This window comes from Mustelus asterias, chromosome 8, assembly GCF_964213995.1.
Source record: "Mustelus asterias chromosome 8, sMusAst1.hap1.1, whole genome shotgun sequence".
In the NCBI taxonomy this organism is placed as follows: Eukaryota; Metazoa; Chordata; class Chondrichthyes; order Carcharhiniformes; family Triakidae; genus Mustelus; species Mustelus asterias.
In genome coordinates this window covers 45,070,160-45,142,248 of record NC_135808.1, presented here as the reverse complement: position 1 = coordinate 45,142,248, position 72,089 = coordinate 45,070,160, and the positions used below count along the sequence as shown (strand labels likewise).

Sequence of the window (72,089 nt, the reverse complement as noted above, 5' to 3'; positions counted from 1 at the left end):
AAGAATCCAGCAAGATTCATGAATACAAAGGGCTTCCATTCAATAAATGTACAGTTGATGTGTGACCATCAATTCAACATTATGCCCATCTACGCCAGACACCTCAGCAGCGTGCATGACAGCTTCATGTTGAGGAGCTCGGATATCCCGGAGGTCTTGTTACGCCGCTGTTTAAAAAAGGAAGGAGACAAAAGGCGGATAACTATAGGCCGGTCAGCTTAACGTCTGTAGTAGGGAAAATGCTGGAATCCATTATTAAAGAGGAGATAGCAGGGCATCTGGATAGAAATGGTTCGATCAATCAGACGCAGCATGGATTCATGAGGGGAAAGTCGTGCTTGACGAACATGTTGGATTTTTATGAAGATGTGACTAGGGCGGTTGATGGAGGAGAACCGGTGGATGCGGTGTTTTTGGATTTCCAAAAGGCGTTTGATAAGGTGCCCCATAAAAGGCTACTGAAGAAGATTAGGGCACACGGAGTTGGGGGTAGTGTGTTAAAGTGGATTGGGGACTGGCTATCCGACAGGAAGCAAAGAGTCGGAATAAATGGGTGTTTTTCCGGTTGGAGGAAGGTAACTAGTGGCGTGCCGCAGGGATCGGTACTCGGGCCGCAACTATTTACCATTTATATAGATGATCTGGAGGAGGGGTCGGAGTGTAGGGTAACGAAGTTTGCAGACGACACAAAGATAAGTGGAAAAGTGAATCGTGTGGAGGACGGAGAAGATCTGCAGAGAGATTTGGACAGGCTGAGTGAGTGGGCGAGGATATGGCAAATGGAGTATAACGTTGAGAAATGCGAGGTTATACACTTTGGAGGAAATAATAACAAATGGGATTACTATCTCAATGGAAACAAATTAAAACATGCTACCGTGCAAAGGGACCTGGGGGTCCTTGTGCATGAGACGCAAAAGCCCAGTCTGCAGGTACAACAGGTGATCAAGAAGGCAAATGGGATGTTGGCCTATATTGCGAAGGGGATAGAATATAAAAGCAGGGATGTCTTGATGCACCTGTACAGGGCATTGGTGAGGCCGCAGCTGGAATACTGTGTGCAGTATTGGTCCCCTTATATGAGGAAGGATATATTGGCATTGGAGGGAGTGCAGAGAAGGTTCACCAGGTTGATACCGGAGATGAGGGGTTTGGATTATGAGGAGAGGCTGAGGAGATTGGGTTTGTACTCGTTGGAGTTTAGAAGGATGAGGGGGGATCTTATGGAGACTTATAAGATAATGCGGGGGCTGGATAGGGTGGAGGCGGAGAGATTCTTTCCACTTAGTAAGGAAGTTAAAACTAGAGGACACAGCCTCAAAATAAAGGGGGGTCGGTTTAAGACAGAGTTGAGGAGGAACTTCTTCTCCCAGAGGGTGGTGAATCTCTGGAATTCTCTGCCCACTGAGGTGGTGGAGGCTACCTCGCTGAATATGTTTAAAGCGCGGATGGATGGATTCCTGATCGGTAAGGGAATTAAGGGTTATGGGGATCAGGCGGGTAAGTGGTACTGATCCACGTCAGATCAGCCATGATCTTATTGAATGGCGGGGCAGGCTCGAGGGGCTAGATGGCCTACTCCTGCTCCTATTTCTTATGTTCTTATGTTCTTTGAGGAGAAGCTCAGGGTGCAAGGATGGCTTGTGGGGTACCCACTTCGGACTTGGCCAATGATGCCTGTGAGGCGGCTTGAGATGGAGACCCACCATAATGATGCCCACATTGCCACCCGTAAAATAGTGCAGTGGTGCATAGGGCTCCTCAAAATGGCAGTTCAGGTGCCTGGACCGCTCTGGAGGAGCCCTGCAATATAGCCCCCTGCTATCATCACTCATTGTGGTCGTGGGCTGCACCCTACACAACTTGGCACAGCAGTGAGGAGATGTTTTGGAGCAGGGCATAGAGGCCGCCCAGCAGGAGGACGACAATGAAGAGCAACACCCTCCAGGCGCTGTAGGCAGCAAGGGTCAGGGATGTGAGGGCAGCGAACGAGGCCCTGATGAACACGGTTTGACCACAAAGAGCCTGTGTTGCCACACGTTGATTCCATATCCCACCCCTTCCTGACACCAGGGCATCTCAGGGGCAGTACTGGAGTCTTACAATCTCCTACAACATTTTAACATCGGACTGGTGGGTCTGGGTACGCTGTATTATCAAGTTTCTATGGCAGGCAGGAATGTGACGACAACTCACTATGTTATTGTGATGCCCCGGTGCAAATTAGTCTGACTCCTACCTGTGCTCCTTATGCACAGCTTTACTGACTTCAGAATGCACCTGGGCCCACATTTGGGTAGTGCGTAAAGGATCACTAAACCCCCATGCAGGGCCACAAGAAGTGTGGGGTGGGAATCTCTCATGGGTTCTGGGGATGCCATGGCAGATGGTGCAGGTTGCTGCCAATGCATGCCACCTGCTGTCGCCAGTGATTTCTTTGAGCGCCTTCATTTTCTCAGCAACACAGCGTTTAGCTACTCTCCCCTCCTCAAGCCGACATCAACATGCAGGTAAGGACATTTATGTTGGAGACAAATTAGTCACAGGTGGGTGGAAAAATGATATTTATTTGTGCCAAAAGTGTCTTAAAGATAATAACATGCAAACATGTGAACATGAGACATGAAAAAGTGAATAACTGTTCTATCTGTCGAATGCTGCCCTTCACCTGTGCAATCTTAGTGCCATTACAACTTCTTAATTTTACATGGCCTACCCCTACATCGTGGTGTCCCCCCATGATGTACATCGGAGGTAGAGGTAGCCAGCTCTTCACCGTGCCCCGTGATGCCCGTGGTGATTGTCCTCTGGAGGGCCTGGAACCCGAGGGCCCTGGATGTTTCCATTATACCCCCTTCGTCCCGCTGCCCTTGAGATGCCCCGGTGTCAGGAAGGGGGGAGTTAGAAGATGTAGCCACAGCTGCTGTCTCCTGTGTGGAAGGCCCCGGCATGGGCTGCAGCCCTTCCTACTCTCGGGGTTCCTGTGGACTCCTGGGTCACTCCATAGGATGCCGGTCCTTCCTCAGCCCAGATGGAATGCATCCCAGGGTACTGAAAGAAATGGCTGAGGTAATAGCAGATGCGTTAGTAGTAATTTATCAAAATTCGCTGGACTCTGGGGTAGTGCCGGCGGACTGGAAAACAGCTACTGTTACGCCGCTGTTTAAAAAAGGAAGTAGACAAAAGGCGGGTAACTACAGGCCGGTTAGCTTAACGTCCGTAGTTGGGAAGATGCTAGAGTCCATTATTAAAGAGGAAATAACAGAGCACCTGAATAAGAATGGTTCGATCAAGCAGACGCAGCATGGATTCATGAAGGGAAAGTCGTGTTTGACGAATCTACTGGACTTTTATGAAGATGTCACTAGTGCGGTTGACAGAGGGGAACCGGTGGATGTGGTGTTTTTAGATTTCCAGAAGGCCTTCGATAAGGTGCCTCACAAAAGGTTGCTGCAGAAGATTGGGGTACACGGAGTTAGGGGTAAGGTATTGGCGTGGATTGGGGATTGGCTATCTAACAGGAAGCAGAGAGTTGGGATAAATGGGTGCTTTTCTGGTTGGCAGTTGGTGACCAGTGGCGTGCTGCAGGGGTCGGTGCTGGGGCCTCAATTGTTTACCATTTACATAGATGATCTGGAGGAGGGGACTGAATCTAGGGTATTCAAGTTTGCTGATGACACGAAGGTGAGTGGAAAAGCGAATTGCATGGAGGACGCGGAAAGTCTGCAGAGAGATTTGGATAGGCTGAGCGAGTGGGCGAGGATCTGGCAGATGGAATATAACGTTAGCAAATGTGAGGTTATCCACTTTGGAAGAAATAATAGTAAATTGGAATATTATTTAAATGGAGAAAAATTACATCGTGCGACTGTGCAGAGGGACCTGGGGGTCCTTGTGCACGAATCGCAAAAACTCAGTCTGCAGGTGCAGCAGGTGATCAAGAAGGCGAATGGGATGTTGGCCTTTATCGCGAGGGGGATAGAATATAAAAGCAGGGAGGTCTTGCTGCAACTGTACAAGGCACTGGTGAGGCCGCAACTGGGGTACTGTGTGCAGTTTTGGTCCCCTTATTTGCGAAAGGATATCTTGGCCTTGGAGGGAGTGCAGAGGAGGTTCACCAGGTTGATACCGGAGATGAGGGGTGTAGCTTATGAGGAGAGATTAAACAGATTGGGTCTGTACTCGTTGGAGTTTAGAAGGATGAGGGGTGATCTTATAGAGACATACAAGATAATGAAGGGGCTGGATAGGGTAGAGGTGGAGAGATTCTTTCCACTTAGAAGGGAAACCAGAACTAGAGGGCACAGCCTCAAAATAAGGGGGGGCCGGTTCAGAACAGAGTTGAGGGGGAACTTCTTCTCTCAGAGGGTAGTGAATCTCTGGAATTCTCTGCCCATTGAAGTGGTGGAGGCTTCCTCGTTGAATATGTTTAAATCACGGGTAGATAGTTTTCTGATCGATAAGGGAATTAGGGGATATGGGGAGCAGGCGGGTAAGTGGAACTGATTCGCTTCAGAACAGCCATGATCTTGTTGAATGGCGGGGCAGGCTCGAAGGGCCAGATGGCCTACTCCTGCTCCTATTTCTTACGTTCTTATGTTCAGTGAGCTCCAGAAGCTCCGGCATCACCTGGCCCTGCCAGTCCTGGAGTACCACCTACGTTCTAGCCATGGTGGTCAAGCCCTTGCGATGGCGCTATGAGTCGGGTACCACCTGTCAATGACAGCAGCAAGTGCCCTGTGACTGGGCCACATTCTCAAGGGCTGTTACTATAGCCCGCTGTGTCTCGGCGCTGTCCCGCTGGGTCTCCTGCAAGCTCTCGAGCCTCTCAGCCATTGGCTGCAGAACCTAGACAAGCTTGTTGAAGCCCTCAGTTGTGGCCAGTGACTCAGCTGCAGCCCTCTGGGACTCCCTTGTAGCCTGCTGTGATTTGGCCATCGCTTGGATCTTGCCACTCATGGTGAGGATTCCCTGCCCCACGCTCTCCACCATGGACACCACCCTTGCAGTGTTGGCCTGGGAACCAGGCAAAATAGGCAATAACTGGTCCGCCTGAATGCTTTGGGACTCCTTCCAACAGCCTCGCAGTCGGTCTTGTGTTGCCGTCGGCCCCTCCTGCATTCCCTGGCTCTGTTGCTGCATTTCCCGAGCTGAGGGAAAGTAGCAGAGGTCCAGCATGCAACCTGGGGCCAGCTGAGTCCTCGTCTCCGGAAGGCCCCCGCATACCAGAGGCCTCAGCTATTCCCTCCTCCCCCCAATGTACATCAGCAGATGTGTTGTGCACACCACAGAGTGACCCAGAAGCCTCACCACAAACTTGACCCACCTACGTGCGAGTCCCTGGGATGGCGATTTGCGAGGTGGAAGTTGACACCAAACTGGTGTGGCCCTTGGAGGTCCCTTGCTTCCTCCAAGGAGTCTTCCGAGCTGTCAGGGGCAGGATGGGTGGGAGCAGCAGTGAGGGTTGCGATGCCAGATGGCCCAGGCACGTCCAAGTCCCTTCCTGCAACATCCGACACAAGGTTTAGTGCAACGGAGGGAGAGGAATATGGGATGCAGGCAACTTAGAACATAGAACAGCACAGAACAGGCCCTTCGGCCCACGATGTTGTGCCGAGCTTTATCTGAAACCAAGATCAGGCTATCCCACTCCCTATCATCCTGGTGTGCTCCATGTGCCTATCCAATAACCGCTTAAATGTTCCTAAAGTGTCTGACTCCACTATCACTGCAGGCAGTCCATTCCACTCTCCAACCACTCTCTGCGTAAAGAACCTACCTCTGATATCCTTCCTGTTTCTCCCACCACAAACCCTATAGTTATGCCCCCTTGTAATAGCTCCATCCACCCGAGGAAATAGTCTTTGAACGTTCACTCTATCCCCTTCATCATTTTATAAACCTCTATTAAGTCTCCCCTCAGCCTCCTCCGCTCCAGAGAGAACAGCCCTAGCTCCCTCAACCTTTCCTCATAAGACCTACCCTCCAAACCAGGCAGCATCCTGGTAAATATCCTCTGCACTCTTTCCAGCGCTTCCACATCCTTCTTATAGTGAGGTGACCAGAACTGCACACAATATTCCAAATGTGGTCTCACCAAGGTCCTGTACAGTTGCAGCATAACCCCACGGCTCTTAAACTCCAACTCCCTGTTAATAAAAGCTAACACACTATAGGCCTTCTTCACAGCTCTATCCACTTGAGTGGCAACCTTTAGAGATCTGTGGATATGGACCCCAAGATCTCTCTGTTCCTCCACAGTCTTCAAAACCCTACCTTTGAACTTACTTGACATTTCTCCATTGAACAAAGAACAAAGAAAATTACAGCACAGGAACAGGCCCTTTGGCCCTCCAAGTCTGCACCAACTATGCTGTCCATCTGAACTAAAATCTGCTACTCTTCTGGGGACCATATCCCTCTTTTCCCATCCTATGTATTTGGCAAGATGCCCCTAAAAGTCACTATCATATCTGCTTCCACTACCTCCCCTGACAGAGAGTTCCAAGCACCCATCACTGTAAAAAAAAACTTGCCTCGTACATCTTTAAACCTTGCCCCTCGCACCTTAAACTTATGCCGTCCAGTAATTAACTCAAATTGAGTGGAGGATTGACAGGTGCTCACTTCTCGACCCCAGCTTGACCATGCTGTCACTGATAGTCCAGATGTCCTCCTCACCTACAAGCTCCAGCACCCACTCCTCAAAAAGGCGTCCAATATTCATGGGGGCCAGGGAAGGCTGTAACTGGTCTAGAAGGGATCCGGCAGGGGAGCTGCTTTATTTTCTGCACCTGCACAGTTTGAGGCTCCGATGGGAGCTGCAGGCGTTCAGGCACATTAAGCCATGCCCACTGCCTTCTTGAGCGAAAAATAGACTCCTCAAAATTTGGCAGACAGTGCCTGTGATTGGGTGTGAAAACGCGCCCAAACAACAGATGTGAAACTCTCTCCAGTTTCACGCCTGCCCAACACTGAGAAAAAATCTTGCAAAATTTCATCCTTAGTGTCCAAAGATGTGCAAGTTAGGTGGCTCTTCAGCTGCTTTGTCAGTGACTTTCCTTCCATCATAAAGTCAGAAGTGGGGATGCACCTAGTTTTGTTCATGGCTGTGCTCACTGATGTACATTGGTTCCCAGTCCAGCCATGCACCAATTTAAGATTTTTACCTTGTTTTCAAATCAAATTCAAGTCGTTTCCTCCCTATCTCTATAACTTGCCCGAGTACTTTCCGTGCCTGATTTTAATTACTCCATCTAAGCTCTGGAATTCTCTTCCTCAATCTTCGAACACAGGAACAGGCCCTTCAGTCCACGATATTGTGCCAAACATACACCAAATTAAACTTCTGCCCGGCCTTGGTCCATATCCCTCTTTTCCTTGCATATTCATCTGCTTGTCTGGAAGCCCCAACCGTATCTGCCTGCACCACCTCCCCTGGCAGCACGTTCCAGACATTTATCACTCCTAGTATTAGGCATTTAAACTCTGGGGAAAAAGATTCAGACTGTCAACCCTATCTATGCATCTCATGATTTGGGAGACTTGTATTAGGTCTCTCCTCAGTCTCCGCAACTCCAGAGAAAACAACCCTAGTTTGTCCAGCCTCTCCGTATAGCTCATACCCTCTAATGCAGGTAAACCTCTTCCATACCCTCTCCAAAGCCTCCACATCCTTCCTGTAATGTGATCAGAATTGAATACAATACTCTTAAGTGTGTCCTAACCAGTTTTATAAACATGACATCCTGCCTCTTGTACTCAATGCCCCAACCAATAAAGGCAAGCATGCCATATGCCTTCTTTACCACCCTACTTGTGGCCACTTTCAGGGAGATATGGACTTGAATCCCAAGATCCCCCTCTCCATCAGGGTCCTGCAATTAACGATATACTTAGCAGTAACATTTTATCTCCAAGTGTGGCACCTCACACTTGCCTGGATTAAACTCCATCTGCCACTTCTCCGCCCATATCTGCAATTGATCGATGTCCCACTGTGTTCTTTGACAACCTTCTACACAATCAACAACTCCACCTATCTTGGTGTTGTGTTTTTTTTAAAAAGATCAACAAGTCCATCTATCTCTGTGTTGTCTGCAAACTACATAGAAACATAGAAGATAGGAGCAGGAGGCAGCTATTTGGCCCTTCGAGTCTGTTCCATCATTAAGATCATGGCTGATCATCCAACTCAATAGCCTAATCCTGCTTTTTCGCCATAACCTTTTATCCCATTTGCCCCAAGTGCTATATCCAGGTGCCTCTTGAATGCATTCAATGGTTTGGCATCAACTACTTCCTGTGGTAATGAATTCCACAGGCTCACCACTATTTGGGTGAAGAAATGTCTCCTCACTTCTGTCCTAAATCATCTACCCTGAATCCCGAGATTGTGACCCCTGGTTCTGGACTCCCCCCACCATTGAGAACATCCTCCCTGCATCAATCCTGTCTAGACCTGTTAGAATTTTGTAAGTCTCTATGAGATACCCCCTCATTCGTCTGAACTCCAGCGAAAACAATCCTAACCGAGTCAATCTCTCCTCATACATCAGTCCTGCCATCCCCAAAATCAGCCTGGTAAACCTTCACTGCACTCCCTCGAGAGCAAGAACATCCTTCCTCAGAAAAGGAGACCAAAACCGAACACAATACTCTGGATGTGGCCTCACCAAGGCCCTGTATAGTTGCAACAACAGTCCTGCTCCTGTACTTGAAACCTGTCGCAATGAAGGTCAACATTCCATTTGCCTTCTTTACCGCCTGCTGCACCTGCATCCTTATTTTGTGACTGGTGCACAAGGACACCCAAGTCCCACTGCACACTCCCCTCTCCCAACTTGCAGCCATTCAGGTAGTAATCTGCCTTCTTGTTTTTGCTTCCAAAGTGAATAACCTCACATTTATCCAAATTATACTGCATCTGGCAGCATTATCCTGCATAGGCGGCATGGTAGCACAGTGGTTAGCACTGCTGCTTCACAGCTCCAGGGTTCCGGGTTCGATTCCCGGCTCGGGTCACTGTCTGTGTGGAGTTTGCACATTGTCTGCGTGGGTTTCCTCCGGGTGCTCCGGTTTCCTCCCACAGTCCAAAGATGTGCGGGTTAGGTTGATTGGCCAGGTTAAAAATTGCCCCTTAGAGTCCTGAGATGCGTAGGTTAGCGGGATTAGCGGGTAAATATGTGGGGGTAGGGCCTGGGTGGGATTGTGGTCGGTGCAGACTCGATGGGCCGAATGGCCTCCTTCTGCACTGTAGGGTTTCTATGATTTCTGCCATTGATTAGCCTGCTCACCCAACCTGTCCAGATCATTCTGAAGGATCTCTGCATCCTCATCACAGTTCACCCTCCCACCCAACTTGGTATCATCTGCAAACTTTGAGATGTTACATTTTGTTCCCTCATCCAAATCATTAATATACATTGTGAATAGCTGGGGTCCCAGCACCGATCCCTGTGGCACCCCACTAGTTACTGCCTGCCAATTTGAAAAGCACCCTTTAATTCCTATTCTTTGTTTCCTCTCTGCCAACCAGTTTTCTATCCATCTCAAAGCACTTCCTCCAATCCCATGCGCTTTAATCTTACTAACTCACCCATCTACATTTTCAAGAAAATACATATCACAAACAGCAGAGGTCCCAGTACGGATACCTGTGGAATACCATTCATTAGTCCTCATCGATCATCTTTGTCAACTCCTTGAAAAAAAAAATCAAGATATGACCTGCCCCGCACAAAGCTATGCTGACTTTCCTCAATTAAGTAAGAAGTCTCACAACACCATGTTAAAGTCCAACAGGTTTATTTGGTAGCAAATACCATAAGCTTTCGGAGCGCTTGCTCTCCTTCCTCCTCAACTGATGAAGGAGCAGCAAGCGCTCCGAAAGCTAGTGGCTTTTGCTACCAAATAAACCTGTTGGACTTTAACCTGGTGTTGTGAGACTTCTTACTGTGTTTACCCCAGTCCAACGCCAGCATCTCCACATCATTTCCTCAATTAAGCCATGTTTTTCCAAATGTGCGTGAATCCTATCCCTAAGAATGCTCTCCAATCACTTTTGAGAGACTCACCAATTTATAATTTCCTGGATTATCCTTGTTTATTTTCTTGAACATTAGCTATTCCTCAGTCCTCTGGGACCTCTCCAGTAGCTAGAGAGAAAACAAAGATCTCAGTCAGGGCCCCAGCAATCTCCTGTTTTGCCTCTCAATAACCTGGGGTAGGTCCCATCGGGCCTCTGGAACTATCGTAGAATCTTGTAACCTCGCCACCTCGACTTTTGTGGTTCAATGTCAAATTTTGTTTCATAATCATCCCAAAAAAATGCCAAGTGCAACATTACATTTCAGCATTATATAAAAGCAATCTGTCACTGAATTCCTTATTGGAGTTACTGGTGACTGTTTTATATTCATGGTCCCTAGTTTTTGACTGCTTCAAAAGTTCAAACACCTCTATATCTATCCTTTCATAATTTTTGGTCTTTTCATTTCAGAAAATAGAGCCCAACCTATTGGAGCATCTCAATTGTAACTGTCAATAAACACTGTGGCATAGTGGACAGTAAAGAAGATTATCTCGGATTGCAACGGGATCGTGATCAATTGGGCCAGTGGGCTGACGAATGGCAGATGGAGTTTAATTGAGATAATGTGAAGTGATGCATTTTGGTAGATTGAAGTCAATGGTAGGGCACTGGGGAGAGTTACAGAACGGGGCGGCACGATAGCACAGTGGTTAGCACTGCTGCTTCCCAGCTCCAGGGACCTGGGTTCAAATCCCTGCTCGGGTCGCTGTCTGTGTGGAGTTTGCACATTCTCCCCGTGTCTGCGTGGGTTTCCTCCGGGGGCTCCGGTTTCCTCCCACAGTCCAAAGATGTGCGGGCTAGGCTAATTGGCCATACTAAAATTGCCCCTTAGTGTCCCGGGATGCATAGGTTAGAGGGGTTAGTGGGTAAATATGTAGGGATATGTGGATAGGGCCTGGGTGGGATTGTGGTTGGTGCAGACTTGATGGGCCGAATGGCCTCTTTCTGCACTGTAGGATTCTATGATTCTAGAACAAACCGATCTAGGGGTACAGGTTCATAGCTCCTTGAAAGTGGAGTCACAGGTGGACAGAGTGGTGAGGAAGGCATTCAGCATGCTTGGTTTCATTGGTCAGAACATGGAATACAGGAGTTGGGACGTCTTGTTGAAGTTGTACAAGACATTGGTATGGCCACAGTTGGAACATTGTGTACAGTTCTGGTCACCCTATTTATAGAAAGGATATTATTAAACTAGAAAGAGTGCAGAAGAGATTTACTAGGATGCTACTGGGACTTGATGGTTTGAGTTATAAGGAGAGACTGGGACTTTTTTCTCTGGAGCGGAGGCAGCTTAGGGGTGATTTTTTTTTAATAGAAAATAAGATTTTTACAATCTTATTTATGTTATAATCTTTTATAATCTTATTTACAAAATCTGTAAGATTTTATAATCTTATAGAAAATAAGATTTTTGTAGAAAATAAGATTTTATAGTTCTCAGAGAGGTCTATAAAATAATGAGGGGCATCGATCAGCTAGATAGTCAATATCTTTTCCCAAAGGTAGGGGAGTCTAAAACTAAAGGGCATAGGTTTAAGGTGAGAAGGGAGAGATTCAAAAGTGTCCGGATGGGCAATTTTTTCCACAGAGGGTGGTGAGTGTCGAGAACAAGCTGCCAGAGGCTGTAGAGGCGGGTACAATTTTATCTTTTAAAAAGCATTGAGACAGTTACATGGCAAAGATGGGTATAGAGGGATAGGGCTAAATGTGGGCAATTGGGACTAGCTGAGGGGTTTTAAAAAAAAAGGGCAACATGGAGAAGTTGAGCCAAAGAGCCTGTTTCCATGCTGTAAACCTCTATAACTCTACGTCTATCTGTTGTACAGCCCAGGTCCCTCCTCCCACTGCAGCCTAAAAATTAATCTACCATGTCAGTTTACGTCAAACCTGACAACGCCACCCCATGGAATCCAGTCGTCTTCGCTCAGTTCTAATGGATAGACTTGTTGTAGCAAACATCTATGTGCATGATTGTTGTGATGGCAAGTGATCTTCCTGTATCAGCTGCAAGAAGCTGACTCTTCTTAGAAGCACTGCCAAAGACATGTTTAATGCAAGTGATTTTATTCAATGAATATACAAGTTCTGTTAATATCTACAGTCACAGCAAAAATTATATCTTTGAGGCATTAATCTGGTTCTCCACAGCTGCTTTCTCAAGATTTATATGTAAAGAGCAACGGGCAGAGAAAGAAGAAGCAATCACAGAGCATCTACATAGTCTTTGAAGACATTTTCCACCATTTCAACCCTGAATAATGATTCAGAAAAGGTATCATTTTTCGAGCTATAATTTGAAATATTGAAATGCACAATCCAATGAGGGGTCAAACAATGGAACCGTTCTTCAATGTGAGGGAATGAAATGTAATCTTACAAATGTTTGACATGGAAGGCCCCCATCAGACCCACACCAACTACAACACAAAAACTTGACTGACTGGGCAACAAACTGTAGACTCTAGAAAGAATATGCACCCCACTATCAGGGCATCTTACGTATGTCAAAAGCAAATCAACATTAATTCGCATTACCCTCTGCCAATCTCAGAGCCACCAGAACCGCACATAAACTATCAGCATGATTGAGAAGACTGCAACAGCTGCCAGCTTAGCATATGTTGAACGCATGTTCAAGTACTTGGCATCTTGCCGGTATTTCTTCGACAGACTGGACAGGCTGCTGGCCTTACTGTCCAAAGCTACAAGGAGAACAAAAGAAAATCATTATTTCAAACATGAACTAATAACACGTCCAAACACATCCGCTGGTTTCAGCATACTCTCAATCTCAGAGCCACCAGAACTGCACATAAACTATCAGCATGATTGAGAGGTGATGGCCTCGTGGTCTTATCGTTCGACTATTCATCCAGAAACCCAGATAATGTTCTGGGGACCTGGATTCAAATCCCACCACGGCAGATGGTGGAATTTGAATTCAATAGAAAATATCTGGAATTCAAGAATCTACTGATGACCATGAAACCATGGTCGATTGTCGGAAAAACTCATCTGGTTCACTGGTCCTTTAGGGAAGGAAATCTGCTGTCCTTACCTGGTCTGGCCTAGATGTGACTGCAGAGCCACAGCATTGTGGTTGACTCTCAACTGCCCTCTGAAATCGCCTAGCCAGCCACTCAGTTGTAACAATCGCTGCAAAGTCTGAACAAAGAAATGAAACCGGACAGACCACCTGACATCGACCTGGGCACCAGAAAAGACAACGGCAAAAAAACAAACAGCCCTGTCGACCCTGCAAAGTCCTTCCTACTAACATCTGGGGGCTAGTGCCAAATTTGGGAGAGCTGTCTCAGACTAGTCAAGCAACAGCCTTGACATAGTCACTCTCACGGAACCATACTTTACAGATAACGCCCCAGACACCATTATCATCCCTGTCTATGGCCTGTCCCACCAGCAGGACAGACCTAGCAGAGGTGGCGCAGCACAGTCGCGAGGGAGTTGCCCTGGGAGTCCTTAACATCGACTCCGGACCCCATGATGTCTCATGGCTTCAGGTTAAACATGGGCAAGGAAACCTCTTACTGGTTACCACCTCCTTCGGCTGATTAATCAGTGTTCCTCCATGTTGAACAACACTTGGAGGAAGCACTGAGGGTGCCAAGGGCGCAAAATGTACTCTGGGTGAGGGATTTCAATGTCCACCACCAAGAATGGCTCGACAGCAGCACTAATGAGCAAGCTAGTCGGGTCCTAAAGGATATAACTGCTGGACTGGGTCTGCAGCAGGTGGTGAAGGAACCAACAAGAGGAAATAACATACTTTACCTCATCCTTACCAATCTACCGGCTGCAGATGCATCTGTCCATGACAGTATCGCTTAGAGTGACCACCACACAGTCCTTGTGGAGACAAAGTCCAGCCTTCACATTGAGAATAACCTCCATTGTGTTGTGTGACACTATCACCATGCTAATGGGACAGACTTCGAACCGATCTCGCAACTCAAGACTGGACATCCATTAGGCGCTGTGGACCATCAATAACAGCAGATTGTACTACAGCACAATCTGCAGCCTCATGACCCAACATATCCCCCACTCAACCCTGATTCAAAGAAGAGTGCATAAAGGCATAGAACATAGAAACCCTACAGTGCAGAAAGAGACCATTTGGCCCATCGAGTCTGCACCAACCACAATCCCACCCAGGCCCTACCCCCATATCCCTACATATTTACCCGCTAATCCCCCTAACCTACGCATCTCAGGACACTAAGGGGCAATTTTAGCATTGCCAATCAACCTAACCCGCACATCTTCGGACTGTGGGAGGAAACCCATGCAGACACGAGGAGAATGTGCAAACTCCACACAGACAGTGACCCAAGCTGGGAATCGAACCCAGGTCCCTGGAGCTGTGAAGCAGCAGTGCTAACCACTGTGCTACCGTGCTGCATGCCAAGAGCAGCACCAGGCATACCTAAAAATGAGGTGCCAACCTGGTGAAGCTACAAAACAGGACTACTTGCATGCCAAACGGCAAAAACAGCAAGTGATAGACTAAGCAATCCCACAACCAACGGATCAGATCTAAGCTCTGCAGTCCTTCCACATCCAGTCGTGAATGGTGGTGGACAATTAAACTCACTGGAGGAGGAGGCTCCACAAATATCCCCATCCTCAATGATGGAGGAGCCCAGCACATCAGTGCTGAAGATAAGGCTGAAGTATTCGCAACAACGGCACGGCATGGTAGCACAGGAACGGCATGGTAGCACAGTGGTTAGCACTGCTGCTTCACAGCTCCAGGGACCTATGTTCGATTCCCGGCTTGGGTCACTGTCTGTGTGGAGTTTGCACATTCTCCTCGTGTCTGCGTGGGTTTCCTCCCACAGTCCAAAGATGTGCGGGTTAGGTTGATTAGCCATGGGAAAAAATTGCCCCTTAGTGTTCTGAGATGCGTAGGTTAGAGGGATTAGTGGGTAAATATAGAACATAAAACATTACAGCGCAGTACAGGCCCTTCGGCCCTCGATGTTGCGCCGACCAGTGGTACCAATCTAAAGCCCCTCTAATCTACACGATTCCAATATCATCCATATGTTTATCCAATAACCATTTTAATGCTCTTAATGTTGACGAGTCCACTACTGCTGCAGGCAGGGCATTCCACGCCCTTACTACTCTCCGAGTAAAGAACCTACTTCTAACACCTGTCCTATATCTCTCACCCCTCAATTTAAAGCTGTGTCCCCTCGTGCTAGCCAACACCATCCGAGGAAAAAGGCTCTCACTATCCACCCTATCTAATCCTCTGATCATCTTGTATGCCTCTATTAAGTCACCTCTTAACCTTCTTCTCTCTAACAAAAATAACCTCAAGCCCCTCAGCCTTTCCTCATACGATTTTCCCACCATACCAGGCGACATCCTGGTAAATCTCCTCTGCACCCTTTCCAACACTTCCACATCTTTCCTATAATACGGCGACCAGAACTGTACGCAATACTCCAAATGCAGCCACACCAGAGTTTTGTACAGTTGCAGCATGACCTCCTGGCTCCGAAACTCAATCCCTCTACCAATAAAAGCTAACATACCGTACGCCTTCTTAACAACCCTATCAACCTGGGTGCCAACTTTCAGGGATCTATGCACATAGACACCCAGATCCCTCTGTTCATCCACACTACCAACTATCTTACCATTAGCCCAGTACTCTGTATTCCTGTTACTCCTTCCAAAGTGAATCACCTCACACTTTTCCGCATTAAACTCCATTTGTCACCTCTCAGCCCAGCTCTGCAGCTTATCTATGTCCCTCTGTAACCTGCCACTTTCCTCCGCACTGTCTACAACTCCACCGACTTGTGTCATCCGCAAATTTACTAATCCATCCTTCCACGCCCTCATCCAGGTCATTTATAAAAATGACACACAGCAGTGGCCCCAAAACAGATCCTTGCGGTACACCACTAGTAACTGAACTCCAGGATGAATATTTCCCATCAACCACCACCCTCTGTTTTCTTACAGCTAGCCAATTCCTGATCCAAACCACTAAATCACCCTCAATCCCATGCGTCCGTATTTTCTGCAAAAGCTTACCATGGGGATCCTTATCAAACGCTTTGCTGAAATCCATATACACCACATCAACCGCTTTACCCTCACCCACCTCTTTGGTCACCTTCTCAAAGAACTCAATAAGGTTTGTGAGGCACGACCTACCCTTCACAAAACCGTGCTGACTATCCCGAATCAAATTATTTCTTTCTCGGTGATTATAAATCCTATCTCTTATAATCCTTTCCAATACTTTGCCCACAACAGAAGTAAGGCTCACCGGTCTATAATTACCAGGGTTGTCCCTACTTCCCTTCTTGAACAAGGGGACAACATTTGCTATCCTCCAGTCTTCTGGCACTGTTCCTGTAGACAATGATGACACAAAGATCAAAGCCAAAGGCTCTGCAATCTCCTCTCTCGCCTCCCAGAGAATCCTAGAATAAATCCCATCCGGCCCAGGGGACTTATCTATTTTTACCCTTTCCAGAATTGCTAACACCTCCTCCTTATGAACATCAATCCCATCCAGTCCAACAGCCTGCATCTCAGTACTCCCCTCAACAACATATGTCGGGATATGGGGGTAGGGCCTGGGTGGGATTGTGGTCGGTGCAGACTCGATGGGCCAAATGGCCTCTTTCTGCACTGTCGGGTTTCTATGTAACAATCTTCAGCCAGAAGTGCCGAATGGATGATCCATCTCGGCCTCCTCCAGTGGTCCCCAGCCTATTAGATGCCAGTATCCAGGCAATTCGATTCACTCCACGAGATATCAAGTAACGGTTGGAGGCACTGGATACTGCCATGTCAGTGGGCCCTGATAACAACTACTGAAGACTTGTGCTCCAGAACTTGCTGCTCCCCTAGCTAAGCTCTTCCAGTACAAGTACAATACTGACATCTACCCAACAATGTGGAAAATTGTCCAGGTATGTCCTGTACACAAAAAGCAGGACAAATCCAACCTGGCCAATTACCACCCAGTCTACTCTCGATCAGTAAAGTGATGGAAGGGGTCATTGACAGTGCACCTCCTCAGCGCCACCCAGCTTGGGTTTTGCCAGCGTCACTCAGCTTCTGACCTCATTACAGCCTTGGTTCAAACATGCACAAAAGAGCTGAATTCCAGAGATGAGGTGAGAGTGACAGCCCTTGATATCAAGGCCGCATTCGACCGAGTATGGCATCAAGGAGCCCTAGCAAAACTGGAATCAATGACTATCAGGAGTCAAACTCTCCGCTGGTTGGAATCATACCTGGTACAGAAGATTGTTGTGGCTGTGGAGGGTCAGTCATCTCAGCTCCAGGCCATTGGGGCCCAACAATCTTCAGTTGCTTTATCAATTACCTTCCCTCCATCATAAGTGGGGATGTTCGCCAATGACTGTACCATGTTCAGCACTATTCGCGACTCCTCAGATACTGAAGCAACCAATGTTCAAATGCAACAAGATTGGGACAATATCCAGGCTTGGGCTGACAAAGTGGCAAGTAACATTCGTGCCACACAAATGCCAGACAATGACCATCACCAATGAGAGACACTAATCACACCCCTTGACATTCGATGGTGTTAACATAACTGAATCCCCCACTGTCAACATCCTTGGGATTACCATTGACCAGAAACTCAACTGGACTGACCACAAACAGTGGCTACAAGAGCAGGTCACAGGCTAGGAATAGTGCAGCAAGTAACTCACCTCCTGACTCCCCAAAGCCTATCCACCATCCACAAGGCACAAGTCAGGAGAGTGATGGAATACTCCCCACTTGCTTGGATGGGTGCAGCTCCAACAACACTCAAGAAGCTCGACCCCATCCAGGACAAAGCAGTCCACTTGATTGGCACCACATTGACAAACATTGGCGGCACGGTAGCACAGTGGTTCGCACTGCTGCTTCACAGCTCCAGGGTCCCAGGTTCGATTCCCGGCTCAGGTCACTGTCTGTGTGGAGTTTGCACATTCTCCTCGTGTCTGTGTGGGTTTCCTCCGGGTGCTCCGGTTTCCTCCCACAGTCCAAAGATGTGCGGGTGAGGTTGATTGGCCAGGTTAAGAATTGTCCCTTAGAGTCCTGAGATGCGTGGATTGGCGGGTAAAATATGTGGGGGTAGGGCCTGGGTGGGATTGTGGTCGGTGTAGACTCGATGGACCGAATGGCCTCCTTCTGCACTGTAGGGATTCTATGATTCTATAATCCCTCCACCACCGATGCTCAGGAGCAGTACTATCAGTACTCAGTACTAGCTACAAGATGCACTGTGGCAATTCACCAAAGATCCTTACACAGCACTTTCCAAACCCACAACCATTTCCATCTGGAAGGACAAGGGCAGCAGATAAATGGGAACACCACCACCTGCAAGTTCCCCTCCAAGCCACTCACCATCCTGATTTGGAAATATATCACCGTTCCTTCACAGTCGTTGGGTCAAAATCCTGGAGTTCCCTCCCTAACGGCATTGAGAGTCAACCCACAGAACATGGACTGCAGCGATTCAAGGCGGCAGCTCATCTGTACCTTCTCAAGGGCAACTAGGGATGGGCAATAAATGCTGGCCAGCCAGCAACGCCCATGGCCCACAAATGAATTTTAAAAATCTGAGCAGTGGCAATCATTGGAGACTGTCAGAAAGGCTGTGCGTGCTATAGGGACTCCATCGCATCCAATCAACCTGCTGATGAGATGTTCTATGTACTCGCTCACTGAATCATAAGAAACATAGAAAATAGAAGCTGGAGTAGGCCATTTGAATTGAAGTTAACTTGCGGAAAATCGAACACCAAGGCTGATGACTAATTGTTGCTCAGTTATTTTGCACTGGTGTCCTTTCCATGGTTTCCGAAGAAGCCTTCGGCCCAGATGTAACTAATAATAAGAATAATACTAATCATCTATACCTTGATTTACAGCTATTTGCCATAATCAACTTCTCCCCATTTTTTTTGAAGTGTATTTATTAGTCACAAGTAAGGCTTACATTAACACTACAATGAAGTCACTGTGAAAATCCTCTTGTCACCACACCACGGCGCCTGTTCGGGTCAATGCACCTAACCAGCACATCTTTCAGACTGTGGGAGGAAACCAGAGCAGAGGAAACCCAGACATGGGGAGAACGTGCAAGCTCCACACAAACAGCAACCCAAACCAGGAATCGAACCCATATCCCTGGAACTGTGAGGCAGCAATGCTAACCACTGTGCCACCACGCCACCCTTAGTCATTCACCAACACTCTCCCACCCTTAGGCAGTCTGGGCCAAATTATGACAGCATTCCCATATCCCAGGATCAATGCCCAACCCAATCAGATAATTTACCTGTGATGCCTGCTTTCTGGAAAGGGCTGCCCTATGGTGATCAGAAGCAGAATTGGAGGCTGAGGTGCTCCAATGTCAAGTTGAGTTCTACACAAACACAAGGTCTGATTGACCAGGTTGAGCTCAACACTGGGACGTCATTGATTCAACACAGAAACTCTACTACACGTGAATTTGAAGGAGCTACCCTGGCACAGTTTAAGCTACTGTGGTTCAGATTGAAGAGCTTTACCTGAGAGAGCCTCGCCACGCTGTAAAACCTCCTCAATATTTGCCACCATTATTCTCTGCACATCTTGTAGCTCTGTGTTGATGGAGCCAAGGTTCCTGCGTGCTCTACTGTCAATGTAAGATTTCTTTGTTTTTTGAATGTATGTGTCTGAAATACAAAGCAAGCAGCATGTTAATATTTCAATACTCCACCCAGAAAATCCTGATGGGATAGAAATTTAACCTGACAGACACAACGATTCATCTGTGTTGAAGACAGCAGAAAAGGAACAGGAAGGGGTTGATGCAGAGGAAAGGATCAAGGGATAGCTATCCCCCGCCTGCCCATACACCCCCTGACCCCACACAACTTACCCCACCCTTACAACCACCCTGCCCTAACCCCTCCACCCCCCCCCCCCCCCCATACATGGCACCCTCACACAGTCCCAAATCCCATCTCCACCCCAATCCCCACACAAACCCCCACAACCACCCTGCCTTCACCACACCCCATCCCCCACAGCCCACCCTCATGCAGCCCCACAACTCCTCCCCTACCCATCAGCCCCATAATCCCCTCCCCCTACAAACACCCATCTCCCCATCCCACCTGCTCACCCCCCCTTCCCCCACACCCCCCTCACCTACTGTCCCATCCCACCATACCCCCTTCCCTCACATGACACTTTGACCCCATACAGGGACTTGCATCCCCCCAAACCCCTTCACCCTTCTTTTCCCCTCCCCGCCCCCCCCCCCCAACAACTCCCACTGACCCCACAGTCCAGATTTAGCCTATCCACTGTTATACACGGTAGACAAATGGTTAATAATGCAGGTGGGATATTGGGCTTTATTAATAGGGCAGAAGAGCGCAAAAAAGGAAGTTATGTTAAATCTGCATTATTTACTGATTGAGCCTCAACTCGAAGTACCGTGCCCAGTTCTGGGTGCCACACTTCTGGAAGGATGTGAAGGAATGAGCAAAGATGCAGGAAAGATTCACAATAATATTCCAGGAACATGGAACTTAAATTACGCAGAAAGATTGGAGGAACTGGGACAGTTCTCCCTGCAGAAGAGAAAGTTGAGAGGCGATTTGATGGGGAAATTCAAAATCATGAGGGGTCGATACAAAGTCAATAGATCCAAACTGTTCCCATTGGTGGAAACTAGAGGACCCAGATGCAAGGTAGTTGACAAAAGAAGCAATGGAGACATGAGGAGAAACACTTTATGCAGCAGGTGCTTTGGATTTGGAATATAGTGCCTGACAGTGTGATGGAGGCGGGTTCAAGGGGGAATTAGAACATTCATTTTCTGAAAAGAAAATAATTGTAGGCCTAGAGAAGGATATTATTTAAATGGAGAAAAATTACATCGTGCGACTGTGCAGAGGGACCTGGGGGTCCTTGTGCACGAATCGCAAAAACTCAGTCTGCAGGTGCAGCAGGTGATCAAGGCGGCGAATGGAATGTTGGCCTTTATCGCGAGGGGGATAGAATATAAAAGCAGGGAGGTCTTGCTGCAACTGTACAAGGCACTGGTGAGGCCGCAACTGGAGTACTGTGTGCAGTTTTGGTCCCCTTATTTGCGAAAGGATATCTTGGCCTTGGAGGGAGTGCAGAGAAGGTTCACCAGGTTGATACCGGAGATGAGGGGTGTAGCTTATGGAGGAGAGATTAAACAGGTTGGGTCTGTACTCGTTGGAGTTTAGAAGGGTGAGGGGTGATCTTATAGAGACATACAAGATAATGAAGGGGCTGGATAGGGTAGAGGTGGAGAGATTCTTTCCACTTAGAAGGGAAACCAGAACTAGAGGGCACAGCCTCAAAATAAGGGGGGGCCGGTTCAGAACAGAGTTGAGGGGGAACTTCTTCTCTCAGAGGGTAGTGAATCTCTGGAATTCTCTGCCCATTGAAGTGGTGGAGGCTTCCTCGTTGAATATGTTTAAATCACGGGTAGATAGTTTTCTGATCGATAAGGGAATTAGGGGATATGGGGAGCAGGCGGGTAAGTGGAACTGATTCGCTTCAGATCAGCCATGATCTTGTTGAATGGCGGGGCAGGCTCGAAGGGCCAGATGGCCTACTCCTGCTCCTATTTCTTATGTTCTTATAAGGCAGGTGGAGGGACATTTGGTGAGTTGCTCTTGGCATGGATTATGATAGAGGGAGGGCATTTGATCTGTTACTATTTCATGATTCTAGAAATTCATGATTTTAACTCACTATCTGGATATCAAAAAAGTGTAGACTTTGTCCAAAATCGCACTTTGCACCCTCGGATATAGTCCTTCACGTTCTACAAATTACTAGTTTATGAGAGTGAGATCAAGGGGAACCTGTCTGAATAGCAACCACTAAAGTCTCTCCAATGAATGCTTTCAGGAGATCAATTAGCATATACTGGCGAATCACCCTTTCCAACCTTGTTTGAAAAGGCTCGCAATTATCCTCTGACTGACAAGAACTGGAAAAAACTCAGCCGGTTCTGACAGCTTCTGTGGAGAAAGAAACAAAAGTTAAGGTTTTGAGACCAAATATACTCATCTTCAGACACATGATGATGACATTCACAGAGAGCTTTAGTTTTCATCACCTGTCCTTGCAGGTGAGAGGCAATGGGTGTGAGCTATTTGATAGGCATTAGAAAAAGACTTATGAATTGTAGACTCACCAAATTCAATGAAAGAGTAAGGACGTGAGACTGTCGGGACCTTCTTCCCATGCTGCTCATCAAACTCTGCCTGCAGGTCCTCCAGATAAGCAAAAGCCAACTTCTTTGGGTAAACTCCCTCACACAAGACCAGATAGCAAACTCCCTTCTCTATCACATAGCTGCAAAACAGAGTTTAAGGGAACAACCAGTGGAAAGTGAAACTGAAACTCCCGTTATGGTAACAGTTCTTCAAACACAAAAAAAGGCTTTGAATATACCAGGACAAATACAGAAATTTGCAACAGAGGGCGGCACGGTAGCGCAGTGGTTAGCACTGCTGCTTCACAGCTCCAGGGTCCCGGGTTCGATTCCCGGCTCGGGTCACTGTCTGTGTGGAGTTTGCACATTCTCCTCGTGTCTGCGTGGGTTTCCTCCGGGTGCTCCGGTTTCCTCCCACAGTCCAAAGATGTGCGGGTTAGGTTGATTGGCCAGGTTAAAAATTGTCCCCGAGATACGTAGTTAGAGGGATTAGCGGGTAAATATGTGGGGGTAGGGCCTGGGTGGGATTGTGGTCGGTGCAGACTCGATGGGCCGAATGGCCTCCTTCTGCACTGTAGGGTTTCTATGATTCTCTGCTATTCTGGCCCTTTGTTTCTGTGCCAAATGAAAATCAGCTTTCCAACCTAATCCCACTTTTAACTCTTGGTCTGTAGCCGAGTAGGTAAACATAGATGCAAATGCTTTTTACATGTCTTGAATGTTTCTGCTTCAATCACCCCTAAGACTGCGGAATATTTGTGGAGTGTCGGTTTCCCTATTTAAGCAAGGAGACACTTGCCATTGAGGGAGTGTAATGAAGGTTCACCAGGTAAATCCCTGGGATGGCAGGATTGTCTAATGAGGAGAGATTCAGGAAACTGGACCTGTATTCTCTAGAGTTCTGAAAAATGAGAGATGCTCTCATTCAAACGTACCAAGTTCTTACAGGGCATGAGAAGATTATGTGGCTGGGTGGGGAGGCGAGAACCAGAGGACATAGTCTCTGGATAAAGGTTAGGCTGATTAAGACTGAGATAGAACATAGAACAGTACAGCACAGAACAGGCCCTTCGGCCCACGATGTTGTGCCGAGCTTTATCTGAAACCAAGATCAAGCTATCCCACTCCCTATCATCCTGGTGTGCTCCATGTGCCTATCCAATAACCGCTTAAATGTTCCTAAAGTGTCTGACTCCACTATCATTGCAGGCAGTCCATTCCACACCCCAACCACTCTCTGCGTAAAGAACCTACCTCTGATATCCTTCCTGTTTCTCCCACCACGAACCCTATAGTTATGCCCCCTTGTAATAGCTCCATCCACCCGAGGAAATAGTCTTTGAACGTTCACTCTATCTATCCCCTTCATCATTTTATAAACCTCTATTAAGTCTCCCCTCAGCCTCCTCCGCTCCAGAGAGAACAGCCCTAGCTCCCTCAACCTTTCCTCATAAGACCTACCCTCCAAACCAGGCAGCATCCTGGTAAATATCCTCTGCACTCTTTCCAGCGCTTCCACATCCTTCTTATAGTGAGGTGACCAGAACTGCACACAATATTCCAAATGTGGTCTCACCAAGGTCCTGTACAGTTGCAGCATAACCCCACGGCTCTTAAACTCCAACCCCGTTAATAAAAGCTAACACACTATAGGCCTTCTTCACAGCTTTATCCACTTGAGTGGCAACCTTTAGAGATCTGTGGATATGGACCCCAAGATCTCTCTGTTCCTCCACAGTCTTCAGAACCCTACCTTTGACCCTGTAATCCATATTTAAATGAGTCCTACCAAAATGAATCACCTCACATTTATCAGGGTTAAACTCCATTTGCCATTTTTCAGCCCTTATAGGTAGGGTTAAGGAAAACCCTAAGGCGTTCTATAAACATGTGAAGAGTAAAAGGATGAGACGTGAAGGAATAGGGCCTATAAAAGGTGAAGGCGGGAAAGTCTGTACGGAACCAGTAGAAATGGCAGAGGTGCTTAATGAGTATTTTGCCTCGGTTTTCACAGAGGAGAAGGACCTGGGTGGATGTACTGCGGGCTTGCAGTGGACTGAAAAGATTGAGTATGTGGACTTTAACAAAGAGGTTGTGCTGGAATCATTAAATGGCATCAAAATAGATAAGTCGCCGGGTCCGGATGGGATGTACCCCAGGTTACTGTGGGAGGTGAGGGAAGAGGTTGCAGAGCCTCTGGCGATGATCTTTGCGTCGTCGATGGAGACGGGGAGGTGCCGGAGGATTGCGGATGTGGTTCCTATTTTCAAGAAGGGGAATAGGGATAGCCCAGGAAATTAGCGACCGGTGAGTCTAACCTCAGTGGTTGGTAAGCTGATGGAGAAGATCCTGAGGGACAAGATTGATGAGCATTTAGAGAGGTTTAGTATGCTCAAGAATACTCAGCATGGCTTTGTCAAAGGCAGATCGTGCCTTACGGGCCTGGTGGAGTTCTTCGAAAATGTGACTAAACACATTGACGAAGGGAAGACGGTATCTTAGAAGAATCTTAGAAACCCTACAGTACAGAAAGAGGCCATTCGGCCCATCGAGTCTGCACCGACCACAATCCCACCCAGGCCCTACCCCCATATCCCTACATATTTTACCCACTAATCCCTCTAACCTACGCATCTCAGGACACTAAGGGGCAATTTTAGCGTGGCCAATCAACCTAACCCACACATCTTTGGACTGTGGGAGGAAACCGGAGCACCCGGAGGAAACCCACGCAGACACGAGGACAATGTGCAAAATCGACACAGACAGTGACCCAAGCTGGGAATCGAACCCAGGTCCCTGGAGCTGTGAAGCAGCAGTGCTAACCACTGTGCTACCGTGCCGCCGTAGATGTGGTTTGTATGGATTTTAGCAAGGCGTTCGATAAGGTCCCCCATGCAAGGCTCCTAGAAAAAGTGAGAGGGCATGGGATCCAAGGGACTGCTGCCCTGTGGATCCAGAACGGACTTGCCCAAAGGATGTGGAGATGCCGGCGTTGGACTGGGGTAAACACAGTAAGAAGTTTAACAACACCAGGTTAAAGTCCAACAGGTTTATTTGGTAGCAAAAGCCACACAAGCTTTCGGAGCTCTAAGCCCCTTCTTCAGGTGAGTGGGAATTCTGTTCACAAACAGAGCATATAAAGACACAGACTCAATTTACATGAATAATGGTTGGAATGCGAATACTTACAACTAATCCAGTCTTTAAGAAACAAAACAATGTGAGTGGAGAGAGCATCAAGACAGGCTAAAAAGATGTGTATTGTCACCAGACAAGACAGCCAGTGAAACTCTGCAGGTCCACGCAACTGTGGGAGTTACAAATAGTGTGACATGAACCCAATATCCCGGTTGAGGCCGTCCTCGTGTGTGCGGAACTTGGCTATCAGTTTCTGCTCAGCGACTCTGCGCCGTCGTGTGTCGCGAAGGCCGCCTTGGAGAACGCTTACCCGAATATCAGAGGCCGAATGCCCGTGACCGCTGAAGTGCTCCCCAACAGGAAGAGAACAGTCTTGCCTGGTGATTGTCGAGCGGTGTTCATTCATCCGTTGTCGCAGCGTCTGCATAGTTTCCCCAATGTACCATGCCTCGGGACATCCTTTCTTGCAGCGTATCAGGTAGACAACGTTGGCCGAGTTGCAAGAGTATGTACCGTGTACCTGGTGGATGGTCTTCTCACGTGAGATGATGGCATCTGTGTCGATGATCCGGCACGTCTTGCAGAGGTTGCTGTGGCAGGGTTGTGTGGTGTCATGGTCACTGTTCTCCTGAAGGCTGGGTAGTTTGCTGCGGACAATGGTCTGTTTGAGGTTGTGTGGTTGTTTGAAGGCAAGAAGTGGGGGTGTGGGGATGGCCTTGGTGAGATGTTCGTCTTCATCAATGACATGTTGAAGGCTCCGGAGGAGATGCCGTAGCTTCTCCGCTCCGGGGAAGAACTGGACAACGAAGGGTACTCTGTCCACTGTGTCCCGTGTTTGTCTTCTGAGGAGGTCAGTGCGGTTTTTCGCTGTGGCGCGTTGGAACTGTTGATCAATGAGTCGAGCGCCATATCCTGTTCTTATGAGGGCATCTTTCAGCGTCTGGAGGTGTCTGTTGCGATCCTCCTCATCCGAGCAGATCCTGTGTATACGGAGGGCTTGTCCGTAGGGACAAGCTCATCCGCTTCATCCTGGACCACAATATCTTCACCTTCAACAACCAGTTCTTCATCCAGACACACGGAACAGCCATGGGGACCAAATTCGCACCTCAATATGCCAACATCTTCATGCACAGGTTCGAACAAGACTTCTTCACCGCACGGGACCTTCAACCGATGCTATACACTAGATACATCGATGACATTTTCTTCCTTTGGACTCATGGTGAACAATCACTGAAACAACTCTATGATGACATCAACAAGTTCCATCCCATCATCAGGCTCACCATAGACTACTCTCCGGAATCAGTTGCATTCTTGGACACACGCATCTCCATTAAGGACGGTCACCTCAGCACCTCACTGTACCGCAAGCCCACGGATAACCTCACGATGCTCCACTTCTCCAGCTTCCACCCTAAACACGTTAAAGAAGCCATCCCCTATGGACAAGCCCTCCGTATACACAGGATCTGCTCGGATGAGGAGGATCGCAACAGAGACCTCCAGACGCTGAAAGATGCCCTCATAAGAACAGGATATGGCGCTCGACTCATTGATCAACAGTTCCCTCGCGCCACAGCGAAAAACCGCACCGACCTCCTCAGAAGACAAACACGGGACACAGTGGACAGAGTACCCTTCGTTGTCCAGTACTTCCCCGGAGCGGAGAAGCTACGGCATCTCCTCCGGAGCCTTCAACATGTCATTGATGAAGACGAACATCTCACCAAGGCCATCCCCACACCCCCACTTCTTGCCTTCAAACAACCGCACAACCTCAAACATACCATTGTCCACAGCAAACTACCCAGCCTTCGGGAGAACAGTGACCATGACACCACACAACCCTGCCACAGCAAACCTCTGCAAGACGTGCCGGATCATCGACACATATGCCATCATCTCACGTGAGAACACCATCCACCAGGTACACGGTACATACTCTTGCAATTCGGCCAACGTTGTCTCCCTGATACGCTGAAGAAAGGATGTCCCGAGGCATGGTACATTGGGGAAACTATGCAGACGCTGCGACAACGGATGAATGAACACCGCTCGACAATCCTGTTGGGGAGCACTTCAGCGGTCACGGGCATTCGGCCTCTGATATTCGGGTAAGCGTTCTCCAAGGCGGCCTTCGCGACACACGACAGCGCAGAGTCGCTGAGCAGAAACTGATAGCCAAGTTCCGCACACACGAGGACGGCCTCAACCGGGATATTGGGTTCATGTCACACTATTTGTAACTCCCACAGTTGTGTGGACCTGCAGAGTTTCACTGGCTGTTTTGTCTGGAGACAATACACATCTTTTTAGCCTGTCTTGATGCTCTCTCCACTCACATTGTTTTGTTTCTTAAAGACTTGATTAGTTGTAAGTATTCGCATTCCAACCATTATTTATGTAAATTGAGTCTGTGTCTTTATAAGCTGTGTTTGTGAACAGAATTCCCACTCACCTGAAGAAGGGGCTTAGAGCTCCGAAAGCTTGTGTGGCTTTTGCTACCAAATAAACCTGTTGGACTTTAACCTGGTGTTGTTAAACTTCTTACTGTGTTTGCCCAAAGGAGGCAGAGAGTGGGTATAGATGGGTCTTTTTCTAAATGGAGGTCGGTCACCAGTGGTGTGCCCCAGGGATCTGTTCTGGGACCCTTGCTGTTTGTCATTTTCATAAATGACCTGGATGAGGAAGTGGAGGGATGGGTTGGTAAGTTTGCCAACGACACGAAGGTTGGTGGGGTTGTGGATACTCTGGAGGGATGTCAGAAATTACAGAGGGACATAGATAGGATGCAAGACTGGGCGGAGAAGTGACAGATGGACTTCAATCCAGATAAATGCGAAGTGGTCCATTTTGGCAGGTCAAATGGGATGAAGGAGTACAATATAAAGGGAAAGACTCTCAGTACTGTAGAAGATCAGAAGGACCTTGGGGTCCAGGTCCATAGGACTCTAAAATCGGCCCCGCAGGTGGAGGAGGTGGTTAAGAAGGCGTATGGTGTGCTGGCCTTTATCAATCGAGGGATTGAGTTTAGGAGTCCGGGGATAATGATGCAGCTATATAAGACCCTCGTCAGACCCCACTTGGAGTACTGTGCTCAGTTCTGGTCGCCTCGTTACAGGAAGGATGTGGAAAAGATTGAAAGGGTGCAGAGGAGATTTACAAGGATATTGCCTGGATTGAGTGGCATGCCTTATGAGGATAGGCTGAGGGAGCTCGGTCTTTTCTCCTTGGAGAGACGTAGGATGAGAGGAGACCTAATAGAGGTATATAAGATGTTGAGAGGCATAGATCGGGCGGACTCTCAGAGGCTTTTTCCCAGGGTGGAAATGGCTGCTACGAGAGGACACAGGTTTAAGGTGCTGGGCGGTAGGTACAGGGGAAATTTTAGGGGGAAGTTTTTCACACAGAGGGTGGTGGGCGAGTGGAATCGGCTGCCGTCAGTGTTGGTGGAGGCAAACTCAATAGGGTCTTTTAAGAGACTCCTGGATGAGTACGTGGGACTTAATAGGATGGAGGGTTACAGGTAGACCTAAAAGGTAGGGATATGTTCAGCACAACCTGTGGGGCCGAAGGGCCTGTTTTGTGCTGTAGTTTTTCTATGTTTCTATCTTTCAGACTTTGGGAGGAAACCAAAGCACCTGGAGGAAGCCCACGCAGACACAGGGAGAACATGCAGACTCCGCACAGTGACCCAAGCCAGGAATCAAACACAGGTCCCTGGTGCTGTGAGGTAGCAGTGCTAACCACTGTGCCGTCTCACTGAAACAGTGATCAGCTAAAGTTGCTTTGTTTCAATTTTAAATATTGTTGAACTATTAACAGTTAGGTTGCTTCATTTTGTTTTTAAATGGTGTCATTAAATAAAGTTTGTTTTACTATAAAAGATTCCTAATTTGTCAGTGGAATTACTCCTGGAGTGAAGCATCCTATCCTCACATTTATGTCAAAATAGGAAAATTGTTGGGGTCTAATCTGGCATCCTAATGGAATTTGGAATACTGGTGCAGCACCTTAAGAAAACAAAAAGACTGACACATGCGGACTTTATAGCATTTGGGGATTTTACTTCAGATTTCGACCATTTGCAGCAATTTGCTTTGTTGTCCCAGCATACTCCCATAAATCTGCTCTATCATTTCTCATGATGTGGAAATATCATTTCTCATGCAGTGAGAACTCGCCCTTTAATAACTGTACAAAATCCTCAGAAATGTACCAAACATCTTTATACAGCAAGCTCCCATACCAGTTTCCTGAGCTAACAAACTCAAGAAAGCACAGCCTATCTCTGCCAAGGTGTGTCTAGCACTGCAGAAATACTGCCTGGTGCACACGCAATGCCTGACAATTGTTCGGGTCCCAGATCAGAACACCAAGATATATTATGAAGTTAGACTCGACCAACATTTTGTTTTACTTTGGCATAAACCTGAGGACAGGGTGCTTGGCTCCAGGGCTGATTCGACTGACAAATTAGGGATTTTTTAAATCAAAACCATGTTTAGTCATAACAGTTTAAACATAGCTAAAAATAAACAAAACAGTTGAATAATCTTTAAACAAGAAAAACTCATTCAGTTCCAAATAAGTGATCGTCTTCCCACAGACTTACACCCACCTTAAACACAGGCATACTTGTTTTCTGAGTCAAGGCTTTGCTGCCCATCGAGTCTACACCAACAATAAAAATGACTGAAGTCACACTAATCCCATTTTCCAGCACTTGTCCCATATCCTTGAACCTTATATTTCAAGTGCTCATCCAAATACTTTTTAAAGGTTGTAAGGTTTCCAAACTCTACAACATTCTCAGGCAGCGCATTCCAGATCCTCACCACCCTCACATTTTTCCCCCCCCAAATCCCCTCTCACTAACCCTAAAACTATGCGAGATTGACCCCTGAACCAAGAGGAACAGTTGCTGTCGATTGACCCTTTCCATTGCCTTAAAAGTGGATTAAATCTCCAGGTCCGGATAAATTGTGTCCGAGGCTGCTGTGTGAGGCAATGGTGGATGTTGCAGGGGCTTTGATCCAAATTTTCAATTCCTCTCTGGCCATGGGGGAGGTACCAGACGACAGCAAATGTGGTTCCACTATATAAGGGTTGTAGAGATAAACCAGGGAACTACAGACCAGTGAATCTCATCAGTGGTAGGGAAACTACTGGAGGAACCTTTGAAGGACAGGGCAGCACGATGGCACAGTGGTTAGCACTGCTGTCTCTCAGTGCCAGGGACCCGGGTTCGATTCCCGTCTTGGGTCAGTGTGTGGAGTTTGCACATTCGCCCCGTGTCTGTGTAGGTTTCCTCCAGGTGCTCTGGTTTCCTCCCACGGTCCAAAGATGCGCGGGTTAGGTGGATTGGCCATGCTAAGTTGACCCTAGTATCAGGGGGATGAGCAGAGTAAATACGTGGGGTTACGAGGATAAGGCCAGGGTGGGATTGTGGTTGATACAGACTCAATGGGCTGAATGGCCCGCTCACACACTGTCAGGGTTCTATGATTCTATGACAGCATCTGTCTTCACTTGGAGAAGTAAGGCTTGATCAGGGATAAACACAGTAAGAAGTTTAACAACACCAGGTTAAAGTCCAACAGGTTTATTTGGTCGCAAAAGCCACACAAGCTTTCGGAGCTGCAAGCCCCTTCTTCAGGTGAGTGGGAATTCTTTTCACAAACAGAGCATATAAAGACACAAACTCAATTTACATGAATAATGGTTGGAATGCGAATACTTACAACTAATCAAGTCTACCTGATACGCTGCAAGAAAGGATGTCCCGAGGCATGGTACATTGGGGAAACTATGCAGACGCTGCGACAACGGATGAATGAACACTGCTCGACAATCACCAGGCAAGACTGTTCTCTTCCTGTTGGGGAGCACTTCAGCGGTCACGGGCATTCGGCCTCTGATATTCAGGTAAGCGTTCTCCAAGGCGGCCTTCACGACACACGACAGCGCAGAGTCGCTGAGCAGAAACTGATAGCCAAGTTCCGCACACACGCGGACGGCCTCAACCGGGATATTGGGTTCATGTCACACTATCTGTAATCCCCACAGAGTTTCACTGGCTGTCTTGTCTGGAGACAATACACATCTTTTTAGCCTGTCTTGATGCTCTCTCCACTCACATTGTTTGTATCTTAAAGACTTGATTAGCTGTAAGTATTCGCATTCCAACCATTATTCATGTAAATTGAGTTTGTGTCTTTATATGCTCTGTTTGTGAACAGAATTCCCACTCACCTGAAGAAGGGGCTTGCAGCTCCGAAAGCTTGTGTGGCTTTTGCGACCAAATAAACCTGTTGGACTTTAACCTGGTGTTGTTAAACTTCTTACTGTGTTTACCCCAGTCCAACGCCGGCATCTCCACATCTTGATCAGGGATAGTCAGCTTGGCTTTGTCAGAGGGAGGTCATGCCAAACAAATCGGATTGGATTTTGTGAGGAGCTAACCAGGTGTGTAGATGAGGACAGTCAATGTAATTTACATGGATTTCAGCTCAGTTGTAGGAGGCAGAGGATGATGACAGAGGTAGCTTTAGTGACTGGAAGCCAGTGTCCAGTGGCTACCACAGGGATCTGTGTTGGGCCCCCTATTATTCCTCATTTATATAAATAACAGATGACTACATGGGGGATAGGATTAATAAATTTGTGGATGACACAAAGCTTGGCCAAGTGGTTCACAGTGAGGCAAAGTGTCTTGTGCTTCAAGAAGGTATGGACAGAATGGTCAAATGGGCAAGTAAGTGTCAGGTGGAATTTAACCCTGAAAAGAGAGAGGTGATACACTTTAGAAGGAGTTTCTCACATGTTGGTGCAGACTCGATGGGCCCCAAGGGCCTTTTCTGCACTGTATGATTCTACACCCCTCAACCTTCTCTGCTCGAGAGAAAACAATCCAAGCATATCCAGTCTCTCCTTTTAGCTCAAATGCTCCATCCCAGGTAACATTCTGGTGAATCTCCAAGGTGGCCTTCACGACACAGAACAGCGCAGAGTTGCTGAGCAGAGACTGATAGACAAGTTCCGCACACATGAGGACAGCCTTGGGTTCATGTCATACTATCTGTAACCCCCACAGCTTGCCTGGACTTGCAGAATCTCACTGGCTGTCCTCTCTGGAGACAATACACATCTCTTTAACCGGTGCTTAATGCTCTCTCCACTCACATTGTCTGTACCTTTGAGACTCGATTAGCTGTAAAGACTCACATTCCAATCATTATTCATGTAAATTGAGTTTGTGTCTTTGTGCCCTGTTTGTGATCAGAACTCCCACCCACCTGACAAAGGAACAGTCAGTTCCGAAAGCGAGTGGCGTTTGCTACAAATAAACCTGTTGGACTTTAACCTGGTGTTGAGACTTTTTACTGTATTTACCCCAGTCCAACGCCGGCATCTCCACATCTTGGTTATAGAAGACAGAGTAGCAGTGGAAGGGTGTTTTTTAGGAATGGAGATCTGTAGTTAGTAGTGTTCCACAGGAATCAGTGCTGGGACCTCTGTTTGCAGCATGTATAAATCATCTGGAGGAAAATGTGGGCAGTCTGATTATTAAATTTGTGGATAACACGAAAATTGGTGGAGTTGCTGATGGTGCCGGAGATTGTCAGAGGATACGGCAGGATATAGATAGATTGGAGACTTGGGCACATAAATGGCAGATGGAACTTAATCCATGCAAATGCGAGGTGATTCATTTCAGAGGATCAAATTTACGTTTGAATGATATTGTAAATGGCAGAACCCTTAGGAACATTGACAGAGGGATCTGGGTATGCAGGCCCACAGTTCCCTAAAATTGGCAACACATGTGGCCAAGCATATGGCATGCTTGCCTTCATTAGCCGGGGCATTGAGTACAAGAGTTGGGAAATCATGTTGCAGCTATATAAAACCTTGGTTAGGCCGCATTTGGAGTATTGTGTGCAGTTCTGGTCACCACTCCTGCTTCTCATTTCTCTTCACTACCTATTCACCTGTACTTGGGACGGCACAGTGACAGTGGTTAGCACTGTTGCCTCACAGCACCAGGGACCCAGGTTCAATTCTGACCTCGGTCACTGTGTGGAGTTTGCATTTTCTCCCCGTGTCTAGGTGCTTCGGCTTCCTCCCACTGTCCAAAGATGTGCAGGTTAGGTTGATTGGCCATGCTAAATTGACCCTTAGTATCAGGGGGATTAGCTGGGTAAATGTGTGGGGAAGGGGGCCTGGATGGGATTGTGGCTGGTACAGACCCGATGGGCCGAATGGCCTCCTTCACTACTGTAGGGATTCTGTGATTCACATGACCAGAAGGACATGGAAACTTTGGAGCGAGTGAAAAGGTTCACCAGGATGTTGTCTGGTCTCAAGGGTGTTGGCTATTAGGTTGAATAAACTGGGATTGTTTTCACCAGAAAGACGGAGGCTGAGGGAGACCTGATAGCGGTCTACAAAATTAAGAGAGACATAGATCGGGTGGATAGTCAGAGGCTTTTTTCAAGGGTGGAAGTGTCAATTACAAGGGACACAGGTTCAATGTGAAAGGGGGAACTATACAGTACTCCAGCTGTGGCCTAACCAATGCTCTGTACAGCTCCAACATAATCTCCATGCTCTTATACTCTATAAGAAGTTTAACAACACCAGGTTAAAGTCCAACAGGTTTATTTGGTAGCAAAAGCCACACAAGCTTTCGAAGCTCTAAGCCCCTTCTTCAGGTGAGTGGGAATTCTGTTCACAAACAGAACTTATAAAGACACAGACTCAATTTACATGAATAATGGTTGGAATGCGAATACTTACAACTAATCCAGTCTTTAAGAAACAAAACAATGGGAGTGGAGAGAGCATCAAGACAGGATAAAAAGATGTGTATTGTCTCCAGACAAGACAGCCAGTGAAACTCTGCAGGTCCACGCAACTGTGGGAGTTACAAATAGTGTGACATGAACCCAATATCCCGGTTGAGGCCGTCCTTGTGTGTGCGGAACTTGGCTATCAGTTTCTGCTCAGCGACTCTGCGCTGTCGTGTGTCGCGAAGGCCGCCTTGGAGAACTTATACTCTATGCCATAACTGGTAAAAGCAAGTGTCCCATATGCTTTCAGGCAGAGAATTAGTGTGGAATATACTGCCACCGAAAGTAGGTGAGGCCAAAATGTCATTTCAAGAAAAAATTAATAGCTCTTGGTGCTAAAGGGATCAAGGGATTTGAGGGTGGTGGGTGGGTATGGAGATCAGGATATTGAATTTGATGATCAGCCATGAATGGTGGAGCAGGCTCAAAGGGCTGAATGGCCTACTCCTGCTTCTATTTACTATCCTATTCACCTGTACTGCGCCTTCAAGGATCGGTGAATAATTACCCCAAGATCCATCTGTTCCTCTGAACTTCTTAGTGTCCTCCCTTGTCTTGAGACTTCTTCCAACGTGCATTACCTTTGTTGCGAAGTTGGAATTTGATGTTGGTAAAGATGTAAAATAATTGTAAAAATGCAAGGAGGAAAAAACACACTGCGTGGTCCCTTTAAAAGCTGGTTTTGTTTCAGCTTGGAAGTTTGAAATGCAGAGTACATTCAGAGTCCAAGCTGAAACATGTGCATCAAAGTCAAGCAGTAGTCTTGACAAGGCGACCTGTTTTTGTAATTTAGCCCAATCAATTTAAAGCAGACACTCAGTTATCATGAACCTATAAAATTTGAATTTGATGGTGTTGACAGCATCATAAGAACATAAGAAATAGGAGCAGGAGTAGGCCATCTAGCCCCTCGAGCCTGCCCCGCCATTCAATAAGATCATGGCTGATCTGAAGTGGATCAGTTCCACTTACCCCCCTGATCCCTATAACCCCTAATTCCCTTACCGATCAGGAATCCATCTATCCGTGATTTAAACATATTCTACGAGGTAGCCTCCACCACTTCAGTGGGCAGAGAATTCCAGAGATTCACCACCCTCAGAAGAAGTTCCTCCTCAACTCTGTCCTAAACTGACCCCCCTTTATTTTGAGGCTGTGCCCTCTAGTTCTAGTTTCCTTTCTAAGTGGAAAGAATCTCTCCATCTCTACCCTATCCAGCCCCTTCATTATCTTATATGTCTCTATAAGATCAGACCAATCCTAGTGTAGGAAAATTGATAGGTCATCACAGGTATAAAAGAGAGTGCAGGGGGAAAAAAACAGGAGAGCAACAGAAAAACTGCCACCTCTCAAGCCACGAGGGGAGATCAGTTCTCAACTCTGCCAGCTTCAGGTATCTCTGAAGAGAACGCATCATCTTACTAGCTAAAGATACCAAATCAGAAAGAACACAGACAGAGGAACTCCAAAATATTCTGAAAGCCACAAACCTGTTTGTATTTTTAAGACTGACTGAACATTATATTTTTTGTGAATGAATATGTATTTATTTGAACAGCATTCCACTAGAATCTTATTTTATTTGGTACATTACTTGTTTAGTTAAATAAATTGTTACGTGTTCACTTTACAGTGTCAGGTATTTCTGTTAGTTAACCACTAAACTAACAGATATAATTGGGTGGCATGGTGGTTAGCACTGCTGCCTCACAGCACAAGAGACGCAGGTTCCATTCCAACTTCAGGTCACTATCTGTGTGGAGTTTGCACATTCTCCACGTGTCTGCATGAGTTTCCTTCAGGTGATCTGGTTTCCTCCCACAGTCCAACGATGTGCAGATTAGGCTGATTGACCATGCTAAATTGACCCCATTGTCAGGAGGATTAGCAGGGTAAATGTGGGGTTACATGAATAGGGCCCAGGTAGGATTGTGCTCTGTACAGACTCGATGGGCCGAATGCCCTCCTTCTGTACTGTAGGAATTCTATGATATAAACGTTATTGAAGAACAATTCACACCTTCTCAAACACTTAACAGATTATGAGGGGAGGTATTCGGCGCGACTTCTCAAAAAGGGGGTCAACCTCCGCATCATAACAGATTGAAGGCTCAAGTCTGGAATCTGAACAGTTCTAAATCTTTAAATAAACCTTAAGTGAGGAAATAGCTCTTGCTAATGAGGTTCGGGGGTCAAAGGTGCTTCCCAAATTTGCCAAGAAACTTGAGAAACAGAAAAAGATGACACTTTTAGAATTAACATGCCAAAACTGGGTTTATCTGGGGATAATAAGAAAGCTGAAATTGTAATGGAGTTAGCGAAGCATTTAAATGTACCAAAGAAACAGTCAAGTGCAGTGGAGTTAGAAAAAAATCAATAGCAACTGAGACAATGGGAGTTAGAAGAAAGGGAAAAAGAGAGACAGAGAGGAGCGAGGGAGGTAGAAGAAAGAGAAAGAGAGGGGGAAAGATTGTTTGAGTTGGAAATGATGAAGTTGGAAGTGGAAGCAACAAAATTTCAATTGACAGGAGCAAGAGTACAAGATAGAAGTAATGAGAAGCAAAATCATAGCCAACCGCCTGCTAAGGATATATACAAATATTACCAAAATTTGATGAAAAGGAATGTTTGCCATTGCCTATCCACTGTCATCCCTTTAAGTAACTCTCCCCAATCTATCAAGGCCCACTCATGCCTCATATCTTCATAGTTTCCTTCATTAAGATTTAGCACCCTCGTCTTTGAATCAACTACTTCACTCTCCATCTTGATAAAATAAATTCTATTATGTTATGGTCGCTCTCCCCAAGGGGTCTCGTACAGCTAGATTGGCAATGATTCCCTTCTCATTTCACAGTAGCCAGTCTAAGATGGCCTGCTCTCTCGGTTGTTCCTCCACATATTGGTGAAGAAATCGTCACACCTTTCCACACACTTAAATTATGAGGTGAAGTATTCCTCTTTCGGCGTTACTTCTCAGAAGGGGGTCAATCTCCGCATCGTAAAATTGTGCACGTATCAGAGTTAAATAGCAGTTGCCACTCCTCTGCCATCTGACCAACCCATCTATATCTTCCTGTAACCAACGGCCTTCTTCACTATTAACCACCGTACCAATCTTGGTGTCATCTTCAAACTTCCTTATCATTCCCCCCACAGTGTCATCCATAGATATAACTAACAATAAGGGACCCAGCACTGAACCTTGTGGTATGCCACTGGATACCAGTCTCCAGTCCCTGAAACAGACTTCTACCACTATCCTTTGTTTCCTTTTTCTAAGCCAGTTCCAGATCCATCTCGCCAAGTTTCCCTGAATTCCAAGCGCTTCAACCTTCTCAGTCTCCCATGTCCTTTTCAAAGGCTTTGCTGAAATCCATATAAACCACATGCCCCTCATCCACATACAAGATAACATTTACAAAAAATTGCTTCAAATTTGTTATGTATGACCTCCCTCTGACAAAGCCATGCTGACTACCCCTAATTAACCTATGCCTTTCCAAGCAAAGATTAATTTTCTCCTTCACAATAGTTTCCCTACCACTGGCATAAGGCTCACTGGTCTACAATTTCCGGGTTCATCCCTTATTGAAAAGTGGAATCACATTAGCCGTCCTTGTCCTCTGGCACTTCTCCTGTCATGTGGAGATGCCAGCGTTGCACTGGGGTAACACAGTAGCAAGTCTCACAACACCCGGTTAAAGTCCAACAGTTTTATTTGGTCGCAAAAGCCACGAGCTTTTGGAGCATTGCCCGGCTCCGAAAGCTAATGGCTTTTGCTACCAAATAAACTGGGTGTTGAGAGACTTCTTACTGTACTTCTCCTGTGGCTAGAGTGGAATTAAAAATTTGTCAGAGCCCCTGCAATTTTCTGCCTCGCCACCCACAGCAGCCTCGGATGCAATTCATCCAGGCCAGGGAATTGATCCATTTTTAAGCCCAGAGTCGCCAGTACCACCCCGTTTCTTTTGTCAAAACTGTGCAAGTTCCACAGTCCCTTTTCCTGAATTCCATATCTACATTCTAGTTTTCCAGAGTGAAGACCAAAGAAAGGTATTCATTTAACACCCTTCCAATATCCTGCAGCTTCACACAGATTATCCACTTAGTCTCTAATGGGCCCTACTCTTTCCCTTAATGTATTTCTAAAATCTTAGTATTCTCCATAATCCAGTGCGCAAGTCCTTCTTCATACTGCTCTTTGAATTGCTTTCTTAAGTTCCCTCTTGCACTTCCTGTATTCTAGGGCTGCAGTTGAATTGCTCCCTTTTGGCCTTCTAAAAGCCTTTCTCTTCTTCAAAGAACAATACAGCACAGGAACAGGCCCTTCGGCCCTCCAAGCTTGCGCCGCTCATGTGCCCAACTAGACCATTCTTTTGTATCCTTCTTTTCCCAGTCTGTTCATGTGGTTATCTAGATAAGTCTTAAACGACCCCAGCGTGTCCACCTCAATCACCTTGCTTGGCAGTGCATTCCAGGCCCCCACCACCCTGTGTGTAAAATACGTTCCCCCTGACATCTGTGTTGAACCTTGCCCCCCCCCTCACCTTGAACCCGTGACCCCTTGTGTTCGTCACCGCCGACCTGGGAAAAAGCTTCCCACTGTTCAATCTATGCCCTTAATAATTTTATACACCTCTAATAGGTCTCCCCTCATTCTCAGTCTTTCCAGAGAGAACAACCCCAGTTTACCCAATCTCTCCTCATAGTTAAGACCCTCCATACCAGGCAGCATCCTGGTAAACCTCCTCTGTACTCTCTCCAAAGCCTCCACGTCCTTCTGCTAGTGCGGCGACCAGAACTGGACGCAGTATTCCAAATGTGGCCTAACCAGCGTTCTATGCAGCTGCAACATCATATGCCAACTTTTATATTCTATGCCCCATCCAATAAAGGCAAGCATGCCATATGCCTTCTTCACCACCCTCTCCACCTGTGCTGCCACCTTTAAGGATCTGTGGACTTGTACACCCAGGTCCCTCTGTGTGTCTATACTCCTGATGGTTCTGCCATTTATTGTATAGCTCCCCCTTACATTAGGTCTACCGAAATGGATCACTTCGCATTTATCTGGATTAAATTCCATCTGCCATTTCTCCGCCCAATGTTCCAGCCTATCTACATCCTGCTGTATTCTCTGACAACCTTCATCACTGTCCGTAACTCAGCAATCTTCGTGTCGTCCGCAAACTTACTGATCACACCAGTTACATCTTCCTCCAAATCATTTATATATATCACAAACAGCAGAGGTCCCAGTACAGAGCCCTGCGGAACACCACTAGTCACAGACCTCAAACCGGAAAAAGACCCCTCCACTGCCACCCTCTGTCTTCTATGGCTAACACAGTAAGAAGTCTCACAACACCAGGTTAAAGTCCAACAGGTTTATTTGGTAGCAAATACCGTAAGCTTTCGGAGCGCTGCTCCTTCGTCAGATCCACTCTATCTGACGAAGGAGCAGCGCTCCGAAAGCTTACGGTATTTTGCTACGAAATAAACCTGTTGGACTTTAACCTGGTGTTGAGAGACTTGTTACTGTGTTCACCCCAGTCCAATGCCGGCATCTCCACTTCTAAGGCGAAGCCAGTTCTCCACCCATCTAGCTAGCTCACCTTTTATCCTGTGAGATTTAACCTTTTGCACCAGCCTGCCATGAGGGACCTTGTCAAACGTTTTACTAAAATTCGTATAGACGACATCCACGGCCCTTCCTTCGTCAATCATTTTTGTCACCTCCTCAAAAAACTCAACCAAATTTGTGAGATTGGGTTTGTACTCGTTGGAATTTAGAAGGCTGAGGGGGGATCTTATAGAGACCTATAAGATAATGAAGGGGCTGGATAGGGTAGAGGTGGAGAGATTCTTTCCACTTAGAAAGGAAACTAGAACTAGAGGACACAGCCTTAAAATAAAGGGGGGTCAGTTTAGGACAGAGTTGAGGAGGAACTTCTTCTCTCAGAGGGTGGTGAATCTCTGGAATTCTCTGCCCACTGAAGTGGTGGAGGCTACCTCGTTGAATATGTTTAAGTCACGGATAGATGGATTTCTGATCGGTAAGGGAATTAGGAGTTATGGGGATCAGGGGGGTAAGTGGAACTGATCCACTTCAGATCAGCCATGATCTTATTGCAGGCTCAAGGGGCTAGATGGCCTGCTCCTATTTCTTATGTTCTTAAAGGTACAGACAATGTGAATGGAGAGGGTTAAGCACAGGTTAAAGAGATGTATATTGTCTCCAGCCAGGATAGTTATAGAGTCATAGTCAGAGGTTTACAGCATGGAAACAGACCCTTTGGCCCAACTTGTCCACGCCACCCTTTCTTTTTTAAAACCCCTAAGCTAATCCCAATTGCCCGCATTTGTCCCATATCCCTCTATACCCATCGTACCCATGTAACTATCTAAATGCTTTTTAAAAGACAAAATTGTACCCACCTCTACTACCACCACTGGCAGCTTGTTCCAGACACTCACCACCCCGTGTGTGAAAAAATTGCCCCTCTGGACACTTTTTTATCTCTCCCCTCTCACCTTAAATCTATGCCCTCGAGTTTTAGACTCCCCTACCTTTGGGAAAAGATATTGACTATCTAGCTGATCTGTGCCCCTCATTATTTTGTAGATCTCTAGAAGATCACCCCTCAGCCTCCTACGCTCCAGAGAAAAAAGTCCCAGTCTATCCAGCCTCTCCTTATAACTCAATCCATCAAGACCCAGTAGCATCCTCGTAAATCTTTTCTGCACTCTTTCTAGTTTAATATCCATTCTATTATAGGGTGACCAGAAATGCACACAGTATTCCAAATGGGGCCTTACCAATGTCTTGTACAACTTCAACAAGACATCCCGACTCCTGTATTCAATGTTCTGACCGATGAAACCAAGCATGCCGAATGCCTTCTTCACCACTCTGTCCACCTGTGACTCCACTTTCAAGGAGCTATGAACATGTACCCCTAGATCTCTTTGTTCTCTAACTCTCCCCAACGCCCTACCATTAACTGAGTAAGTCCTGCCCTGGTTCAATCTACCAAAATGCATCACCTCACGTTTATATAAATTAAACTCTATCTGCCATTCGTCAGCCCACTGGCCCAATTGATCAAGATCTCGTTGCAATTGGAGATAACTTTCTTCATTGTCCACTATGCCACCAATCTTAGTGTCATCTGCAAACTTACTAACCATGCCCCCTATATTCTCATCCAAATCATTAATATAAATGACAAACAACAGTGGACCCAGCACTGATCCCTGAGGCACACGGCTGGTCACAGGCCTCCAGTTTGAAAAACAACCCTCGACAACCACCCTCTGGCTTCTGTCAAGAAGCCAATTTTGTACCCATTTAGATACCTCACCCTGGATCCCCTGAGATTTAACCTCATGCAATAACCTACCAGGCGGTACCTTGTCAAAGACCTTGCTAAAGTCCATGTAGACAACATCAACTGCACTGCCCTCATCTACCTTCTTGGTTACCCCTTCAAAAAATTCAAATCAAATTTGAGACATGATTTTCCATTCAAAGCCATGCTGACTGAACCTAATCAGTCCTTGCATCTCTCAATGCCTGTAGATCCGTCTTTCCAAATGCCTTCCAAGAATTTACCCACCACAGATGTTCGTGAGATTTTGCAAGCCCAGGCAAGTCGTGGGGGTTACAGATAGTGTGACATGAACCCAAGATCCCGGTTGAGGCCGTCCTCGTGTGTGCGGAACTTGGCTATCAGTCTCTGCTCAGCAATTCTGCGTTGTCGTGTAGGCCGTCTTGGAGAACACTTACCCGAAGATCAGAGGACAAATGCCCGTGACCGCTGAAGTGTTCCCCAACAGGAAGAAAACACTCCTGCCTGGTGATTGTTGAGCAGTGTTCTCTTCCTGTTGGGGAACACTTGAGCAGTCACGGGCATTCAGCCTCTGATCTTCAGGTAAGTGTTCTCCAAGGCGGCCTTCACGACACTGCAGAATCGCTGAGCTGAAACTGATAGCCAAGTTCCGCACACGAGGACGGCCTCAACCGGGATCTTGGGTTCATGTCACACTATCTGTAACCCCCGCGACTTGCCTGGGCTTGCAAAATCTCACTAATTGTCCTGGCTGGAGACAATACACATCTCTTTAACCTGTGCTTAACCCTCTCTCCACTCACATTGTCTGTACCTTTAAGACCTTTAAGGGGCAGCACGGTAGCACAGTGGTTGGGGCGGCACAGTAGCACAGTGGTTAGCACTGCTGCTTCACAGCTCCAGGGACCTGGGTTCGAATCCCGGCTCGGGTCACTGTCTGTGTGGAGTTTGCACATTCTCCTCGTGTCTGCGTGGGTTTCTTCCAGGTGCTCCGGTTTCCTCCCACAGTCCAAAGATGTGCAGGTTAGGTTGATTGGCCATGCTAAAAAAAATTGCCCCTTAGTGTCCTGGGATGCGTAGATTAGAGGGATTAGCAGGTAAAATATGTAGGGAAATGGGGGTAGGGCCTGGGTGGGATTGTGGTCGGTGCAGACTCGATGGGCCGAATGGCCTCTTTCTGTACTGTAGGGTTTCTATGATTTCTATGATGACTTGATTACCTGTAAAGACTCGCATTCCAACCATTATTTTGTAAATTGAGTTTGTGTCTTTACATGCCCTGTTTGTGAACAGAACTCCGACTCACCTGATGAAGAGGCAGCGCTTTGAAAGCTTGTGACTTGTGCTACCAAATAAACCTGTTGGACTTTAACCTGGTGTTGAGGGACTTCTTACTGAGTTTACCCCAGTCCAATGCCGGCATCTCCACATCATAATTGCAGCAAGGCATCCATGCTCCTGTACTTGAATTCTCTTCTATGAAGGCCAACATTCCATTTGCCTTTTTTACAGCCTGCTGTGCCTACATGCTTACCTTCAGTATATGAGGACACCCACGTCTCATTGCACATTCTCCTCTCTCAATTTATACCCATTCTGGTAATAATCTGCCTTCCTGGTTTTGCTACCAAAGTGGATAACCTCACCTTTACCTACATTATACGGCATCTGCCACTCATTTGCCCATTCACTCGACTTGTCCAAATCATACTGAAGGATCACTGCATCCTCCTCTCAGCTCACCCTCCCACACAGCTATGTGTTGTCTCCAAATTTGCAGACATTACATTTAATCCTCTCATCTTAATCATCAAGTGAATAGCTGGGGTCCCAGCACTGATCCTCCAATATCTCACTAATCACCGTTTGCCATTTTCGAAAAGACACATTTATTCCTACTCTTTCTTTCCTGTTTGCCAACCAGTTTTTAATGCATCTCAGTACACAACCCCCAATCCCAGGTTCTTCAATTTTACACTCTAATCTCTTATATGGGACTTTGTTGAAAGCCTCACAAAAGGTTGCTGCAGAAGATTAGGGTACACGGAGTTGGGATTAAAGTGTGAGCATGGATTGAGGATTGGCTATCTAACAGGAAGCAGAGAGTTGGAATAAATATGTGCTTTTCTGGTTGGCAGTTGGTGACTAGTGGCGTGCCGCAGGGATCGGTGCTGGGGCCTCAACTGTTTACCATATACATAGACGATCTGGAGGAGGGGACCGAGTGTAGGGTAACAAAGTTTGCAGATGACACAAAGATGAGTGGGAAAGCAAATTGCGTGGAGGATGCGGAAAGTCTGCAGAGAGATTTGGATAGGCTACGTGAGTGGGCGAGGATCTGGCAGATGGAGTATATCGTTGACAAGTGTGAGGTTATCCACTTTGGAAGGAATAATAGTAAAATGGACTATTATTTAAATGGTGAAAAATTACAACATGCGACAATGCAGAGGGACCTGGGGGTCCTTGTGCATGAATCACAAAAACTCAGTTTGCAGGTGCAGCAGGTAATCAAAAAGGCAAATGGAACGTTGGCCTTTATCGCGAAGGGGATGTAGTATAAAAGCAGGGACGTCTTGCTGCAATTGTACAAGGTACTGGTGAGGCCGCAACTGGAGTAGTGTGTGCAATTTTGGTCCCCTTATTTGCGGAAGGATGTATTGGCCTTGGAGGGAGTACAGAGAAGGTTCACCAGGTTGATCCCGGAGATGAGGGGGTTAGCTTATGGAGGAGAGATTGAGTAGGTTGGGCCTGTACTCGTTGGAGTTTAGAAGGCTGAGGGGAGATCTTATAGAGACATATAAGATAATGAAGGGGCTCGACAGAGTAGAAGCAGAGAGATTCTTTCCACTTAGAAAGGAAACAAAAACGAGAGGACACAGCCTCAAAATAAGGGGGAGTCAGTTTAGGACAGAGTTGAGGAGGAACTTCTTCTCTCAGAGGGTAGTGAATCTCTGGAATTCTCTACCAATTGAAGCAGTGGAGGCGACCTCATTAAATATGTTTAAGTCACAGGTAGATAGATTTCTGATCAATAGGGAATTAAGGGTTATGGGGAGCGGGCAGCTAAGTGGAACTAAATCACTATCAGATCAGCTATGCTCTTATTGAATGGTGGGGCAGGCTCGAGGGGCTAGATGGCCTACTATTTCTTATGTTCGAAAGTCCAAATAAATTACACCCGTTGGGTCATAGAAATCATAGAATCATAGAAACCCTACAGTACAGAAAGAGGCCATTCGGCCCATCGAGTCTGCACCGACCACAATCCCACCCAGGCCCCACCCCCATATCCCTACATATTTTACCCACCAATCCCTCTAACCTACTCACCTCAGGACACTAAGGGGCAATTTTAGCATGGCCAATCAACCTAACCCGCACATCTTTGGACTGTGTTTAGGAAACCGGAGCACCCGGAGGAAACCCACGCAGACACGAGGAGAATGTGCAAACTCCACACAGACAGTGACCCAAGCCGGGAATCGAACCCAGATCCCTAGAGCTGTGAAGCAGCAGTGCTAACCACTGTGCTACTGTGCCGCTCATTAATCCTATTAGTGAGATCCTCAAAGAATTCTAGTAGATCGATAGTACTCCAGATGAGGTCGAATGCATGTCTTATACAATGTTTATAATGACCTGCTGAACATGAACTTCTGACTCTTCTGCTCAATATGCTCTATTAATAAAGCATATGGTATCCCAAGGTTAATTAACTGCTCTCAACATGCCCTGCCACCTTCAATGACTTGTGTACATCCACACAGAGGTCCCTTTGTTCCTGCACCTCCTTTAGTGTCAGACACTGCACGCAAGGCAACCGTTGAGCCCATTGTGTCTGTGCTTGTCTGTCGAAAGATCAATTCTGAGGGAGCCATGTCCTCTTTTCCTCCCATGTCCCTGAATGTGTTTTCTTTTCAGAAATTGATCCCATCCCCTCTTGAAACCCTTGATTGAACCCACCTCTATTCTCAGGCAGTGCATTCCAGATCCGATGGACTGATTACATGAAAAATTTTGCGTCACATCATCTTTGCTTCTTTCGCCAATTAACTTGGATCCAGGACCTCTGGCTTGCGATCCTCAAGATGGAAACAATTCAGTCTCTCCTGATCTACTCTGTCCAGATCCATTGTGATTCTGAACACCTCCATCAAATCTCCTCTCACTCGTCTCTTCAAGGAAAAGTCAGAAGTTGCCCAATCTATATTCCAAACCAAAGTTCCTCATCCCTAGATCCAATCATATCTGCACCGTCATTAATACTTTCACATCCTTCCTTAAAAGTATTGTGCACAGAACTGTTCACAAGTGTTTTATATACAAGTTTATCATAAGTTCCTTGTTCTCGTACTCTCTGCCCCGATTACGAAAGCCTAGCATTAACCATACTCTCAACTTGTCTTGACATCTTCAATGACCTGTACAGAGACACCCAGAGTCCTCTGCTCCAGCATCTGCTTTAGAATTGTACTTTTAAAAAAATATTCTCTTCATTCTTCCTACCATGTGAATCATGTCACACTTCTCTGCACTGAATATCATCTGACGTGTGGGGTTCAAGCAGATAAGTTCAAGTGTGGCACCCTCCATATCCAAATCGCGAGCTATCTTAGCAAGAGTGAACGTCAGGAGAGGGAGAGGGAATACAAAACTATTTGCGATCCCGGAAGGAGTACCCTGAAGGCGAAAGCCCTGGAATGTTGCAAGATAATTTACAATGGACTCTATTGTTCTCAAGGCATTGTCTGTTACTGTATTGTTATTGGTGTTGTATTAGTTTGTGCTTTGTTACTTTCACAAAATTCACTGAACATCATAGAGTTGTACCACTTACTGGAAGGTCATGGCTCCTGCCTGCAAGGTGCAGCGTGTGGGAGACTGCTCGTTCAGTTTGCGGAACAGCTGTTTGGCCTGGCTCTGGTAATGCTGCAAGTCACGTCCAGACTAAAAGGAGTAAAATAGAATGTGTTGAGCAATGATGGACACAGGAAATGTGGTTTGAAGATGACTATATTCATCTCTTTGGATTGGTTGTTTGAACCACCACACTGCCAACAAATTCCAATTTTCATGGTACCAAGGCACAAATAAAGTGTGCAAGAGAATTACCAGTTGTGACATTTTCATATTCCTTCCCCTTTCACAGTATCAGGTTCTTGACAGTGACTCGACAGAGTCTCGACAGACAGCTGTAACAAGAGTTAAGTATAGGTGGGTACAGCTCCATCACTGCGGCAAACATTGATGGAAGGTCACCATTTTATTGAATAGCAGAGGGGGGTGGGGAGGTGGGGGGGCGGAGATGAGGTAGAGGGAAAGGAGACAGTGAGGTAGCTGTTGAGGGAGATGGGGGTGAAGGAAGTGGGAAAATTTAAGGATGGAGCAGAGATAAAAGAAGAAAGGAGGGGAAGAATGAGAGAATGAATAGAAGAGAAGGGAGGTGAGGTTTGGAAAAGCAGTAGAGTCACTGAAAGAAAGGGGAAGGGAAGGGTGAGGTGAGGGGATAGGGGCGAAGACGATTGGTTAAATATTTCTCTCTGATACACTATTGAACCGGTGGATGCGGTGTTTTTGGATTTCCAAAAGGCGTTTGATAAGGTGCCCCATAAAAGGCTGCTGAAGAAGATTAGGGCACACGGAGTTGGGGGTAGTGTGTTAAAGTGGATTGGGGACTGGCTATCCGACAGGAAGCAAAGAGTCGGAATAAATGGGTGTTTTTCCGGTTGGAGGAAGGTAACTAGTGGCGTGCCGCAGGGATCGGTACTCGGGCCGCAACTGTTTACCATTTATATAGATGATCTGGAGGAGGGGACGGAGTGTAGGGTAACGAAGTTTGCAGATGACACAAAGATAAGTGGAAAAGTGAATCGTGTGGAGGACGGAGAAGATCTGCAGAGAGATTTGGACAGGCTGAGTGAGTGGGCGAGGATATGGCAAATGGAGTATAACGTTGAGAAATGCGAGGTTATACACTTTGGAGGAAATAATAACAAATGGGATTACTATCTCAATGGAAACAAATTAAAACATGCTACCGTGCAAAGGGACCTGGGGGTCCTTGTGCATGAGACGCAAAAGCCCAGTCTGCAGGTACAACAGGTGATCAAGAAGGCAAATGGGATGTTGGCCTATATTGCGAGGGGGATAGAATATAAAAGCAGGGATGTCTTGATGCACCTGTACAGGGCATTGGTGAGGCCGCAGCTGGAATACTGTGTGCAGTATTGGTCCCCTTATATGAGGACGGATATATTGGCATTGGAGGGAATGCAGAGAAGGTTCACCAGGTTGATACCGGAGATGAGGGGTTTGGATTATGAGGAGAGGCTGAGGAGATTGGGTTTGTACTCGTTGGAGTTTAGAAGGATGAGGGGGGATCTTATGGAGACTTATAAGATAATGCGGGGGCTGGATAGGGTGGAGGCGGAGAGATTCTTTCCACTTAGTAAGGAAGTTAAAACTAGAGGACACAGCCTCAAAATAAAGGGGGGTCGGTTTAAGACAGAGTTGAGGAGGAACATCTTCTCCCAGAGGGTGGTGAATCTCTGGAATTCTCTGCCCACTGAGGTGGTGGAGGCTACCTCGCTGAATATGTTTAAAGCGCGGATGGATGGATTCCTGATCGGTAAGGGAATTAAGGGTTATGGGGATCAGGCGGGTAAGTGGTACTGATCCACGTCAGATCAGCCATGATCTTATTGAATGGCGGGGCAGGCTCGAAGGGCTAGATGGCCTACTCCTGCTCCTATTTCTTATGTTCTTATGATTACATATGTTCCTCGGATTCACAATTGATTATATGTTTCTCTCTGGCACATGATTGATTGAGGGGGACAGTAGATACTTGGACAAGAAATTGGCTGAGTGATAGGGAACAGGGAGCAGTGATAAATGGTTGTTTTTTTAGATTGGACGAAGGCTTGTCGGGGAGTTGCCCAGGGGTTAGTGTTGGGACCCTTGCTCTCCCTTGATATATTAATGACCTAGACTGTGGTGTTCAGGGCATGATTCAAAATTTGCAGATGAAGACTGGAAGCATTGTCAACTGTCTGTGATGGGGACAGTCTCTATAGTATTAATGGATTGAGCAGGCAAGTGGCAGTTGAAGTTTAATGCAGGTGATGTATTTTGGCAGGAAGATAAAATAAAGGGAGAAACTCTAAAGGAGATGCAGGGACAGAGTATATGTACATAAGTAATGGAAAGGGGCAGGGAATGTTGAGAGAGCATATAATAAGCATATTGTATCCTAGGTTTTATTAATAGAGACATTAAGAACAAGATGTTGAACTTGTGCAAGACAATGTTTAGGCCTCATCTGGAGGCTGCACCCAGTTCTGGGCAATATACTTGAGGGAGGATGTGAAGGTGTTGGAAAGAATACAAAGGAGATTCACAAAAATGATTTCAGGGATGAAGAACTGCAGCTGTGAGGAGATATTGGGTCTGTTTTCCTTGGAGATAATAAGGCTGAGGTTCAAGGTATTCAAGGTCATGATGGTATGGACAGGGTAAATAGCGAGAAACTGTTCCCCCTCTCGACAGCACCGATTCAAAATAAGAGGCAAAGGAGTAGAAGTGGTGTGAGGAAATATATTTTCACTCAGAAGGTGCTTGGAGTCTGGAACAACCTTCCTGAGAGGCGCTGTTGGCAGGTTTGATGGAGGTCTTCAAAAGTGAATTGGATTGCTATCTGAAAAAGGAGAATGTGTAAAGTTGCGGGGATAAGGGAGTGGACTCAGCAGAATGCTCTTTCAGAGAGCAAGTGCACTCATTGGGCTGAATGGCCTCCTTTTGCACTGCAAAGATTCAGTGATTCTGTAATACACATTTCTCTGATTCACTATTGAATACATAGAAACAGAGAAACATAGAAAGACAGCACAAAACAGGCCCTTCGGCCCCACAAGTTGTGCCGAACATATCCCTACCTTTCAGGCCTACCTATAACCCTCCATCCTATTAAGTCCCATGTAATCATCCAGGAGTCTCTTAAAAGACCCTATTGAGTTTGCCTCCACCACCACTGACGGCAGCCGATTCCACTCGCCCACCACCCTCTGAAAAATTTCCCCTGTACCTACCCCCCAGCACCTTAATCCTGTGTCCTCTCGTAGCTGAGAGTCCACCCGATCTATGCCTCTCAACATCTTATATACCTCTATTAGGTCTCCTCCCATCCTAGGGATGGGTTGGTAAGTTTGCTGACGACACCAAGGTAGGTGGTGTTGTGGATAGTTTGGAGGGATGTCAGAAGTTGCAGCGAGACATAGATAGAATGCAAGACTGGGCAGAGAAGTGGCAGATGGACTTCAACCCGGATAAGTGTGTAGTGATCCATTTTGGCAGATCCAATGAGATGAAGCAGCAGTATAATATGAAGGGTACCATTCTTAGCAGTGTAGAGGATCAGAAGGACCTTGGGGTCCGGGTCCATAGGACTCTTAAATCGGCCTCGCAGGTGGAGGATGCGGTCAAGAAGGCGTACGGCGTACTAGCCTTCATTAATCGAGGGATTGAGTTTAGGAGTCGGGAGATAATGCTGCAGCTTTATAGGACCCTGGTTAGACCCCACTTGGAGTACTGCGCGCAGTTCTGGTCACCTCATTACAGGAAAGATGTTGAAGCCATTGAAAGGGTGCAGAGGAGATTTACAAGGATGTTGCCTGGATTGGGGGGCATGCCTTATGAGGATAGGTTGAGGGAGCTTGGTCTCTTCTCCCTGGAGAGACGAAGGATGAGAGGTGACCTGATAGAGGTTTACAAGATGTTGAGAGGTCTGGATAGGGTAGACTCTCAGAGGCTATTTCCAAGGGCTGAAATGGTTGCTACGAGAGGACACAGGTTTAAGGTGCTGGGGGGTAGGTACAGAGGAGATGTCAGGGGTAAGTTTTTCACTCAGAGGGTGGTGGGTGAGTGGAATCGGCTGACGTCGGTGGTGGTGGAGGCAAACTCGTTGGGGTCTTTTAAGAGACTTCTGGATGAGTACATGGGATTTAATGGGATTGAGGGCTATAGATAGGCCTAGAGGTAGGGATATGATCAGCGCAACTTGTGGGCCGAAGGGCCTGTTTGTGCTGTGGCTTTCTATGTTCTATGTTCTATAAGACCTACCCTCCAAACCAGGCAGCATCCTGGTAAATATCCTCTGCACTCTTTCCAGCGCTTCCACATCCTTCTTATCGTGAGGTGACCAGAACTGCACACAATATTCCAAATGTGGTCTCACCAAGGTCCTGTACAGTTGCAGCATAACCCCACGGCTCTTAAACTCCAACCCCCTGTTAATAAAAGCTAACACACTATAGGCCTTCTTCACAGCTCTATCCACTTGAGTGGCAACCTTTAGAGATCTGTGGATATGGACCCCAAGATCTCTCTGTTCCTCCACAGTCTTCAGAACCCTACCTTTGACCCTGTAATCCACATTTAAATTTGTCCTACCAAAATGAATCACCTCACATTTATCAGGGTTAAACTCCATTTGCCATTTTTCAGCTCAGCTCTGCATCCTATCTATGTCTCTTTGCAGCCTACAACAGCCCTCCACCTCATCCACTACTCCACCAATCTTGGTGTCATCAGCAAATTTACTGATCCACCCTTCAGCCCCCTCCTCTAAGTCATTAATAAAAATCACAAAGAGCAGAGGACCAAGCACTGATCCCTGTGGCACTCCGCTAGCAACCTGCCTCCAGTCCGAAAATTTTCCATCCACCACCACCCTCTGTCTTCGATCAGACGGCCAGTTACCTATCCAATCGGCCAACTTTCTCTCTATCCCACACCTCCTCACTTTCATCATAAGCCAACCATGGGGGACCTTATCAAACGCCTTACTAAAATCCATGTATATGACATCAACTGCCCTGCCTTCATCAACACACTTAGTTACCTCCTCAAAAAATTCTATCAAATTTGTGAGGCACGACTTGCCCTTCACGAATCCGTGCTGACTATCCCGGATTAATCCGCATCTTTCTAAATGGTCGTAAATCCCATCCCTAAGGCCTTTTCCATCAATTTACCAACCACCGAAGTAAGACTAACCGGTCTATAATTACCAGGGTCATTTCTATTCCCTTTCTTAAACAGAGGAACAACATTCGCCACTCTCCAGTCCTCTGGTACCATCCCCGTGGACAGTGAGGACCCAAAGATCAAAGCCAAAGGCTCTGCAACACTGTGGGCCAAAGGGCCTGTTCGTGGCAGCCTTCATGACAACATGACAACAAATTGATTGCCAAGTTGCACACACACGAGCATGGCCTCTACTGGGATCTTGGGTTCATGTCACTCTATCTGTAACCGCCCCCCCCCCCCCCCCCGACGACTTGCCTGGGCTTGCAAAATCTCACCAACTGTCCTGGCTGGAGACAATACACATCTCTTTAACCTGTGCTTAACCCTCTCTCCACTCACATTGTCTGTACCTTTCAGACTTGATTACCTGTAAAGACTCACATTCCACCCATTATATTGTAAATTGAGTTTGTGTCTTTATATGCCCAGTTTGTGAACAGAACTCCCACTCACCTGAAGGAGCAACACCCCAAAACCTTGTGCTACCAAATAAACCTGTTGGACTTCAACCTGGTGTTGTGAGACTTCTTACTCACCTGAAGATCCCATACCCTGAATTGTTGAGTTGTCAGTCCTGCCCTCAAACATGTTTGTGGTGGCAAAAATATCACACTTCCATGTGTCAATCCATGCCTGTAACTCAGTCTTACCTAACATTAAAGTAAAGACCATCAAGCATTGCCTTACTCTCGACACACAACGTAGCTGAGCTCAGTCCAACTTATCTCTCTCCCTTAATTATATCATTTATCTGCATTAGGTGTCCATAAATTCTATTATGTCTCCACTATTTCCCCATTATCAAATGGGGCAGCACGGTGATAGTAGTTAAGACGGCTGCCTCCTCACAGCATCAGAGACCCAAGTTTGATTCCGTCCTCAAAATGACTGCAAAGTTTGCATATTCTCCGTGTCTGCGTGAGTTTCCTCCGGGTGCTCCGATTTCCTCCCACAGGCCAAAGGATGTGTGGGTTAGGTTGTTTGCCCATACTAAATTGCCCCTTCGTGTCGGAGAGATTAGCAGGATAAATGTGGGGTTAAGGATCGGGCCTCAACTGGATTGTTGTTCGTGCAAGCTGGATGAATTGAATGGCCTCCTCCTACACTGTCGGGATTCTATGATATTCCATTATTTCTGTTATGTCTCCATTACGTATCTACACTATTTCTCACCTGTTCATCCTCCTGCATCGACGCGGCGAGTGGGAGGCCGTCAGCCACCCGGGCGATCATTGTCAGGAGAACCATCGCCCCCGACCACAAGACTCCCTCTCCCCGGGCCCCGACGTTTGCTGCTCCCTCTCCCCGGGCCCCGACGTTTGCTGCTCCCTCTCCCCGGGCCCCGACGTTTGCTGCTCCCTCTCCCCGGGCCCCGACGTTTGCTGCTCCCTCTCCCCGGGCCCCGACGTTTGCTGCTCCCTCTCCCCGGGCCCTTCTCGCTCAACTTACTGCCGGTCTGCACTCTCCGGCTGAAGGCACTTCCTCTCCCTTCCGGTAACCAGCACCGACTATTGGTCATTGTAAGAAGCGTTTCGAAAGACCACTCAACCTATCCAGTGCCGAATATCCGAGACAGTTCGTGCCCCTCCTCCATATCCAGATCTCAAAGTTTACTTCCGTCCCGTGCCATTTCGCTTATGATGGCTCACTGCCCTTAAAATCAACACTCTTCCATTTAATCGACCAACAGCCACCCCCCATTATGAAAAACACATCCTACCCTTTATGATCACCTGCACTTATATTCCCCAACACCCTTCTTATGTTCACCAGAATCCCACTTTTGAGAATCAAATTCTCCCCTTATAATCACAACCTCCCCCACACACCACCTTATAACAAACATACCCCACCCTTTATGATGAACTGCGCTTATATGCCCCAACACCCACCTTATGAATCATAGTTATAGCGGTTTACAGCATGGAAACAGGCCCTTCGGCCCAACTTGTCCATGCCATCCTTTTTTGTAACCAGTCAGCTAGTCTCAATTGCCCACGTTTGGCCCATATCCCACCTTACTCATGTAACTGTCTAAATGCTTTTTAAAAGACAAAATTGTACCCGCCTCTACTATTACCTCTGGCAGCTCGTTCCAGATACTCACCACCTTCTGTGTGAAAGAAAAATGGTTAGGCCATTAAGCTCCTCAGGTCTGCTCTACCTTTCAATATGATCATGGCTGATTGGATACTTCAATGCCTTTTACACTCTCCATCCCCACAACCCTTTACATTATTGCCAATCAGAAATCTGTCCCTCTCTACACTAAACATACTCAATGACTGAGCTCTACCATAGAGAGTTCCAAAGATTCACAACCCTCTGTGTGAATAAATTCCTCCTCATCTTGGGCCAAAGTGGCTTCTCCCTTATTTTGAAATTGTGCCCTCTGGTTCTACAATCCCCAATCACATGAAACTTCTTACTGCATCTGCACTGTCTATTCCTTTTTTGTATGAGGTCACCTCTCATTCTTTGAAACTCTAGATAATACAGGCCCTGTTTGCCCAATCCCTCTGCATGAGACACTCCCACCATCCCCAGCACAAGTCTGGTGCTGCACTCCCTCTATGGCAATTATATTCTCTCTGAGGTAAGGGGAAGAAAACTGCACACAGTACTCCAGTTGAGGTCTAACCAAACTCCTACACGGTTGAAGCAAGGCCTTACTCCTGTACTCAAATCCTCTCGTGACAAAGGCTAACATTCCATTATTCATGCATCTGCATGTTAGCCTTCAGTGACTTATGGACAAGAACATCCTGGTCCCTTTGTACATCCACGCTTTCTAATCTCTTACTATTTAGGAAATACTCTGCACATCTGTTCCTTCTACCTAAATGGATTATCTCACATTTTTCCACATCATATTCCATCTGCCATGTTCTTGCCCACTCACTGGGTTTTACGACCTTGCTCGGGCAAGACTAGTAAAATCCTGCCCAAGGCCCAACAGAGAATTCCATCTGCAAGCCTTGCCTGCCCCAATTCTGGGGCGGTGAGGCAGTAACATTCCGGCTACTAAGTCCGTCTAAATCTTCCTGTCACTGTTTTACATCTCCCTCAAAACACACATTCCCATCTAGCTTTGTATCATCAGTGAACTTGGAAATATTACATTTGGTTCCCACATCCAAGTCATTGATATATATTGTGAATAGCTGGGACCCAAGTACTGATCCTTGCAGTACTCCACTAGCCACCGCCTGCCAAAGCGAGAATGACCCATTTATTCCTACTCTCTTTTTTCTGCCTGTTAGCCAATCCTCAATCCATGCCAGTTTATTGCCTCCAATCCCATGTGCTTTTATTTTGCCAATCAACTTCCTGTGGGGGCTTTTTCAAATCCTTAGAAAAATCCAAATATACTATGTTATTGACAATATTTTATCAATTTTGTTAGTAACATCCTCAAAAAAACACCAACACGTTCACCAAACATGATTTCCTATTCATAAATCCATGCAGACTATGCCCAATCAGATCATGATTGTCTAACTGTCCATTTATCACATCCTTTACAATAGAGTCCCGCATTTTCCCGACTGCTGATGTAAATGTTTTGCTGTAGCAAATAAAGTGCAAATGAGTTAATGGGTAATGAGATAATGTGGTTAAAAGGAAGTTAGACATCTCCTCTTTGGGACAGCACAGCTGCACAGTGGTTAGCACTGCTGCCTTACAGTGCCAGAGACTTAGAAACTTAGAATCCCTACAGCACAGAAAGAGGCCATTCAGCCCATCGAGTCTGCACCGACCACAATCCCACCCAGGCCCCACCCCCATATCCCCACATATTTACCCACCAATCCCTCTAACCTACGCATCCCGGGACACTAAGGGAAATTTTAGCATGGCCAATCAACCCAACCCACACGTCCCTGGACCATGGGAGGAAACCGGAGCACCCGGAGGAAACCCACACAGACACGAGGAGAACGTGCAAACTCCACACAGACAGTGACCCAAACTGGGAGTCGAACGCAGGCTGATTACCAACAGCCTGCTATAATCACTGCAATAACTCTGGAATGGAACAGTATTTATTGCAAATCAGTAAGTAAAACAACTACTTCATGGTGGACAGACATACCTCCTCACATTCTTTTAGATAAACCAAGCAAACACAACTAAGGAGGCTGGTTCCTTAAAATGAGGGATTGCCCAAAACAAAAATCAAAGCCGAAAGGAAGCTTAAAACATGAAACCAAAATGTGATTAAGGGGGTCAATAATACACCCCAGACCTGGTGTTGCCCAACAAGCATGGAAGGGCCGAATGGTTTACTCCTGCTTCTAGTTTCCAAGGTCTCACTAATGCCCGTGGACACCGTATGCTCCCTCTCCAGCCACCACTATAGCCGTGTTAGAGGGGCAGACAGTCAGGTCAGATAGTATGTTTGGCTAGGCCCAGGAGCAGGTTCACAAGGAGGTTGGGGCGGCATGGTGGCAGTGGTTAGCACTGCTGTCTCACAGCGCCAGGGACCTGGGTTCGATTCCTAGCTTGGGTCACTGTGGAGTTTGCATGTTCTCCCCATGTCTGCGTGAGTTTTCTCTGGATGTTCTGGTTTCCTCCCACAATCTGAAACATGGGCTGGTGACGTGCATTGACCCGAACAGGCACCAGAATGTGGCGATTAGGGGAACTTCATTGCAATTTAATGCAAGTCTTACTTGTGACTAAATAAACTTTAAAAAGGTCCTCCGTGTTTCTCTCCCTCCACCTCTTGCCCCACAGGGTAGATCAAGAGTGTGGGGCTGAAGTGAAAACATAACAAAATATTCAAATAACCAAAAAAGGGAGTGCAGCCTATAACAAAGGATAATCGTAATCGGGGCATGTTTCTTAGGAGCCCGTGATCAGTGCAATTTATGGTTGTACGGAACTGCTGCATGCACCACGCTCCACCCCAGGTCTCTGACACAGTGGGGGAGGATCTCTCCATGGAGGGACCTCCTCTGGGGACCTCTGCCACTGGACGGCAACAAGGTATGCCAAGACATGTCTGGGTGACGGGCTAGTGTATGGTAGTGGAAGGTGTGCAGTAGCTGCCCCTCCACCCAGTGGCAAAGAGCACAGAGGACATTTCCATGAGGCAGCTCAAACTGTGGAGCTCCATCCCTGGGTGGAGCAGGTTTGGACTTGGGGCCAATGTGGAATTTCATCCAAGCAGGGGGTATGCTCAGTTGGAATTCCATTGCACAGTTGCACCTCCAGGTTTACATGTGACATTGGATCCAGGCACAAGCATTTTGAAATCATGGATGGCATTGGTCGTGATCTGAACGCCAACCACCACACACTGAGCTAACTTGTAGGGTGTCTCAGTTGCATGTCTCCGCCACCCAGCATGTCCCCGGCCCTGGTCACCCCAGCAGCCACAGCCTGTCTCTCCACCAGCCACCTGAAATGGATTTGGTGCAGGGCCAAATTCCTGAGCAGTGACTCCCTGATGACAGCCGTTACTCCAGACAGGAGAGAGCTGCAGCACGAGGCAACTGTGTCCTAGACTTTAAGGAGGTCCTTGTAAAGGACGGGCAATGACTGCAAGGAGTTCTGAAGAGCCCTGTTTTTTCCTCCCTCCTTAAGGTACGCGAGGCCTTTAGCTTCAAAGCCTTCTTCCTCGAAGCAGCAGTTAAGCTCCTCTTCTGCTCTCGGAATACTTGAAGAAAGCTCCAGAACAAGTAATCAGCTGACAACCTACTTTTCGGTAAATCAAATAAACGAAGACACAAACCAAGAAGGGTAGCCCCAGAAGGAAGGCTACTGCCCAAAACAAAAAGGAAACTTAAAACATTAAATCAAAATGTGGTTAAAAGGAATCAATAATACAGCTTAACATTGTGGGATATCATTGTTTTAGACAGGACAGAAGGGGAAACAAAAGGGGTGGCGGAATTGCATTGCTGATTAAGGACAGCTGTGTTGAGGGAGGAGACATTGGAGGGATTTTGCAGTGAGGCATTATGGGTGGAGCACAGGAATAGGAAGGGTGAAATTACAATGTTGGGAGTGTACTCTCAACCTCCCAACAGCCCACAGTGTGGTCGCCACACTACCAGAAGGACGTGGAGGCTTTGGAGAGAGTACAGAGGAGGTTTACCAGGATGTTGCCTGGTATGGAGGGGCTTGGTTATGAGGAGAGATTGGGGAAACTGGGGTTGTTCTCCTTGGAAAGACGGAGGATGAGGGGAGACTTAATAGAGGTGTATAAAATTATGAAAGGCATAGATAGGGTGAACGGTGGGAAGCTTTTCCCCGGGTCGGTGGTGACGTTCACGAGGGGTCATAGGTTCAAGGTGAAGGGGGGGAGGTTTAACACAGATATCAGAAGGACATATTTTACACAGAGGGTCGTGGGGGCCTGGAATGTGTTGCCGGGCAAGGTGGTGGAGGCGGACACACTGGGAACGTTTAAGACTTATCTAGACAGCTATATGAACGGAGTGGGAATGGAGGGATACAAAAGAGTGGTCTAGTTTGGACCAGGGAGCGGCACGGGCTAATTGTTCCTTGTTTCTCGTTTCATCTTGCTGGTGCCAGTACAGAGCGAGACTGCGGATAGTTGGGAACCTGTCTCGGGGGCAGGGAATTCATATGGTGTTCGTGGAAGTGGAAATGACTAGGGTTGGGAAGCATTTTCCGATCAGGGCCAGTGTGATCTCCTGGACTCATTTCGATCGCCTCAGGGGGTCGGAGAGGAATTTCCCAGATTTTTTTTCCCCATATTGGCCCTGGGGTTTTCACTCTGGGTTTTCGCCTCTCCCTGGAGATCACATGGTCTGGAATGGGGGGGTGGGGGTAAGTTAATAGGTTGTAATGAACAAAGCATCGTAGCTGTGAGGGACAGCTCGGTGGATAGGATATTGGTATGTAGATAGGCTGGAAAATTGGGCGGGGATCCTGGATTCAGGATTCAATCCTGGACCGGGGAGCGGCGCGGGCTTGGAGGGCCGAAGGGCCTGTTCCTGTGCTGTATTGTTCTTTGTTCTTTGAGAGAGGATCAGTTGTACAGTCAGATACTGGAAAGGTGTGAAAAAAAGTTCCAGACTTTGAATTCCACACTTAGTTAGGCCACACTTGGAATAGAGTTTTCAATTCTGGTTGCCACACTACCAGAAGGATGTGGAGGCTGCAGAGAGGGTACAGAAAAGATTTACCAGGATGTTGCCTGGTATGGAGGGAATTAGCTATGAGGAGCGGTTGGAGAAACTTGGTTTGTTCTCACTGGAACGATGGAGGTTGAGGGGCAACCTGATAGAAGTCTACAAGATTATGAGGGGCATGGACAGAGTGGATAATCAGAAGCTTTTTCCCAGGGTGGAAGATTCAATTACTAGGGGGCATAGGTTTAAGGTGTGAGGGAATAAGTTTAAAGGATTTGTACGAGGCAAGTTTTTTTATCCAGAGGGTGATAGGTGTCTGGAACTCGCTGCTGGGGGAGCTGGTGGAAGCAGATATGATAGTGACTTTTAAGGGGCATCTTGACAAATACATGAATAGGATAGGAGTAGAGGGATATTGCCCCTGGAAGGGTGGGGTTTTAGTTCAGTCGGGCAGCATAGTCAGTGCAGGCTTGGAGGACCGAAGGACCTGTTCCTGTGCTGTAATTTTCTTTGTACTCTATTTGGCAACAACTGTCCAGCAAGTGCTTAATGGAACAGTGTAGAGGGAGCTTTACTCTGTAACTAACCTCATGTTGTACTTGTACTGCGAGTGTCTGAAGTGGACAGTGTAGAGGAAACCTTACTCACAATATGACACCATGCTGCACTTGTCCTGGGAATGTTTGACAGAGACTCCATAGAGCAAGATTTACTCCATATCTAACACTGTGCTGTACTTGTCAGAGGAGTGTTTGATTGGGATGGTGGAGAGGAGCTTTATTCTGTCTGTAACCCCATGATGTATCTGTCCTGCAATTGTTTGATGGGGAAAGTGTAGAGGAAGCTTTAATCTATCTAAACTTGTGCTGTACTGTCCAGAGAGTGTTTGATGGGAGGGAGCTTTACTCTGTATCTAACCCCTTGCTGTACCTATCCTTGGAGTGTTTGATGGTAACAATGTGAAGGGAACCTTACTCTGCATTGAACACCATGCTGCGCTTGTCCTGGGAGTGTTTGATTGGGACAGTATAGAGGGAGCTCGATTCTCTATGTAACCCCATGCTATACCGAGACTGTTCAATGGGGATGATGTAGAAGGCGATTTGCTCTTTCTCTAATCCTATGCTATGCCTGTCCTGCAATTGTTTGAAGAAGACTTTGCAGAGGAAGATTTATTATATATCTAACCTCATACTGTACTTAGCCAGTAAGTTTAATGGGAACAGCCTGTGGCCAAATGGGCCACCTAAAATGGTGATTTGCAGAGCATGCTGGGATAATTGGACAAGCACTGAAACAGCAGACTGCAGCTTAAAAGACAGAGATAAACAGGCTGCAGCTCAAGACGACTGAATACACAGGAAATAGGTCATCCCAAAGACAATGGACACTTTCTGGCCAAACATAGTTGTTTACCAGACAAAAGGGTGCCTTAACCCCTTATTTGGGAGAGAGGTATATGACCTATGTGCCTACAGCACCTACAGGCATTGCCGTTGGGTACACACAGTAAGGTTAAAGTCCAACAGGTTTATTTGGTAGCAAAAGCCACTAGCTTTCAGAACACTGTTCCTTCATCAGGTGGGTGGGAGTTCTGATCAGTTGGGTACACACCCAGAGATTGGTGTGGCAGCATCTGATTGGACTCTCAGGGTGATCAAGTCCTGATCAATTGATTGACAAGAATCAGGAGACCGCCCATAAAGGACACAAAACCAAGGAGGGATAAAAGGTGTGGTTGTCCCCCTCCAAAATAGGTATATTGTTTTGGATTCTGTGGAGGGGGATGACCCTCCAGGGGTAAGCCACGAGGACCAGATCGCCTGCACGGAGACAGGCTCAGGGGTCCGGAAGGGAAAGAAGGGGTTTAGGAGAGCGATAGTTGTGGGGGACGCAATGGTTAGAGGCACAGACAGGCGGTTCTGTGCGAGTGAATGAGAATCCAGGATGGTAGTCTGCCTCCCTGGTGCCGGGGTACTGGATGTCTCCGAGAGGGTAGGAAGCATATTAAAAAAGGAAGGTAGTCAAATGGACTTAATTATACACATTGGTGAAAATGATGTAGGTAGGAAGAGCAGGGAGGTCATACGAGAGAAATTCAGGGAGATGGGTGCTAGGTTAAAAAGTAAGGCCTCCAGGGTAGCAATCTCTGGACTGCTCCCGGTGTCGAGTGCAAGTGAGGCGAGGAACAGGGAGATTCTACAGTTGAACGCATGGCTGAAGGACTGGTGCAAGAGGGAGGGTTTTAAATTCATAGATAACTGGGAAGTCTTCAAGTCAGGATGGCAACTGTACAGAAAGGATGGGTTACACCTTAACTGGAAGGGAGCAAATATCCTGGCTGGAAGTTTTGCTAGAGTGTTTCGGCAGGATTTAAACGAGTGTGGCAGGGGGGTGGGGAACAAAACAGTAGGTCAGTAAGTACTGAGGCTGGGGTTGAACTGGGGGCCAGGGCAAGGCTAGCTAAGAAGAGGAGCACTCTGGAGGAGGATGACCTGAGTGGGCCTGGAGGTCTGGAGTGCATCTGCTTCAATGCGAGGAGTGTAACGGGTAAAACAGACGAACTTAGGGCCTTAATGCTTGTGCGGAATTTGGATGTGGTTGCGGTGACGGAGACATGGTTAAAAGAAGGACAGGACTGGCAGCTGAATATTCCGGGCTATAAGTGTTTTAGGCGAGACAGAGGAGGGGCTAAAAAAGGTGGGGGAGTAGCGATATTAGTTAGGGAGCATGTTACCGCGGTGCAGAGGGTAGACAACTTAGAGGGATCATTTACTGAGTCACTGTGGGTGGAACTCAGAAACAGGAAAGGTGCAGTCACTATGCTGGGGGTGTACTACAGACCACCCAACAGCCCACGGGAAGTGGAGGAAAGGATATGTCAGGAGATTCTGGATATGTGCAGAAAAAATAGGGTTGTTGTAGTGGGGGACTTTAATTTCCCTGGTATAGACTGGAAAGTGCTTAGGGCTGGGGTTCCAGACGGGGAGGAATTTGTAAAATGCATACTGGAAGGTTCTTTTGAACAGTATGTAGATAGCCCGACTAGAGAGGTGACTATACTGGACCTAGTTCTGGGAAATGAGCCCAGTCAGGTCGTCAAAGTTTCGTTAGGGGAACATGTGGCAAATAGTGACCACAACTCTGTTAACTTTAGGATAGTAATGGACAAGGACGAGTGTTCTCCTTAGGGTAGGGTGCTAAATTGGGGGAAGGCTAACTAAAGCCGGATTAGGCAGGAATTGGTGGACGTTGATTGGGAGAGGATGTTTGAGGGTAAGTCCGCGTCTGGCATGTGGGTGTCTTTTAAGGAACAATTGATAAGGCTGCAGGATAGGCATGTGCCTGTAAAAAGGAAAGATAGGAAAGGTAGGATTCGAGAGCCGTGGATAACCAGGGAAATTGAGGATCTGATTAAAATGAAAATGGAGGCGTACGTTAAGTCCAGGCAACAGAAAACAGATGGAGCTCTGGAGGAATACAGAGAGAGTAGGAAAGAACTCAAACGGGGAGTTAGAAGGGCAAAAAGAGGTCACGAGATGTTCTTGGCAGACAGGATTAAGGAGAATCCTAAGGCATTCTATTCATACGTTAGGAACAAAAGAGTTGTCAGGTAGAAAATCGGACTCTCAGGGACAAAGGAGGGGAATTATGCTTAGAACCCAAGGGAATAGGGGAGATCCTAAATGAATACTTTGCATTGGTATTCACGAAGGAGAGGGACGTGTTAACCGGGAGTGTCTCGGAGGGAGGTGTTGACCCGTTGGAAAGAATCTCCATTACAAGGGGGGAAGTGTTAGGTTTTTTAGGGAACAGTAAAACTGACAAAGCCCCAGGGCCTGATGGCATCTATCCTAGACTGCTCAGGGAGACGAGAGATGAAATTGCTGGGCCTCTGATGGAAATTTTTGTCACTTCTTTGGACACAGGTGAGGTCCCTGAGGATTGGAGGATAGCGAATGTGGTCCTGTTGTTTAAGAAGGGTAGCAGGGATAACCCGGAAAATTATAGGCCGGTGAGCTTGACGTCCGTGGTAGGGAAGTTGTTGGAGAGGGTTCTTAGAGACAGGATATTTGTGCATTTAGAACGGAACAATCTCATTAGTGACAGACAGCATGGTTTTGTAAGAGGGAGGTTGTGCCTTACAAATTTGGTGGAGTTTTTTGAGGAAGTGACAAAAACGGTTGATAAAGGAAGGGCCGTGGATGTCGTCTATATGGATTTCAGTAAGGCATTTGACAAAGTCCCACATGGCAGGTTGGTTAAGAAGGTTAAGGCTCATGGGATACAAGGAGAAGTGGCTCGATGGATGGAGAACTGGCTTGGCCATACTTTAACCTGGTGTTGTGAGACTTCTTACTTGGCCATAGGAGACAGAGGGTAGCGGTCGAAGGGTCTTTTTCCGGCTGGAGGTCTGTGACCAGTGGTGTTCCGCAGGGCTCTGTACTGGGACCTCTGCTATTTGTGATATATATAAATGATTTGGAAGAAGGTGTAACTGGTGTTATCAGCAAGTTTGCGGATGACACGAAGATGGCTGGACTTGCGGATAGCGATGAGCATTGTCGGACAATACAGCAGGATATAGATAGGCTGGAAAATTGGGCGGAGAGGTGGCAGATGGAATTTAATCCGGATAAATGCGAAGTGATGCATTTTGGAAGAAATAATGTGGGGAGGAGTTATACAATAAATGGCAGAGCCATCAAGAGTATAGAAACACAGAGGGACCTAGGTGTGCAAGTCCACAAATCCTTGAAGGTGGCAACACAGGTGGAGAAGGTGGTGAAGAAGGCATATAAGAACATAAGAACATAAGAAATAGGAGCAGGAGTAGGCCATCTAGCCCCTCGAGCCTGCCCCGCCATTCAATAAGATCATGGCTGATCTGAAGTGGATCAGTTCCACTTACCCGCTTGATCCCCATAACCCCTAATTCCCTTACCAATCAGGAATCCATCCATCCGTGATTTAAACATATTCAACGAGGTAGCCTCCACCACTTCAGTGGGCAGAGAATCCTTCCTTTCTCGGTGGAAAGAATCTCTCCACCTCTACCCTATCCAGCCCCTTCATTATCTTATAGGTCTCTATAAGATCCTCCCTCAGCCTTCTAAATTCCAATGAGTACAAACCCAATCTGCTCAGTCTCTCCTCATAATCAACACCTCTTATCTCTGGTATCAACCTGGTGAACCTTCTCTGCACTCCCTCCAAGGCCAATATATCCTTCTGCAAATAAGGGGACCAATACTGCACATATGGTATGCTTGCCTTTATAGGACGGGGTATAGAGTATAAAAGCTGGAGTCTGATGATGCAGCTGTATAGAACGCTGGTTAGGCCACATTTGGAGTACTGCGTCCAGTTCTGGTCGCCGCACTACCAGAAGGACATGGAGGCGTTAGAGAGAGTGCAGAGAAGGTTTACCAGGATGTTGCCTGGTATGGAGGGTCTTAGCTATGAGGAGAGATTGGGTAAACTGGGGTTGTTCTCCCTGGAAAGACGGAGAATGAGGGGAGATCTAATAGAGGTGTACAAGATTATGAAGGGGATAGATAGGGTGGACGGTGGGAAGCTTTTTCCCAGATCAGAAGTGACAATCACGAGGGGTCACGGGCTCAAGGTGAGAGGGGCGAGGTATAACTCAGATATTAGAGGGATGTTTTTTACACAGAGAATGGTGGGGGCCTGGAATGCGCTGCCAAGTAGGGTGGTGGAGGCAGGCACGCTGACATCGTTTAAGACTTACCTGGATAGTCACATGAGCAGCCTGGGAATGGAGGGATACAAACGATTGGTCTAGTTGGACCAAGGAGTGGCAGAGGCTTGGAAGGCCGAAGGGCCTGTTTCCTGTGCTGTACTGTTCTTTGTTCTTTGTTCTTTGTTTATATGACAGAAGAAGCTCTCTCTGACCCCATGAACGAGCTACAACAATGGTGTCCGTCACCAGCAACGGCCAGCACAAGGAGAGCCACCACACCCGAGAAGGAAGGAAGACCAGAGTGCTGGACCAGACTAGGCAGAGGACTACCGAGACCAGCGCACAGATAACGGCCAATGTCTGCTTGGGTACTTGCCAGTCACGCAAAGTTAAGTATTGGACTTGAACTTTAGTATTTTCTGTAAGATAACTTATTGTTGGTTGGGTGATTATTGATATGCGTTTTAAATAAATATTGGTTGTACTAACAAGTCTACTCGCAATTTTTTGTCCATCGTATAAGGGTTGAAATAGACTGTGCAGCAGGCACAACAAGCCTGTATCTAACCCTGTGCTGTATCTGTTCACGGAGTGTTTGATAGGAGGGAGCTTCACTCTAAATCTAACTCTGTGCTGTGTCTGTTGTGGGGATGTTTGATGTAAAGGAAGCTTTACTCTGTATCAAACCCCGTGCTGTTCCTGTTCTGTCAATGATTAATGGGGGTAGTGTAAAAGGAGAGTAATTTTGTATCTAATCCTGTGCTGTACCCCTGACCAGGGAGTGTCTGATGGGGACAGTGTGTAGGGTCCTTTGTATCTAACCCTATGTTGCACCAGTCCACACAGTGTTTGATGGGAAGGAGCTTTACCCTGTATCTCTGTGCTGTATCTGTTGTGGGAATGTTTGATGGGGACAGTGTAGAGGGAGCTTTACCCTGTATCTCTGTGCTGTATCTGTTGTGGGAATGTTTGATGGGGACAGTGTAGAGGGAGCTTTACCCTGTATCTCTGTGCTGTATCTGTTGTGGGAATGTTTGATGGGGACAGTGTAGAGGGAGCTTTACCCTGTATCTCTGTGCTGTATCTGTTGTGGGAATGTTTGATGGGGACAGTGTAGAGGGAGCTTTACCCTGTATCTCTGTGCTGTATCTGTTGTGGGAATGTTTGATGGGGACAGTGTAGAGGGAGCTTTACCCTGTATCTCTGTGCTGTATCTGTTGTGGGAATGTTTGATGGGGACAGTGTAGAGGGAGCTTTACCCTGTATCTCTGTGCTGTATCTGTTGTGGGAATGTTTGATGGGGACAGTGTAGAGGGAGCTTTACCCTGTATCTCTGTGCTGTATCTGTTGTGGGAATGTTTGATGGGGACAGTGTAGAGGGAGCTTTACCCTGTATCTCTGTGCTGTATCTGTTGTGGGAATGTTTGATGGGGACAGTGTAGAGGGAGCTTTACCCTGTATCTCTGTGCTGTATCTGTTGTGGGAATGTTTGATGGGGACAGTGTAGAGGGAGCTTTACCCTGTATCTCTGTGCTGTATCTGTTGTGGGAATGTTTGATGGGGACAGTGTAGAGGGAGCTTTACCCTGTATCTCTGTGCTGTATCTGTTGTGGGAATGTTTGATGGGGACAGTGTAGAGGGAGCTTTACCCTGTATCTCTGTGCTGTATCTGTTGTGGGAATGTTTGATGGGGACAGTGTAGAGGGAGCTTTACCCTGTATCTCTGTGCTGTATCTGTTGTGGGAATGTTTGATGGGGACAGTGTAGAGGGAGCTTTACCCTGTATCTCTGTGCTGTATCTGTTGTGGGAATGTTTGATGGGGACAGTGTAGAGGGAGCTTTACCCTGTATCTCTGTGCTGTATCTGTTGTGGGAATGTTTGATGGGGACAGTGTAGAGGGAGCTTTACCCTGTATCTCTGTGCTGTATCTGTTGTGGGAATGTTTGATGGGGACAGTGTAGAGGGAGCTTTACCCTGTATCTCTGTGCTGTATCTGTTGTGGGAATGTTTGATGGGGACAGTGTAGAGGGAGCTTTACCCTGTATCTCTGTGCTGTATCTGTTGTGGGAATGTTTGATGGGGACAGTGTAGAGGGAGCTTTACCCTGTATCTCTGTGCTGTATCTGTTGTGGGAATGTTTGATGGGGACAGTGTAGAGGGAGCTTTACCCTGTATCTCTGTGCTGTATCTGTTGTGGGAATGTTTGATGGGGACAGTGTAGAGGGAGCTTTTCTCTGCATGTAACCCGTGCTGTACCTGTCCAGGTGTTTGAATTGGGCCAATGCAGAGGGAACTTTAATCCTATTTTATGCCTGTCCTGCAATTGTTTGATCCGGGCAGTGTTTAGGTAGCTTTACTCTATCTAAAACCTGTGCTGTAACTGTCCTGACAGTGTTTCATAGGGACCCCATAGAGGAACGTTTTCACTGTCAAACACTGTGCTGGACCAATCCTGGAAGTGCTTGATGGGCCAGTGTAGAGGGAGATTTACTCTATAATCGAACCCTATGCTGTACCAAAGAGTGTTTGATGGGAGGGAGCAAACTCCGTGCTGTACCTGTGCTGGGAGTATTTAATGGTGTGGTGACCTACTGTAATTACATGTTATATGCCTGGACACACCCGTGCTGCGCCTGACCCGAGACTCCTCCCTTTCCACCTGATCGAGGTATAAAGGTGGCGGTTCCTCCCCTCTGCCTCAGTCTGGGCCAGGCTAGCTACAAGTGTGTGTTCCAGTTCTTTGCGATTAAAAGCCTGTTGTTTCCACTCACTTGCTGGGGTCCTCATAAATTGATGGTGCATCAATTTTAATCGCAAAGAAGACAAAAAAAAAACTCATAGGATGGAGCAAGTTTTGAAGCCCGATAAGTTAGACCTGGATCCTCAAGCTGTGGGAGCTGCCAACAGCTTCGATCACTGGCTGAAGTGCTTTGAAGCCTTCCTCGAAGCCTCCGCTGTCGTCCAGTCCGAAACAGACAAGCTGCACGTGCTCCACGCCCGGGTAAGCGATGTGGTTTATTCCACCATCCGCGACGCTGAGACGTACAGGGTCGCGCTAGAGCTCCTAAAGAGCCAGTGTAGTAAACGGACGAACGAAGTCTACGCCAGACACCTTCTGGCTACTCGAAGACAACGGCCGGGAGAATCGAGTGCACAGTTTCTCCGCGAACTACGGGTACTCGACAGGGCCTGTAATTGCAAGGCTGTATCCGCCGTGCAGTACACGGAGGACTTAATCCGCGATGCCTATGTTACAGGCATCGCGTCCAACTACATTCGGCAGCGATTGCTGGAGCAAGGTGGGCTGGACCTCCCGAAAACAGTGGCGCTCGCTGAATCGTTAGAGGTGGCCTCCCGTAACCTCGAGGCTTACGCACCCGACCACGCGGTTGCATCGTGGGCACCACGGCCGCTGCCACCCCAGTATCAAGGGGGGCCGCAGACTTACGCCACACCACGCCCCACCAACGACTCGACTGCTGCGGCTGTTGCAGGTCCGAAGTGTTATTTTTGCGGCCTGGGGAAGCACCCCCGGCAACGCTGCCTGGCTAGGGAGGTGTTCTGCTCTGGGTGCGGGAAGAAGGGCCACTATGCTAAAGTCTGCAGGGCAAAGTCGTCCTCGAAGCCAAACAGTGCCGCGTGCGACCCGTGGGAGCTGCCATTTCGGACGCCATCGGCCACGTGTGAGTCAAGGGAGCCGCCATTTTGGACGCCGGCAACTGTGGTCGACCACCCTCCAGAGTCCACGGTGGCAGCTGCCCAGCTTGATCAATCCCGTCCGCATCAACTCGCCAGGTCCATGATGGACATCCAGGTAAATGGCCACGAGGGAAATTGTTTGTTCGACTGCAGGAGTACAGAGAGTTTCATCCACCCCGATACGGTGAGCCGCTACGCCCTTTCCGTGCAGCCAGTTAAACAAACCATTTCCTTGGCCTCAAAGTCCCGCTCGGTGGATGTCCTCGGGTGTTGTGTGGTGACCCTTACGGTTCAGGGGACCGAGTACGAAAATTTTAAGCTCCTGGTGCTGCCACACCTCTGCGCTCCTGTACTCCTGGGGCTCGATTTCCTGACCCATCTCAGGAGTGTCATGTTGCAGTACAACGGGCCTCTTCCCCCACTCTCCGTCTGCAACCCACAGTTCTTAGACTGCCCACCGTGCACCACTTGCAGCCTTTCGACCCTTCAAGTCACCCCTCCCTCACTATTCGAACACCTCACCCCCGAATGTAAGCCTATTGCCACCAAGAGCAGACGGTACAGTGCGGGGGACAGGACCTTCATTAGGTCCAAGGTCCAGCGGCTCCTGAAGGAAGGGATCATTGAGGCTAGTACTAGCCCCTGGAGAGCACAAGTGGTGGTGGTCAAAACTGGGGAGAAACACCGTATGGTCATCGATTACAGTCAGACCATCAATCGGTACACGCAGCTGGACGCGTATCCCCTTCCGCGCATATCTGACATGGTCAATCAGATTGCGCAATACCGGGTGTTCTCCACTATTGACCTTAAATCGGCCTACCACCAGCTCCCCATCCGCCCGGAGGACCGCAAATATACTGCTTTTGAGGCGGATGGCCACCTCTATCACTTCCTTAGGGTCCCCTTCGGCGTCACCAATGGGGTCTCGGTTTTCCAGCATGAGATGGACCGAATGGTGGACCAGAACGGGCTGCGGGCCACCTTCCCGTACCTGGATAACGTCGCCATCTGCGGCCATGATCAGCAGGACCACGACGCAAACCTCAATAAATGCCTTCACACGGCCGCTCTCCTTAACCTGACCTACAATAAGGAGAAGTGTGTCTTCCGCACTCACTGCCTCGCCATCCTGGGGTATGTAGTGGAAAACGGGGTCATCGGCCCCGATCCTGACCGCACGCGTCCCCTCTTGGAACTTCCCCTTCCCACCAATCTCAAAGCACTGAGGAGATGCCTGAGCTTCTTCTCATACTACGCCCAGCGGGTCCCTAATTATGCGGATAAGGCCTGTCCACTTATCAAATCCACCCTTTTTCCCCTGTCGGGAGAGGCCCGCTTGGCCTTCGACCGCATCAAAGCGGACATCGCGAAGGCCACGATGCACGCTGTGGATGAGTCAATCCCCTTTCAGGTGGAGAGCGATGCGTCTGACCTCGCCCTGGCTGCCACCCTTAACCAGGCGGGCAGACCCATAGCCTTCTTCTCACGAACCCTCCAAGGCTCGGAAATTCGACACTCCTCTGTCGAGAAGGAGGCTCAGGCCATCGTCGAAGCGGTGCGACACTGGCGCCACTACTTAGCTGGCCGACGGTTCACTTTGCTCATAGAACATAGAACATAGAACATTACAGCGCAGTACAGGCCCTTCGGCCCTCGATGTTGCGCCGACCAGTGGTACCAATCTAAAGCCCCTCTAATCTACACTATTCCAATATCATCCATATGTTTATCCAATAACCACTTGAACGCTCTCAACGTTGACGAGTCCACCACTGCTGCAGGCAGGGCATTCCACGCCCTTACTACTCTCTGAGTAAAGAACCTACCTCTAACATCTGTCCTATATCTCTCATCCCTCAATTTAAAGCTATGTCCCCTCATGCTAGCCAACACCATCCGAGGAAAAAGGCTCTCACTATCCACCCTATCTAATCCTCTGATCATCTTGTATGCCTCTATTAAGTCACCTCTTAACCTTCTTCTCTCTAACAAAAACAACCTCAAGCCCCTCAGCCTTTCCTCATACGATTTTCCCACCATACCAGGTGACATTCTGGTAAATCTCCTCTGCACCCTTTCCAACACTTCCACATCTTTCCTATAATACGGCGACCAGAACTGTACGCAATACTCCAAATGCGGCCACACCAGAGTTTTGTACAGTTGCAGCATGACCTCCTGGCTCCGAAACTCAATCCCTCTACCAATAAAAGCTAACACACCGTACGCCTTCTTAACAACCCTATCAACCTGGGTGCCAACTTTCAGGGATCTATGCACATGGACACCCAGATCCCTCTGTTCATCCACACTACCAACTATCTTACCATTAGCCCAGTACTCTGTATTCCTGTTACTCCTTCCAAAGTGAATCACCTCACACTTTTACGCATTAAACTCCATTTGCCACCTCTCAGCCCAGCTCTGCAGCTTATCTATGTCCCTCTGTAACCTGCCACTTCCCTCCGCACTGTCTACAACTCCACCGACTTGTGTCATCCGCAAATTTACTAATCCATCCTTCCACGCCCTCATCCAGATCATTAATAAAAATGACAAACAGCAGTGGCCCCAAAACAGATCCTTGTGGTACACCACTAGTAACTGAACTCCAGGATGAATATTTCCCATCAACCACCACCCTTTGTTTTCTTACAGCTAGTCAATTCCTGATCCAAACCACTAAATCACCCTCAATCCCATGTGTCCGTATTTTCTGCAAAAGCTTACCATGGGGAACCTTATCAAACGTCATGGACCAACGTTCGGTGGCTTTTATGTTCAACAACGCGCAGAGGGGCAAGATTAAGAACGATAAGATACTGAGGTGGAGGATTGAGCTCTCCACCTACAATTATGATATCTTATACTGGCCCGGGAAGCTCAATGAGCCTCCGGACGCTCTGTCTCGCGGAACATGTGCTAGCGCACAAGTGAACCAGCTACAGACTCTCCACAATGACCTCTGTCACCCGGGAGTCACCAGGCTCTACCATTTTATTAAGGCCCGTAACCTGCCCTATTCTGTTGAGGACGTCCGGTCTCTAACCAGACACTGTCCGGTCTGCGTGGAGTGTAAGCCGCACTTCTATCGGCCGGACCGGGCACACCTCATCAAAGCCACCCGCCCCTTTGAATGCCTCAGCATTGATTTCAAAGGGCCCCTTCCTTCTTCTGACCGCAACATCTATTTCCTCAACGTTATAGATGAGTACTCCCGATTCCCTTTCGCCATTCCCTGCCCGGATATGACTTCAGCCACGGTCGTCAGAGCCCTGCACGGCCTGTTCGGTTTCCCTAGCTACATCCATAGCAACCGGGGATCCTCCTTCATGAGTGATGAGCTGTGTCAGTACCTGCTCTCTAAAGGCATAGCCTCGAGTAGGACTACCAGCTACAACTGGGGCGGCACGGTAGCACAGTGGTTAGCACTGCTGCTTCACAGCTCCAGGGACCTGGGTTCGATTCCCGGCTTGGGTCACTGTCTGTGTGGAGTTTGCACATTCTCCTTGTGTATGCGTGGGTTTCCTCCGGGTACTCCGGTTTCCTCCCACAGTCCAAAGATGTGCGGGTTAGGTTGATTGGCCATGCTAAAAAATTGCCCTTAGTGTCCTGAGATGCGTAGGTTTGAGGGATTAGTGGGTAAATATGTAGGGATATGGGGGTAGGGCCTGGGTGGGATTGTGGTCGGTGCAGACTCGATGGGCCGAATGGCCTCTTTCTGTACTGTAGGGTTTCTATGATTTCTAACCCCAGG

At 47.4% G+C, this 72,089-nt stretch overlaps 1 protein-coding gene across 2 annotated transcripts; it reads right to left on the bottom strand.

Annotated features, from left to right (window-relative positions):
- Positions 1-11,721: 11,721 nt before the first annotated feature.
- Positions 11,722-53,361, bottom strand: sec22bb (SEC22 homolog B, vesicle trafficking protein b). Of its 2 annotated transcripts, none has more exons than XM_078217923.1 (6): positions 53,230-53,361; positions 52,990-53,138; positions 46,568-46,677; positions 22,350-22,510; positions 19,690-19,836; positions 11,722-12,798 (listed from the first exon to the last, which is right to left on the bottom strand). In XM_078217923.1, the coding sequence occupies exons 1-6, from the start codon at positions 53,333-53,335 to the stop codon at positions 12,644-12,646; spliced, it is 828 nt and encodes a 275-aa protein (XP_078074049.1). In that variant the 5' UTR covers positions 53,336-53,361; the 3' UTR covers positions 11,722-12,643. The 2 variants fall into 2 exon arrangements, with proteins under 2 accessions (XP_078074049.1, XP_078074050.1); XM_078217924.1 differs by having other exon boundaries at positions 11,723-12,798; positions 52,990-53,159; positions 53,250-53,341.
- Between the last annotated feature and the right edge of the window lie 18,728 nt (positions 53,362-72,089).

Bases quoted from the DNA above. Each gene is read 5' to 3' on its own strand.
- sec22bb (XM_078217923.1), bottom strand. From the start codon at position 53,335: ATGACCAATAGTCGGTGCTGGTTACCGGAAGGGAGAGGAAGTGCCTTC. The intron at 46,678-52,989 runs GTGAGAAATAGT...TACTCCTTTTAG, and splicing joins CGATGCAGGAGGATGAACAG to TCTGGACGTGACTTGCAGCA. The intron at 22,511-46,567 runs GTAAGTGGTACA...TCTGTTTTGCAG, and splicing joins GCAGGAGCCATGACCTTCCA to CTATGTGATAGAGAAGGGAG.